Raw genomic sequence first — 59479 nt, 5'->3', positions numbered from 1 at the left:
GCACATCCTCTAGTCTTGTTCACAGACATCATTGTTGAAGGTTCATATTGTGGGATTTCCTCAAGTGAGTGGTTTGGTCCTGGTAAATCAGTGATTAAACCTCTCCAGTTTATAACCCCCACACACTCTTAAAGTACATAGTTTTACCCAATTATCTTGAACTTAAACTCAAACATTATTTAAGCTTGATGTATTATGTTTTGTGTTTTGAGTTCAATCAATAAAAAAAATATATAATAAAAAAATCATAATTAATTTCCTGACAAAATCTCCAGGTTAACATCCACTACAGCGGAGCAGCTTGATTTATCTGCATGTGGGATTAAGTCCATTGTAGTTTCTTCTTAGCTGGTGATCAGCAAGAGTGGATTCATTCATTGTTTAGGCACGGAGGGATTCGCCACTGTCAACTCTTGTCATCTTCATCAGTGTTTTCAGCACATACACTGTCCAAGTGCATGGAGCTCATCTGCTCCTCAAAGTTCAGAAATTTGTGGTTGCAATCCTTCTCCAACATTTTCTTCCAAATTTTTACTGGAAGAAGAAATACAATAAATATAATTATTTGACTCTGACTTGACTTTCAATGGGGGTGGGGGGGATCTGTTTTGGAATGCTCTAACTCTTTACCATCTTTAAATACTAATTTAATTGGTCAAGTGACAAAATCACAGCTTTCCTTTTGTTTTACCTAATTAGACCAAATTCAAAATTGAAATATTGGGTCAGGACGGTAACTTACTGTACTCTGGTTCCTCCAGCTGTATGGGGTTAGGACCGGGCTCAGCTTCCTCAGCCAGGCCGCTGATCTGCAGCTTTTCCTCAGCGTTCACTGCCTCCTCTTCATCTGCCTGGCCCGTCTGCTCCAGGCTCGACACCATCACCTCGTAGGCTTTCCTGGCCTCAGACGACAACTCGATCATCTTGTGATAGAAGTCCTGTGGGTAAGAAAGACAAACGTCTCAGCTTTTTTCAAATGGTTATAACATTACCGCTCATGTCTAGAACAACTGTCTTGTTAGTGATTAACATGCATCCCACCTGTGCACCATCGTAGTTGAAGATGCCCACCAGGCTGACAGGCACGGCCTTGTTGACGCAGCGACCCAAAGCCTTCCTGGAGAGGCCAAACACGAATGGCACCCCCTGTTCCCGACAAGTGTCGATGATGGTGTACAGAGCCTCATCCAGGCCTCCTGTGAAAGGTGACATTTTCCAAGAACTTAGTGTTTTTACATGGTGCACATCTTTGCCTTGTTGCTCACAGGTTTAAATTTGTAAATGAGTACGAGTTTGGTCACGTCAGCATTTAACTGGATAAATCTGCTATATATTTTTTTCCTTTCCCTTTTGGCCATATGCCCACACTAAGCTGCCATTTTCACACCAAATAATTACTTGTTCTAAAATTCTATCCACGGGGGATAGAACTGAAAACGCTGGCCGTGTCCAAAAAGAAGATGGCAACTTTCTGTCACCTCTAGTCCGCACTGTGATCACTCATCTGTGCTGTTTTTTTCTGCCCAAAAAAAAGGGGAATAAAGAGATTTCGCTATTCTAATTATAGTTTTTGCGTCTGTTTGGATGAGGATCTCTACAAAAAACAACCGGACACCTTTCAGGAGAGCTGAAACAGTTAAAGACAGAAACTTATCCTGCAACATTTTTTTTCTTTTGGTAATCAACCGTTTCAGTCATTTGCGAGCATTTATTTACTATTTCAGAGGTGATATTGTGAAACTCTCACAGGGACACAGTACCTTTGGACTGGATGCGTTCACAGTTGGGAGAGATGACGACACACTTGACCTTCCTGAGTTTGAGGTGCTTCAGGACCTCTCTGAGCCCCATCACAATGCGTCTTTTCATGCGGGCCTTCATGGGGTCCTTCTGGTACAGGCGGTCCTGGAAACGAACCAGCTCCTTTAGCAGAGCCGTCACACATTCATCCACGTCTTTGCTCAGCATCTGGCTGCAATAGCTGACATGCACAACAATATCGTATACTTTTACAATATACAGTTACCAGAAATGTGAGAAAAAAAAAAAACAGTTGTTAAATTCTGTGAGATTAAATGTTTTCTTATTTCTGCACAACCGACAAAGATTACAACTTGTGGGAATACAGTTTACAGTCTTACTCTCTGAACTTTCTGCTGTGGATTTTAGGTCGACTGGCAGGGCAAGGTACAGGTGAGGTGGTTTGTTGCTCTATGATTTCTTCTTTGTCGGCCTCTTCTTCAACCTCTATCACCATCTGGTTTGTGCCGTTAAACTCTGATTGGTCGTCAAGTTCTTCCGTAGGACTTCCAACCTCATCTGAGGATACAGAAGCACAAAAAAACGGAATAAATATTAACTATAATCAAAGATTTCCTCAATCTTAAGTAACAGCATGGCCCAAATGTATTCTGTTGTTTCACATGCTTGATCTGACCTGTGGCATTTGTTTCACACTGATCTTCTTCTTCTGCAGCATCATTAGCAGGTTTTAAGTCATTTTCAGGTTTTAAGTCATTTTCAGGGTTTAAGTCATTTTCAGGTTTTAAGTCATTTTCAGGCAGCAGTCCTCTCTCTTCCAGCAAACGTTTTTGTTTCCTCTCCTCCCTTTCTTTCAAAATTACCTGAGAAAATTAAAATAAATAAATGAACAAAGGCTGCACCTGTGGAAAAGCATTCTTACATAATTAAGTGCATCTGTATTTGTTCCAGAAAAGTAGGTGGACATGCCTTTTTGAGAGGAGTGGGTTTCTTGGCTTTGGGCACCTCTCTCTGCTTGCCTTTCTTGACCAAAGGGCTGGTGGAGTCCAGAGGATTGTGTGCAATTTTATCCTGCTGCCAATGCAGTTTCTTCTGGACCAATGGTTGCTTCTGGACAACAGGTAGTCCACCACCAACTGCAGATAAATCATTCAAAAAGAGAGTTATTCTGGGGTATGTTTTCTTACACTGCACCAACAGGTCTGGATCAGTTAGCTTTGTCCTAAGAACGCAAATGTAATCAACCTAAATATATTGTACAATAATCTTTTATCAAGGCAAGAGAGAGAAATTAGGAAGCATTTGTATCAGAGGCCAAGATGCTAATTGCAACCCACCTGAGAGAATGACTGGTTTGGCGTCCTGCTTGGCTTTTGGGATTGCTTCTTTTCCAGGGCGACCAACATGTTTCCGATGTCCAGCTGAACAGGAACTTTGCTTTTCTTCCCAGACACCTTTTCAGCTTTCTAGAAATCAGGAGACCGAAAACAATCTCTACTGTTTTCTGCACAACAATATTACTACACACAATTTGAATGTACAAGAAAAATACCAACCTGTCCTTTCTTAGCCGTCTCTGTGGGCTGAGTTTTTGCTGCAGTGGATTTTTCCTTGGGGTGGTCGGCAGACTGATGCTGAACACCTTCTCTTTGGTTTTCCTGGGGTAAAAAAAACGCAACAAAGGTTTCGCAAATGACACTTTACATAATGTTAAAGACAATCTCCTGACCCGATAGGTTGTAATGTTCCAACCCATGTAATGTGCATTACAAAAGCATTAAAAAAACAACAAAAAAACAGTATTATAATTTCAATGTAAAAACAACTGGGAGGAGAAATAACTATTGATATGTACCTCATTGCATAGTTTTGCTGCATAGCTGCTTGTCATCAATCTATCAGTTACAGTCAGAGCAGGAGTCAAGCCTGGAAACTCCTCTTCGTCCTAAGAGGAGGAGGAGAACATGGCAACAAAAAATATCCTCCATCACTTACAAAAAAAACTTTGCTTTTGAATTGAATAAAAGTATGGACGCAATTATTTTTTTATTAACCTCAAATTTTGGAAGCTCCTGATACATTGCTTGCTCTTCGGACTCATCTTCTGCATCTTCAACAGCACCTTTAGCCGCCTTCTTCTTCTTCTTCCGTTTTTTCTTACCTGGAGCTCCCTCCTCCCGCCGTGCAGCCATTTCCTCCGCCTGAAGAGACGCAAAAGTGAAGGGACAGAAAACAATGTTTAAACACATGGCAGTGCAGAAAAACCTCATGGTTGACCTGGCAACTACATTTTGTTACCTAAGTGAGGCTGACACCTTTAATAGACTAAACAGCCAATTTAAGGTGTCAGGCAAGAACAAATCTTCAAGTTTAGACTTTTTGATACCTTCTAAAGCGTGACTGAATTTAACACTTTTAAAAGACCTTTCAAAACCTGCAATGCCCGTTAAATATTAGGCTGTTATGCTGAGAGCCTGAATCAAACAAAATGTCATCCAACCTGCAGATTGCTGATGATTGTCTTCTCTTTAGGGACAGGTTTTTTTGGAGGCTGAGAGGCAACATTAGCCCAGGAAGTCACAAACGGCTGACCTGTTAACAAAAATGAATAAATAATCTGAAATATTACTGACACTGAAAGACCAACTTCAGGGACTTTTACCCACCCGGTGAAGCAGCAGAGGAGTCTGGCTCAGGATTCAAGGCAATTTGTTTGGGGTAAGTTTGTGTTGGGGATCCTCTCCTAACAGACTAGTAAACAGAAAATTAAATTGGCACCAAATTTCAGGAGTATAACTACGTTAGTGATATGGATTCTGATATTTCAGTGATCTCACCTTCCAGGAAGATGCCGATGTTTGCTTTTGAGGGCTCGAGGATGGAGGAGTTGGACCCCAGCACTCTTTCTGAATAAGGTGAGGGCCTGCTTTGCCCAGCGAACCACCGGCTAACTCTGGGAAATCAGTCATCTTCACTTCAAAAGACACCAGGTCTGCCTCAGCTGGTTTTGGCTTCCCTGCAGAGTTCGGGAGAGATCTGGCTCCTCTAAAACCTGTGGTGCAATTTCAAGCACAAAGCTAAAGCAAAAGTGTTTACCATAAAGAATGGAACAAAATCATTTTCACTGATTAAAAGTTAGATAACTTAGGTGTAGGATTAATGACTTGAGGTGCCTGGGATCATTCAGGAAAAAGTTAAAGTTGCCATGTGAATTTTCTGTTATTTATTAAGAGTGTAGCATAAAATACTATGGCTGTTGTATTACAGTGGAAGAGTAATTAGCAGATTTGAAGGGTGTTGTCCTGAGTGTCTTATTTGTTCTGCCATTTCCATTCTTATTCATTTTTCAATCAAATATGTCATTTTAAACATAATTTTCCTTGAATAATATTCAGTACATATTCATGTTGCTATAGCAATGTTGTACTTTGTAAATAATGGAAATGAATCAAAAGTCATTTAGATATCTACCTCTTTTCTGTGCATCCAATGAGTTCTTGTCCATAACTTTGCCTTGAGCAGGATAGCCATTACTTCCCTTTGACGTCTGTGGAGATGGATACAAATCCCTTAAGTCAAACTTATTCAGAAAGTTTGTTTCATCTCATCTCTCTGGTGATTAAAACATAAAACCCACCTTAGCTTGAGGACCCCATGTGGACCTCTCCCTCTGCAGGAAATCATCACTGGTCTCTCGAACACGCCGGCTGCTGCTGTAGCCATGACTCCTTGACACATCTACCCCTTTTCCTGCTGGCCCTCCATTTGCACTTGATGCATTCTGCTTTTGGCTCACACCTGAACTCCTTGTGTTCCTTCACACAAATAAGGGGGCTTGGCATCAGTCAACTAGGTCAAGTAATGGTTACTTTCCTTATGTATTATATGTATTCAATGTTTCAGTTTGTATTTTTAATCTGTAGTTGTTGCATTCATAGGGACTTGTAGCATTACATTTGTGTAGGAGTAAATGCAGGGGTACAAACCCAAATCCCCTTAATCAAAATCAAACCCGGCTTATTCTCACACGCACATAAATGCACACATATGAACTTACACACACACACACACACACACACACACACACACACACACACACACACACACATCACTCATTCACATCTTGCTCATTCATCTTGACTCATTGCATTTTTTTTCTTTTCTTGTTGTTTCTAATGTATTATTATTATAAATCATATCTTGTAAAATTGCTTTTTCAACAGTATTTCATATCATATATATTTTCTTTTTGTATTCGTTATAGTATTGTGATTTTAAAAAAAAAATTATATATGTGGAGGCTTCAAATAAGCCCAGTGGGCTTTCTGCCTCTTCCTGCACTGTAATATCATTTATCAATGTTATGTTTTTTATATTTTTCAATTGTGCAAATAAACTAAAACTAAAACTTAATCAAGTACAAATATGTGATCACCCTCCTACCCTCTTAAACTCTGATCAGACACATGTGGATGTGGTAACATCACAGGTGGTGGTGTGTCTGTGTGGGGCTCTGCGGGCTCCTTTCCTCGTCTCCTCTGTGGTTTATAGTCAAAACACTGGAGAGCAGGTGACAGTTTCCCCCCCTGGAGCAAGTAAAGAGAGTCTGTCATTGGCAGCCTGCAGGAACACGACCTTTGACTTGAACACAAGTGAAGCAAGGTATTGCCACATTTTAAATAATAACTTCCTGATTGCTTAATCCACATTATAAACTCATTTAATTATGTTTTACAGAAGGTAATAATAAAAAAAAAACAGCTGATTGATGTAAAAACATATTTAAACTTCAAAGTATCATCCAAGTACACATTCACAACAGCTAGCTAAAAGTTACGTGCATAGTTAGCGTTATTTGCTAGCATGCTAGCTCAAGAAAACAACATTTTTCGTTCACTACCTTTTCCATATTTGTGTTTTCCTAAATGCAGTCACATCTCCACATATTCTCGACCACGTGTATCCACCAGAAACAGCGTGCTGGCTATCCAGGCTAAGCTACTTGTTTGTTAGCAGCTAGCAGCTAGCTGTAGTTGAGCCCTGGTCGGAACAGCTGATGTTTACGTTGTGAGCAGCGAGGAGCGCTTACAGCGACACCACGTGGCTCAGAGCGGAACAGCGTACTTCCGGTCTGCTTTGTGTCTGATTTCACAGTAAAAGCACGGGTGAGCGGTGTTATTGTTGTTTTCTGTTTTTTTTTTTTACCTAATCTTGAAAGTTATATAAAAAAAAAGGCACCGATGATGAAATAATAAAACATAGCAAGATAATAAGCTTTAAAGCCACATTTGAATACATATTTTTGGATTATTTGGGTTTTTCTTGAATCTTTTTTTTCCTCGTCAATATATCATGTTTTGATTGAAAGGGGAAACGTTTTAAAATGAATTCAAATGAATGTAAATGTTTAATTAAGTCGTGTTTTATCACGAGTATCCTCTGTAGCGAACGAATCGAAACGAGGGGCCCCGTTTTGTGCTTTTGTTACCTCCTAATCGATTTTATTTTGAAGTTTCAATGACTTTCGACGGAAGTGACGTCAAATACATTGATGGTTCGTTGGTGAAGCGGAAGCGGCACAAACCAGAGTACTCGCGGGAAAAGATGGCGGAGGATTGTGGTTCCTTCACGTTCTCAACATCAGCAATTCTCACATTTATATTATAAGCCTCGTCAGATGTTTGTCTATATGCGTGAGTACATTATCTGTGTGCACTTAAAATGCATATAAGTTGTATTTGTCTTCTTCATTGTTTTGTTAGAAGAGTTCAGTGTGTCTGAAGGCTGGACTCCTCCAACGCTTCCTTCCTGTTGAACATACCAGACTCGACCTGACTTGTTTTCTCGTGCTATTGTTGTACTGCTCTGCAATTTATTTCCCTTTTAATACTCCAAAATGTGCAACATATCTCAATATTTTGTTGTCATTTTTTTTTTTTTTTTTGGAATACCTTTTGGAAATCCCCAGTAGTGTAAGTTATGCAGTAATGTATATGTTCAATCCTCCAGGTCTGTCACAGCGGTGCCTTCATATGGCTCTGTGTCTGGAGAGCACCACGAGATGCAAGAAGGTATTTATCACAATTCTATGACATTGTTGTGTCAATGTAGTGCATGAATTAAGTTGAGTATTCAACATTGTCTTTTATTCACCCCCTCCCCCCCCTTCAGATTCACTGAATGTTCCCACCTCTGGTACCAGTATCACTCAAGAATCTTCAAACAAGTCTTTCCAGTGTAGTCAATGTATACTCCTCTTCAAATCCAAGATTAAAATCCTCTTGGACTAACAAAGCCGACACTGACAACAATAGCATCGGTGCAGAAGATGATTTTGAATGCCAGCAGTGTGATTTTACAGCTTGTAGTCAGGACATTTTAAATGAACATCAGATACAATGTCACAAAAAATCTGAAGATGTGATTGGAAATCTGTTAATTTGTGAAAACCCGGAGACCAGCAGAATTGTCATGTCAGCAAACCAGCAAAGCGAAGCTGCAGGAGCAAAAGCGAATTCCTCCGTTATTTCTGTGATGCCTACCTCCAAACCTAAAGGCAACCTTAACTCATCAAAGGATCTTAAGACGTACAAGCGGCCATTGCAAGCCATTACCAAGTATTTTGCGCCATCATCTGCATCTAAAAGCCCGAATCTTCTAGACAGCACCAAAGAAACCATCATTTTGCAAGAATCTCCCTCAAGCTCCAGCCCAAACACTAGTGGTGTGTTTAAAGTCACTGCAAAGTCCATGATTGATATCACCAGTGTTGCTCATCGTTTTTTGCTAAGTGATCATCTCATAAATATTGACCTGACTGCACCAAGGCCCAGGGAACAAACCAGAGAAACAGTTCCCGACAACGTTGGCAAGAGGAGCAACGGTGAAATGTCAAATAGTCCTCCTGCTAAAAAAGCTAAGTCAGACCAAGAAAAGAAGAAGCTCCCACAGCAAGAACTCACAGCCAAACAGCAATCATCAAGCATTACAGAGTTTTCATTTGATATTAGCGAAGATGAAGGCGAAAAGATGATTTCTCCTGTCAAAGGAGACTTTGTAACCTCATCGGCGTTTTCTTGCAAGCTCTGTGACTACAGTGATGTGAGCATCACATGTGTGTCTACCCATTATCAGAACGATCACCCTTATGTGAGATGTAACGCTGCTTACATTCAGGATCCATTTGATAGGAGTGCTACCTTTCGTTGCCTTCATTGTCCAGTCGATTTTGTAAGTGTAGTCGCCCTCAAGAAACACTACAGTGAAAACCATGCAGAGGCCCCGTACATATTCACGATGCAAACACGTGAACTCAGTTTGGTTTTCAAATGTTTTTTGTGTGTGTTTACCACCAACGTATTGAAGGCATTAAAAAAACATTACAAGGAAAGTCACCCAAATGATGCAGTGAGTAATTCCTTGCTGTACTGCAGATATATGGGTACTGGATGTCAAGAGGGGTCAACTCAGTCAAAGAAATGTGAAAAAGCACAGACTCTTGAAAAACCAGGAGGGATTTCTCCTGAAAGTGCCTGTCCACCATGTGAGAGAGTCGAAAATGCACCCTCAGCCCAACATCCCACTTCCACAGGCGCAGACGTGGTCTTGTACCATTGCAACACCTGCAAGTTTAGCCATAAGTCAGTTGTTGTTATGCATGTCCATTACCAAAAAAACCACCCGAGTCAAGAAGTCACGATAGACAAAATCAAACAGTCGGCATGTGTCACGTCGCACACAACATCACCGCTGACGCCAGACGAGTCTCCAAGCTCTGTGACGAAAACAGAAAAACCTGCACCGCAAACGGCCATCTCAGATTCTTCTAGGAAAACAAGAAACAAAGATCAGCAGAAGCACGCACCAGAAGCTTCAAAGCCTCATCCGGAGTCTCAAAGAAGCGAAAAAGCGGAATCTACTGAAAACAAAAGAACATGCAAGCAGTTGCCGAACAGACGCGGTCGGGAAGAGTCTACTGAAACGGACGGTTTATCCTGCATCTCACCACGTAAAATGTTTTACTGCCCGTTTTGCAGTTATTCAAGTACCTATATCAAAAGCGTTGTTGGTCATCATTATAGAAAACATTCTCTGCATGTAACATGTAAGGAAGATATCATAGCTTATAGTGATCAGGTGCAGGAAATGAAACTTAAAAGTGAAGCTGAGGCCTCAGCCAGTACTGCTACTTCTCATTCTAAAACTAGTCAACAAGTTGAGGTACATAGTGAAGAAGTTCTACTTGAAGAGGAGGATGCTCCTGTGATGGAAGATAATGCTCCTGTGATGGAAGATAATGCTTCTGTGATGGAAGATAATGCTTCTGTGTTGGAAGATGATGCTTCTGTGATGGAAGATAATGCTTATGCATGTGCAGAAAACTTGTTTTACTGTCAAATGTGCAACTATGGAAATCCATCTTTAAAAGGTGTAGCAAACCATCAAAATACAGTTCACAAAAGCCTCCCTTACAGGAGGGAATGCATCATTGAACATACGGCTGTGATTCGTGATCAAATTGAAAAATCAAAATCTCAACCAAAGGAGTTCTCCTTTTCCACACATCTACCTCTTCCTCTTATGAATGAGGGAGATGAAGATGCGTTTTTCTGCCACATTTGCAACTACAGACAGAACACGATGGACTATGTAGTGCGGCACTACACCAAAAAACATCGTGGATTTGTTATTAAGGGCGAACAAGTCCGTCTGTATAGCTCCATGGTTCGTGAAAAGTCAAAGAAACCCGATTTAGAAACTGCAAACCAAGAAGTCACTCATGCATCTCTAGGGGGGAAAGGACATAAAAAGAAAAAAAGAAAGACGCTTGGAAAATCCCTCCCAGCTTCAGCACCACCCTCAGTGACAGCCTCGCAACCACAGAGGAGCCTTCGGTGCTATAAATGTCGATACACCACTCAATCTGTGTGCGTTTTGAGGAGGCATATTCGGGTCATCCACAGGACAAATTGCTCAACCACGGATGTTTTAAGAGTGTGTTTCAAACAAGGTACTTTACAGGCAGGGTTTCACTGTGACATGTGTGTTTTCACTCACGAAAAAGCAGCCGCAGTCTATGAGCACTACCAGGAACTACACCCAGAATGCAGCCAGAGCCTCGAGTACGTGACTACTCGGTTGTATATCGGTCCCGACTCACGTCCTAAAAGGAAGAAGCATCAAACGAAGTACACCGATGGTATTAGCGACGGCGATGACACTGATTGCAGCTCGCCATCTCATCGACCTGGACAAAATGAAACCAACACTTATTCATGCAAAGCGTGCTCGTTCAAAGGTAGATCGGTGTCAGCCGTCAACCGCCACTACCGCGCCGTCCACCCGTGGTCTGTGAAGGAAGACGGCTCGGTCCCGGGCGTTGTCAACAGCAAGAGAACAGCTGCAAACAGGCAGGCGGAAGACGACAACGTCACGCCCGAGTCATTTGAATCCTACCAAGTGCCTCTTGAATTTGAAACGACAGCACATCCCATAATGCTCAGGTGCCCGTTGTGCCCTGCAAAATTTCACAGCCAGCACGGTCTCAAAGTTCACTGCGGAATGAAACACCACGAGGCTGCAAATGAAGATTCGGATAAGCCTCAGGAGAAAACCCCAACGCGCGTGCACGTCTTCAGGTGTCAGCACTGCACCTACGTGCATACAAGTTATCAAGGAGTTCTAGGTCACAGCATTGTGAAGCACCCCTCCCTCCCATTAAGGGTGGACAGTCTTCAAATGGATGAGGCACAACTTTCCAACTTGGGCGACAATTTGAAGTGTAAAGTTCCTGGTAATCCCGGCAAGTTGAGATATAGGGGCTACATGTGTGAAACCTGCCCACAGATCTGTGCGACGCAGGATAAACTGAATAAGCACTGTGAGAGTGACCACACTGGGACTGGGGCAAACACAGCGCCTAAACCGTTGTCTGTGAGTAAAATACAACAATATAAGACTCTAAGCAATCTGGGATCAGTATCACAGGCTTCCTTCTTAAGTAAGAAAATGTACACGGCGCATAAGTGCCCGTACTGCTCTTACAGTTGCATCACAAAAATGGCGCTTGGCCGACATTTGCGCGGTCACAAGACGCAAACTGTTTCTAAGGATCGCGTGCACAAATGCGCCTTGTGTTTCAAGTCCTATTGCACGAAAATACGACTTGGAAGCCATTATGTTACCAAACACGGAAGGAACAGCTTCTTGAAACACTATGCACCGGTATACAAGCAGGCTAAGGAGAAGCAACCATCGCCATCTCATGACCGACCTCTAACTCAGGAACCAGGAAACACTCCAGAGGAATGTAGTACCAGCACAGCCACAGAGGAAAGCAAAAAATTATTAATCTTCAGGTGTCCAAGTTGTCTTTACGTGAATACAAGCTTCCATGGCATTCTCACTCACTGCCAAATGAAGCATCCAAACCTTGTTGCCAGGGCAGATCAGCTTCAAACAGAGGAAATACTTGGAACCAACATGGTCGGGTGTACGATTGGAAAAGCTGCTAACGAAAGAGGGTACATGTGTAAAATGTGTCCACTCGTTTATGCCTCACTGAAGAAACTGAAAGCCCACTGTGAGAGGTACCACTATCAGACTCTGCCAGCAGCTCCTGAACATTCAGCTGACTTTGAAACTGAAGAACAACCTGATCCATGCTCTCTGGGCTCAGCATCAGAGCAGGCTTTGGAAAGCAACACACCAGCGGTGAACGCGTCAGACCATGGCCTCCGTCACCAGAGCAGCCCTGACACATGTCAATCAAACACAAAGCCGGTACAGAACAAGGGAAAACTGTACAAGTGCCACATTTGTTCTTATAAAGCATTCTATCGAAGATACCTGCACTGTCACTACAAAAAGACTCACAAATTGAATACACTTGAAATACACAAGCAACTAGAGAAGTATAACATACGCAAAAAGGCCATCAAACTGCCTGAAGCTGAGCCTGAACCTGAGCCTGAGCCTGAACCTGAGCCTGAGCGTGTACCTGAGCCTGATTCTGAACCTGAACCTGAACCTCAACCTGTGGAAGCAGCATCCACCAAATGCAAGAAGTGTCCCGGGTTGATTTTTGACTCATCTCAGCTGCTTGTTGCCCACTATAGTACTTTCCATAGCTCAGATTGCATATTGGACTTCACTGTGTTATCCCAAGGATCAAAGAAGGGTAGTACAGGTCTTTACAGGTGTATCCACTGCAAAAAACAAATGAATGGAATTAGAAAGCTGTCTTATCACCTGGATTGCCACAGAGAAGAGGCGAAAAAGAGGGCAATGGCTGCCGAAACCATCGAAGTAAGTCGACTCACTAAGGCATTTTACACTCTTGATCCTTTGCTGCACGCTTCAGCTACGCTTTGTTGACCAATGCTGCCTTTCATTTTCAGCTCCGCGCGCAAGACGGAATTCTCACGTTGGAAGCGGCGGATGAACTGGACGGGTGGAACGTGAGATCCGTTCAGACCGTCACTCTGACACCAAGCCCTCGGGCGCCGCAAGCAAAACCCACCGATGAAGAGCAACCGCAGCTGGAATCAAGAGAAGACAAACATGCCTGCAAACAGTGTCGGCGGACATTCATGTCACTAAAGGGGTTGCGTTCGCATGAGCGCAGCCACGCAGCCATGGCGGCCCTCAAGAAGCACAACAATGGGCCCACCTCGGCGTTAAAGCACAAGTAAGAAGAAACTTTAGGGAGTTTGAAATGGGAATTAGATTGAAAAGACATAATGACAGGTGTCTTCAGCATTTAGTTGTTTTAAATAATTTGGTTAATTATTGCTAAATTCTGTCCTTTACAGTGCACGCGATCCAAAACAAATGTCACAAATTTGTTATTGTAAAAAAAAAAAAAAACAAGGTTTAAATAGTTTGGGCTAATACTTAAATACATGAAAGCTCTCCAGTTGGCTTCATGTGCACACGTTCAATAATTGTTACTATTACAGTATCATTAATACAACATCATTGAACATTATTACAGCATTATGGTTTGACAATTCTTTTTTCGAAGTTCAGGTAATAAACGAAACATACATCACATACATTTTAGGTCTTTTATGTCCAGGAGCCCCCAACATGTATTTAGTTATTGTTGATTGACTCACTGTGATAATATCTGTCTGAATGTTTTTTTTTTTTTCTCTCACAGCATTAACAAATATGTGCTGTACAAAGCTGGGACTATCAAGCCGTTCCTGTGTAGTTTCTGTTCCTATCGGACGACCGTCATGGACCTCTGGAGGTGTCACTTTATGAAAAAGCATCAAGGTAATGTTATCATGTGACTATGATGCATACTGTATTCTGTATGCATGATTTTAAAATGTGCCGTTACAGGTTACTAGTATACACTCCCACCTTATTGCTATCAGTGAGGAAAGGCTGAATATTAGAAACGGCTCTTTCTATAATTCAATACAGTTCACCTAAAGCATACCTCTCTAAAACAGTTTGAACAAACACTGAACATTAGAACCTTTATGAAGGTAGGATTTACTGCAGGGAAGTTGTAATTGACTAGTTTTAGCCAAGTGTACACACAATGTTAAAACAATGTCATTTAAGTGTAGATGTAAACTGTTGCAGCTCTCTGCTTGCTGAGATTTTGATCAGGATGTTTTACCAACACTGACATTCAGCCAAATGTTGTTAAATATGGGCCGTCGCATTGTATTGTGCAGTACTTAGATAGCCACATCTACCCGTTTTTTGTTTGTGGTAAAAGTGCCAGCTTACAAGATAAAAAGGAGATGTGGGTATTGCATTTTTATTGTTATTCTAACTATAAATGTTGAACCAAAATTTTGGAATTTAGCAGATTGTGCCGCCCGTATTCTAATAATCAGCTTTACTCTACGGATTACACAGCATCTGATATTGTAATATTGGTTAAATCTTCTGTCTTTCATTCCCTGTTTGTTCCGCTATGGAATGCTCAGATGTCATGATGGATCCTGCTGAGATTGAGGACCAAGATGAGGAGAACGTTCAGAGGGCCGACAAGGAGCCCTTTAATTCATCGGAGGAATTTAACTATTTCCCTGAAGCTGATGAAGAACCTGAAATTACTGAAAGCAAGTCATCTCTATTGTGTTCATAAATCATAACGTGTACATACAGTACCAGTCAAAAGTTTGGACACACCTTCTCATTCAACTACTTTGAAGAATCTAAAATATAAAACATATTCTGGTTTGTTGAGCATTTGTTTGTTTACCACATAATTCCATATGTGTTCCTTCATAGTTTGGATGTCTTCAATATTAATCTACAATGTAGAAAAAAATAAAGAAAAACCATTGAATGAGAAGGTGTGTCCAAACTTTTGACTGGTACTGTATATATATATATATATATATATATATATATATATATATATATAACTTTCAAAATATCTAGTTAGTACACACTTTTTGCAGTAGTGGCTACACTGAGATTAAATTGTGATTTATTGTACTTTTGACAGAATTGCTGTACTTGGAGCCACCAGATGTGCAGCGGCAGTTGAACCACTACAGCTCGATCGCACAGACTGATTACCCGACTGAAAAAAACATGCAAGAAATCAACTTTCCTGACAACCGACTTCTTCACTGCGAGTTCTGCAATTTCAACACTGGACACCTGTCTAAAATGCGACGACACTACCTAAAACGCCATGGGAGGAAGATCCTCAGGTGTAAGGACTGCGACTTTTTCACTGGTTTAAGGTAAGTTACAACCAGCATAAGTATTCTTTTTATTTTTTATGTAAAATAAATCTTTCATTTTGGGTATTTGTGACAGGAAAAGTTGTCTCCAAACACTTGTTTCTCCTGCCGTTATTAGGAAAACCCTGGAAACGCACATGGAGGCGGGTCACTCGAAATGCCAGTCAGAACCCGCTCATGAGAAAGACCTCCGCTGTCCTTTCTGCCTCTACCAGACCAAGAGCAGGAACAACATGATCGATCACATCGTCTTGCATCGTGGTAGGTTAGATGCTCGACGGGATCTCGGTCTTCACATCCGCTTATATATATTCTCCTTCATCACATTAAGTTGAGTCTTTCTGTTTTGTTGTGTTTTCAGAGGAACGCGTCGTGCCTATCGAGGTGCGTCGCCCGAAGCTGTCGCGTTACCTCAAAGGCGTCGTCTTCCGCTGTCACAAATGCACATTCTCATGCGGAAGTGCTGACAACCTGCGTTTGCACATGACGAGGCACGACGACGTCAAACCCTACAAGTGTCGGCTGTGCTACTTCGACTGCACCTGGCTGAGCGACCTCGAGGCACACCTGAGCGACAAGCATCAGGTGAGGATTTGTAACCGAACCCCCCTCCATGCATCGCTGGAATTCCTTTGTGTCTGAAAGAATTAGAAAGTATCCACTTACAATGTACTGGGATTTGGAAAAAAGTAAAGGGAATCACAGACACTGTCTTTGTATCACATTTTCAATGTTAATATGCATTATAGAGAATAGAAGTAATTCCCTGAACACTCCTTACAGGGACACAAAAACTTTTTTTTTTACTCTTTTTATTCTAGTCGAGTACAGACGCTAACAACATAACTTTGCTTTTAATTTGAATAAACATTGAAATAACTATCCACCGTATGCCCTAATATTCATGATATTGGCACCCAGTGCTTTGCTTATTGTGTCAAGAAAACCATACACTTTTTTTTAATAATTTTTGTTTTTTTGCAGGTTGTGAGGAATCATGAGCTTGTGGGTCAGGTCAGCCTTGATCAGCTACAGGCAAGAGTCGGTAGGATGCCAGAAGAGGAGCCTTCGTCTAACTTGGAGCACCACAACAATGACAGTGAGGATGTAGAAACAGAGGAGTTTGCTACTGGCTGTAATGAAGTTCCACTCAACCCGGCAGAAAATAACACGAGGCGGGGAATAACACCACAGACCAAGGAGGCATATCGGAAGCAAGGAAAGGAGGGAAAGAAGGACGAAAGACCCCCCAACAGCTCTGTGTTGGACCTCCAGTGTGAGAACGCAAAACCAAACACTGCTGTCCAAGAAAAGCATCAGCAGGAACCACTGGGGAGGGTGTTCCTGCCAGCCCAACCACAACTCAGAGATGGTGAGGCAAGCAGCGTAACGTTCGCACAGCAAAAAGAGAAGGCAGCAGAGGGGAGCAAACCGACATATGGTGAAATAGCCGCGGATATCGGCATCTGCAAGACGCATAAGAAGGCAGATCAGAATAGAACGGTTAAGACAGAGGACATTGAGACGGCGGTTGTAAATAATGTTAGAAACAAGGCGGTATTACTCGATGAAAGAGGCCGCATCCCTCTGTCCCACAACCCCCTAAATCAAGTCAACACGGAAGCAATTTTAGCCCTTGCTAGAAAGAATCTGATGCAGGCTAATAACAGCAGGCCTCGGGGGAGTTTTACAGTTGCAAGGCATTTGCTAACTCTCCCGTCCAAGTGTGCACAACTGAAGGTGAGCCATGAGGGGAGCTCAGGGGTCTCATTAATAAACTTCAAAAAGAAACAAGTGCACAATCAGATGAACAGCGCGGAGGTGAGAGAGCCTTACGGGGAAATGCCAATACTTGAGAATGAATATCTCAAAGAAGAAATGCAGCCTCTTGATTGTTGCAAAGGGGAAGATGAGAGCGATCGTCTTGAGCAAAAGCGGGACAGAGGAGACGAGACGGTCGCAAGAGACGATGATAAGAGACGCACAAATCGGGAACATGAGGAGGGGGACGGCGTCAGGAATGCTGGTGCTCCACATGTGCCCAAAGGTAAGATGCTGAATTGATGACAAAGAGTATACATCATTCTATTATCATTTACATAAAATGAGTTGATGAAGGTCAAAACACTTGAACCCAATTGTTTTCTCAAACCTGCACTCCAGCGATGTTGTGATACGCCAGTCTGGATCCATAACGATTTTCAGTGTATGAAGATGACGGCTTCAAATTGCTTGTTTTTGTCTGAAAAACAGTCCAAAGATAATCTGTTTACTATAGTATATAACAGAGAAAAGCATCACATTATCACAGTTGAAGAGCAGGAAATTGTTTATAATTTTGTATCTTTACTTGAAAATTTACTGAAATGAATTATTTATGATTTAAAAAAAAAAAAAAATGCTTCTCTCTTTAGTCAATGAACATAAACTCTCCCAAAAAAACAACAATTTAATCACATTTAAAAGTTTGCAGGTGCCAGTTTTCCAAATGTGAGGATTTTCTGCTATTTCTGTTGTGGGAAATTGAGTATATTTTTTACTGTAAAATGGCCAAAACAAGATTTCATCTCTGCGTCCAGTAAATTGTGATTGGTATTTGTCACTTTTGTTTGACATTTCTTTCTCTTGTTCTTCAGGTGCACTCACAGGCACTGATGCAGCTGCTGAAGCCTCATGCCCAGCAGCTGCAGAAAATCCGTTTACTTGTGAGTTTTGTGGACGAAACCTCATGAACGGCTCTGAACTGGAGCGTCACATCATGCGCCATGGATTATAATGTCGAGGACGGTTGCGTAATTTTTTTATGTGGGAAGCTGGATTTTGTTGTCGTGAACCGTCCTCGCCTCTCTTACTGAGCTGTGTAAATCTGTACAAGCTGGTTACAAACACATGATTCGTGTTTTGTAGAATTTAAACCTTTTTTTCTATTGAAATGTTTTTATGGTACAGCCCTTGTGCGTAGGATAACGTTTCAGTAAATACAACTTAACCAAGATTTTTACTTTATAAAGTATGACATTGTTGACATTAATATCTTATTTAGATTTGTTATGTTTAAAGACAATAATGGATATCCGTGAATAATTATGAGCAACTGCAAATATCTATTTCTTTTATTCCTTCAGTTTATGTGAAGATATTAAACATTAATAATGTAAAACGTCCAGAAAATTGTCACACTGTTAACAACTGTTATGTGTAAACTGGTAACCAGAACAAACCTCAAAACCACTGATTGTGAAAAGGCTTGTGCTGCCTTCAGGCGGCGTTGGGTTTTTGACCGGTACTTGTTGTGAACCTCGACATTGAGGAAGTAAGTCATTTTTACCAGTACAAAAATAAAAGTATTTTGTTTGTAATAAACCTCTATTAACTTTTTAACCCCTTGTGTTGTATGCTGTTTACTCTTGTTGTAAATACACCTATAGCCACATAGTTGTGTTGTTAGCCCAGCGTATTTAGAGCAGGGAGCAATGCCTAATATGTCATAATGCAAATGAAGATACCACTTGTATTATTATTAATATTTTTTTAGTTTAGTTTAGTTTAGTTTATTTGCACAATTGAAACAAATAACATTGATGAATGATATTACAGTGTAGGAAGAGGCAGAAAGCCCACTTGGCTTATTTGAAGTCTCCACCTATATAATATAAAAAAAAATCACAATACTGTAACGAATACAAAAAGAAAATACATATGGTATGAAATATTGTTGAAAAAGCATTTTTACAAGATATGATTTATAATAATAATACATTATAAACAAAGGAAAGAAAATGCAATGAGTCAAGATGTGAATGAGCATGAGTGTGTGTGTGTGTGTGTGTGTGTAAGTTCATATGTGTGCATTTATGTGACTAATAGAAGCAATATGCTATATATTTACTACTACTTAAGAGTAAGGCAGCCCGTTAGAAACCCTTTTCCACACCAGCTTAAGGGGAATAAATATTTTGACTGGTTTTCCAGGTGTGTTTTGTATCTTCACGTGTATGTCTACTGTCAGCTCGAAACCATAAAACACAAATATATCACAATAATATTAATATACAGTACCAGTCAAAAGTTTGGACACACCTTCTCATTCAATGTTTTTTCTTTATTTTTATTTTTATTTTTTTCTACATTGTAGATTAATATTGAAGACATCCAAACTATGAAGGAACACATATGGAATTATGTGGTAAACAAACAAATGCTCAACAAACCAGAATATGTTTTATATTTTAGATTCTTCAAAGAAGTTGAATGAGAAGGTGTGTCCAAACTTTTGACTGGTACTGTATGAACAAGTAAACAAGGTTTTCATCCTTATTTTAACTGATCAAACAGAGCAGGTTAGTGATATTTTTGATTCAACACATCTATAACCAATAATGTGAATTGATAAATGTTAGTTTGGAGAACACATTAACCCACAGAGTTTTATGTTGGTGTAGAAGTGATTTGTCAATTAGTCTTTCAAAAACAAAGGTATATGACAACAACTTGCTAATCAATAATTGAAAATTCATTTCTCAAGTAAACATTTTAAACATTTGCTGCTGCAAGCATTTAAAAATGCTCTTATAAAGAATCTTGGTAGCTCTGGATTTTGTCGGAAACTTTTAACATGTTTTTACCTGAAAAAATGATTAATCCTGAAGTCATTAATAAATAATAAAAAATTACAATTAGGCTAGTTGCAGCCCAAATTAATAACAATAACAATAACTGTTCAGTAAGTTCTGAAATAAATGTAGATCACCTCACTAAAGGGGCTGCCTCTAATAGACAACAAATCCCACTTTGAGAAATAAAATGTGTTTTCCATTCAACAAAACACAAGCAGCTAAAAAAATAAAGTCTTTAAAGTGCCAAATGTATGATTTTAAATAATTAACAATTTGACCAAAAAATTATGTTGGCAACAATACAAATCTGACCAGTCAACTTTTGACTGGTACTGTAAATAGCAACTGAGCTGAGGTCATAGATAGATGGGTCCTTCCTGCTGCTGTCAGGCTGCACAACCAACTCTGCTCCCAGCACACACGACACATGTGCAATACAATACACTGAGCAATTATAGCCATAATAGTTTTTCTGTCTGTACATATAATATTTCAGTTATTGTGGAGTTTTTTATTGCTTATTTATAAGATAAGATAAGATAAGATAAGATAATCCTTTATTAGTCCCGCAGCGGGGAAATTTGCAGGCTTACAGCAGCATAGAGTAAAGTGCACACAAGAGACATAGTAAAGAAAGACAAGATAAAAAATAAAAAAAAAAAACAAGTATTATAAATAAGCAATAAAAACAGTAGAAAAACACAATAACTGAAATATAATATTTACAGACAGAAAAAAACTATTTTAACTATTATTGCACAGTGTTTTTATTGTCATGTGTCATGTGGTCTGCTGGGAGCAGAGCTGGTTATAATACTTCTTTTTTTATTTCATTTTTATTTTTATCTTGTCTTTCTTCTACTATGTCTCTTGTGTGCACTTTACCCTATGCTGCTGTAATCCTCCTTATCTTATCTTATCTTATCTTATCTTAAACCATCATCATTGGATGTGCAACGCTGAAATACGAGCTTACGACGAACACCTGAAGGCAGCATTCTTCGTCTGTGGTTACGACATTCTTGTCATCCAAATGTAAGAAGACACCGCTTCCTGGTGTGGACTGGATAATAATGGACCGATGAGGGAGAGGTAGACCTGCTCCAGTCGGGTTAGTCCTCAGTGTGATCTGTTTGGATTGAGGTCACGAGTCTGCAAATACAGTGTGAGTATGGAGACTGTAATAATATGGGTTTGCTTTGTATAAAATAAAAATAAACAAAAACACGTGGCAGTGTCTGAGAAGAGGTGATGCTGATAGATATGTGATCAGTCTCAATTGATCGATCTCATACCCTATTTATAGAGAATGTGTTGTTATTGATCAGAGACACAGTTTTAGCACTAATTGCATTTAAAAGGTGATTTAATATCATGTGCATTTACTGAAGGGTCAACTTTGATCTGACATGTATTTTTACAGTTGTTCCTCCTTCCTCCTTGTGTAACAACTTTTTTTTTTTTTCGGTCCTTCCTGATGACTTACTAGAAGTAGTAAAAGGAGACTAGTTGATTGCAACTTTACTGGCATTCATCTACTTTCCTTAAACATCTCCTTGATTACATGTAGCACAGCAGAGTCACAGTGCCATGTCAACAACTTTCACATGTTTACACATGTTTGTGCAAAGTTCTACCCATTAATCTGCAGTTAGCTAACTCACAGTCTGTATTAATGCTTTTTTTCTTTTTTTACAGGTTTCCTACTGACTCATTTTCTAGAAAGTAACTGACCTGTATCTGCAAGTTTCCTGGAAATAACTACAGTAGCAGTCAAAAGTTTGGACACACCTTCTCATTCAACTACTTTGAAGAATCTAAAATATAAAAACATATTCTGGTTTGTTGAGCATTTGTTTGTTCACCACATAATTCCATATGTGTTCCTTCATAGTTTGGATGTATTCAATATAAATCTACAATGTAGAAAAAAATAAAAAATAAAGAAAAACCATTGAATGAGAAGGTGTGTTCAAACTTGTGACTGGTACTGTATATGATGTGTATACTTAATTAAGAGACACTGAGACACTGATCAGTTTGTTCATTCAAGTTTGTAATTAATTAGAAACATAACCTGAAGTGTGCAGCAGGCCGTCTGAACATGCACCAATATCACATGTATCTACAATCCATCCTACAACATATATGTGGAATAAAGCTTTGCATTTTTAATTAATAATGAATGGAATATTGACTGGTGTTTAAAAGATCAGCATTTCAAGGAAAGGTACAAAATACTAGCTAAACTCTAATATCTGTGTGATTTTGTCCTTAAATGCCCTATAATTAGTCACATATTACTCGTTTCTTTCCAGGAAACTCCCCAAAAAGTTATAAGGAAATTACAGGATAAAAAACAATCTGTTTGTTATTAGTATTATGCTTTCCCAATGGTTAACTTGTTCCTGTCTTTTTCTAACATGAACTGTATGTGTTTTACTTATGAAACAGGAAAAGAAGAGACAGGCCGAGGAATGTCAGCCGTAAACAAATCTGCAGAGGATGGCAGCTCCTTCTCGTCAAAGGTCATCAACATTGTGTTTATCACCCTGCTGTTGGACCTGCTGGGATTTACACTGATTCTACCTCTACTTCCTTCTATTTTGGACCACTATGCACAAACAGGGGTAAGTTTTGTTTTTGTTATTTTTGAAAGCAATGCAATCAGTTTTTAAAGATTCAACCAGCCTCATTTGAGTTGCGTTTGATTGCATGTAAATTAAGAGAAATTCTGAGAAAATATTATCACGATACTTGTACCTGTTGAATCACCAGACTGGTTTGGAACATATGGGTGCCAGACTATAAGCTCTGTTCCCTTTGCAAGACGGTTGTACATCAGTTTCACCGATGGAACCAGCGTTGATAGTTTCCGACAGCAGAAAACTGACTCTGGCTGTTTGAATCATGGCCTGTTTTGAACAGACAATGTGCAAAATCCGAAGCTCTGCTGAAACAAAGGAGCCCTTGTGTGAAGAATCTCTTCCGTAAAAATCATAACCAACTCATGAGTGATTAGATTGGCAGTCATGTGCTGTGTCTGTGTGTGAGTCTGCATGCTGACTCATTCTGAATAGACATGTTTACTCATGTTTGTAGTGTCCCTGTGTAATGTTGTATATTCTGTGATTTGTCTTGTTGGGCAGGATGGCGTGTATCAGTCTCTGCAGAGTGTTGTGGACCTGTTCAGGGAGGCCGTCGGGATTCCTATGGAAAAGAAATACAACAGTGTCCTGTTTGGAGGTATATTGGATTGATTTCATATTCAATATAACTTAAGTGGAGCGTTACTTTTCACTTCACACTATGACTGATTAAGATTTTAATGATGCAAAGAAACTGGCCTCATTTGTGTGCTCCTCAATTTGCCTTTCAGGTCTGATCGGGTCGTTGTTTTCTCTGCTGCAGTTCCTGTCATCGCCTGTGACGGGGGCTCTGTCAGACAAATATGGCAGACGACCCATGCTCATTCTCACTACAGTCAGTGAAATGCCATATTACTCTACTTTATTATTTTTTTACTTTGTACTTCACTCACTCGGCACAGTCCGCACTTTACAGTTATAAAGATGAAACCATGCAGCTTTGGCCATCTGCCCTGATTCTTTCTTGTCTAATTGGGTGCCTTGTGTTACAGTTAGGGCTGATGGCCTCCTATGCGGTCTGGGCCGTTTCCCGGAGCTTCAGCATGTTCCTTTTGTTTCGGGTAATTGGGGGCATTTGTAAGGGCAACGTCAGCCTCTGCACTGCCATCGTGGCCGACTTGCCTTGCCCAAAAGCACGGAACCGAGGAATGGTAGGCACAGACTCTCTTTGGCCATAACAGGAAATGTATTGTTAAGACATTGCATCTAAAAAACACCATAATGTGATTTGATGCATGCTCCATCTTTTGCTGGAGGTTCATGCATGAAAACACATCTACTAGTTTTCATTTGAATCTTTTATTAGGGCTCTGACCCTCACATTTCATTAATGTGCACAATGTTGCTGTTTGCCAGGTATATTACCTTTGTATCTGTGAGACCTTCAGGAAAATTACCTAAACTCTAACTTTACTTTCATCATGACCAGGCTATGATCGGCATTGCCTTCTCCCTGGGCTTCACTGTGGGACCTCTGATGGGTGCCTACTTTGCCCTCAGCTCCAAAACAACAGGGAATGTCTTCTACCAAACCCCAGCTCTGCTCGCCTTGGCCTTTAGCGTGGCTGATCTGCTCTTTATTTGGGTCATGCTGCCGGAGACGGTCACAAAGGATGTCAAGGTTGGCCATGGAAACATTCACACTGCAAACTGACAGATGAATCACTAGCAGGGTCACTCAAGTGGCAGATGTTATGTGCAGCATGTTGTACGAGATTTAGATGAGTAGATTACCGCTCTCTAATGTCTGAAGCTTCAGCCAGTTAGCTTAGCTTAGTCTAAAGGCTTGAAACAGGGGTTGTCTGGTTCTGTCCAAAATTATTAAAATACGCCAATAAGCAACTCTTAAGCTCTCTATTTTAACATCTTGCTTGTTTGAAAAAAAAAACCGGTAAAACCGGCCCATTGTTGTTTCACTTCTTTGTCGGAAGCAGTATCTTCCTGACAAGACTCCAGGAAGTAATAAGACCTCTTGTCGGACGAAGCTGGGTGGAGCTTTGCTTGGAATTACCTGGTGTCATTCAATGAATCAGTGTACATTGTCCTGTCATAACAGTTACCACAAAGCAAACAGAAGAGTGAGGGAGCTGTCAATCAAGGGACGTTTAAACATTCCCACACTCCTGTTTGAAGGGGATAAGGGCGCATAGGAGCTTAAAAACATGTAATACAATTAGGTTTACACCGTATGTATATAAAGATTTGTGTAATTATTTTATTTATTTCATTGTGCAATTGTAAAATGTGCAAAAATCCAACACGCCAGCACACAAAATAAAATGAAAGTGACAGCAAAACATAAAATAATAATAAAAAAAAATAATTTAAGGTTAAAAAATCATCACTACACGCTGATTGGTATATGTAAGAATCATATTGTTTGTTAGTTTGTTTATTTTCCTTTTGAAAACATTTTTTTTCTCACAACATTATTATCTTTGACAGATACAGATCATTTTTCTTGTTTCATCCTAGGCTTCATCTTCGGGGTTAGGGGATTCCAGGGACCTCATGAACCCATTATCTTTGTTCCATTTTTCAGCTGTTACCAGGACAAAAGATCCGCCTCCAAAAGAAAGTGGGTACTCCAGTCTTTCATCTATTTGACCCACACGCATGAATGAACACTGATAGATAAAAGGTGGGAATGTCTTTACAGGAATGCAGAAGCTTCAAGCGTTGGGCCTGGTTTATTTCTGCTACCTCTTCCTGTTCTCTGGTCTGGAGTTCACTCTGAGTTTTCTGACTCACCAACGCTTCCAATTCACAAGGTAGGAATTCAAAGATAAAGCTGTGTACTCTCAGTTACAGTAAACGCACCCAAACAGCAACCCCTTTCATATTTATGAGCATATTTCTTTTACCAGCATGCAGCAGGGAAAGATGTTCTTCTTCATTGGTGTCATCATGGCCTTGATCCAGGGAGGTTATGCTCGCAGAATCAAACCTGGGCAGCACATCATGGCTGTTAGAGTGGTAAGAGCACCTTCTGTTTACATCACAACAATCTGTACAATGAAATACTCTTTATGCTGAATAAACATGATGCACCACTTCACAATTGTTTTCTTAAATGACCACATTTCTAATTTTTTTTAGGCAATCATAACATTAATCCCAGCGTTCATCCTCATCGGGCTCTCATGGAATATAACGATGCTTTATGTTGGCTTGGCGTTATACGCATTTGGTGAGCTCATTTTATATTATATGTCACCTTAAGAGAAGTTAAGCCATTTATTATACCAAAGAACTTGTGATATTAGTTACATTTAATTGATAAACAATTGCTAAGTGCATATCAGTCGAGACTCAGAAAACGAGATAGATTGATGAAAAAAAAAAAGCTGGTAAAATGATGATACCAAACCACAAAGCAGATTTGAATGACTTTGTAAGTGCACACTCAACTTGTTATTTATATTTTTAGTATCAACAGTGGAAATTCTATCCTGAGTACTACAAATGTTGTTCTACAAATTACCCCCTTATGGGCATGAATAATTCCCAGAGCTGATGCATGAGTCCATTAGAGTAAAAGAAAACAGTAAATGTTTAAACCACATAGTGCTTGCACTGGAAATGGGACTTTTTAAAACTTAAAAAAAATAAAAATAATGAGACCTGCATAAATCGTCTGGTAAGATAATTTTGTGGAGAAAAATCAGTGACTAGAGAAGAAAATCTGTAAAATAACTATAAAAGAATAATTAAAGAATAAATTAAAAAACGATAACATAAAAAATAAAAATCAATGGCCAAGACAAAATAGCAAAGCATGACTTAACCTATGCTTTATGAATGTACTTCTTTCATTGTGCATATGTGTTAAATACTCTATGCAATCATTTTGGCAGCCATAGGTTTTCTGAAGAGGCTTCCGGGATTGAATAAAGGTTAATTGAAAATTTGAAAATGAAAAACACAACATACCACCAATCTGACATTACAGTTTGTAATGAGCAGGATAATATCCATTGACAATGCATGAAAACGTAAAACATGACGTATAGCTACATCTAGAGGATTTATTTATGTTCAATGCAATGTATTGTGTGTTTACATTTTATGTAATTTATAATTTATTTATTTTTGTGACAGCGGCTGCAATAGTAGTACCATGCCTGTCGACGCTTGTTTCTGACCACGGTAAGCCTCTCTATTTGTTAATGATTTTGGAAACTCACACCCCATTTTGATTAAACTAGAATGTGCATGTTGTTACTAATTATTAACATGGATATTTCTCCAGGGTCGGCCAGTCAGAAGGGCACAGTGATGGGGATTCTGCGTAGTTTGGGCGCCCTGGCCAGAGCACTGGGACCAGTTGTGTCATCCTCCGGTAAGGAAGCCAGATGGCAGTCATAGCATCAAATGCTGCCTGAAATTTGTGGACAATTTATGAAACATAAGGCAGCAAACATAAGCCACTAACTCTTTTGAGAGAATAATATTTGAATTCTTTAGTTGTAATTACTTATACTTAAGATTAAATAGCATTGACAGTGGGCATGGTGACAATTTTTACAGACTAGTGTACAGTGCATAAATAACCTTGCTTGGTATACCTGTGTTTGTGTTTTCTTCACAGTTTACTGGATAGCTGGAGCTCAGACCTGTTTTCTTCTCACATCAGCCTCTTTCATTATTCCTCTGGCTCTCCTGAGAACAGCTAGAAGGTTGAAGGAGGAGTGAGAGACACAAACTCTTGACAGAGACTCTGCTTGCAGGGATTATAGTGGGAATATTATGATGTTTACATCTGCTGGTAAAACAAGCACTGGTGTCTTACATTGACACAAACAAAAATAATAAGATGTATACTTTTTGCCAAGCATCATCACATGGAACTAAATAATGCAAGAGACAATGCACATGCCAAAACCAAGAGATGTTATTGAACACTTGAGAAATGAGTGGACGTATTGCTTTTAAATGTGCAAAATGTATAACTGCTCATAATGTGAAATGTATGGGTTAGAGTGGGTTACAAACACCATTTATGTTAATAGATATACTTTTATAATGCAGTATTTTATCAAACACTCAGATTTTATATTTTACAAAGCAACATTTTATTTTAGCTCACTTTAAACATGTTGATATTATATTTTCTTGCTTTAAAAAAAAAAAGGAATAAACAAGCTTGTCAACATATGTGTATGAAAATGAATTATTATCTTACTTAAAGATTGCACAAAAGGGTTTTCAATTTAATTGCAATGGTGGAAAGCAACCAAATACAAATTCTCACATAAAGCTTTGTAGGCTACTTGTTATTTGTTTCCATGTTATGCCACATGATACTTTGACTCAACTACATACATTTTACTCCACAAAATGTATCTTTTTTTGCAGGTGAAGATGCCACATAAATCTACCCAACATTATAGACTTTAGTAAAAATCCACCTATCAGCTACAATTTCAAAATACTACTTGCATGTTCATACCTACATATTTATGATCCAAATCTTCTGCATAAATGATGCAAAATAAACAATTGCAGGAGTAAAAGTGTGCCTACCACTCTACAAGACATTGTACATCATGTTAATACTTTTAATTAAATAAATATTTTTATACAATACTATACTATACTACACTACACAATACTATACTACACTATACAATACTATATTATACTATACTATACTATACAATACTATACAATACTATACTATACTATACTATACAATACTATACTATACTATACTATACAATACTACACTACACTATACTATACTATACTTAACTTGTAAGTTAGCTACATACCATTGTAGTGTAATGTACAGTAGCAGTCAAAAGTTTGGACACACCTTCTCATTCAACTACTTTGAAGAATCTAAAATATAAAACATATTCTGGTTTGTTGAGCATTTGTTTGTTTACCACATAATTCCATATGTGTTCCTTCATAGTTTGGATGTCTTCAATATTAATCTAAAATGTAGAAAAAAAAATAAAGAAAAACCATTAAATGAGAAGGTGTCCAAACTTTTGACTGGTACTGTAAGTGTAGTGTAATTTTCTGAACCAGAACAACTTTACTGACTCATGTTATCAGTTCTCGGCCACGTCTTTTCATTGGTTCCGCTTACTGACATTGTTTCCCTCCGGAACAATATCATGCGGACCATAACAGGAAACCCTAACTGCAGTGCTGTTGTGACCGATTAGCCACCTGTGTAATGGCTAGTTTCCTTTATTTTTGTAATCTATTCTAGTGTAAAATACAGTGTGAGTGTGTTTCACCGTTATTGCTCATTTTATTGGGTTTAATAGAAGTTAAGGTTGATACAAACTGTTTGAGATAGCTAAGCTAAGCTAAGCTAGAGTTAGCAGCAGGTTAGGTTTGTTGCTAACACACATGTGCAGTTGTTATTGTACAGCAGGGATGCTCAAAGAGTTTGTAACTTATAAACAGATTAAAAAGTGTTGTTTGTGTCACACACACACACACACACACACACACACACACACACACACACACACACACACACACACACCCAGCTCCCATCCACATGAACATCTCAGTGTTTGTGCAGCTGATTCACTCTTAACACAAAAGGAGTGCCTGGTGCAGCAAATCAGTCCCCCTTTGTGAAAAAGCCACTGACCAACCATTGTGTGTGTGTGTGTGTTTTCATTTGTGTGTTAGGAGGGAAACACCATGCTCCTAGCCAAGCTGACCAGCCGGTTGACTGTGAATACCCTGAGGAGGATTCATCATGGAGCTCTTTACCCCTGTCTTTACTCCATGTCCAACGTCTTCCTTCACACAGAAGGAGGGAGGACTAGAGATTTGAGTCTCCGCTCAGATTCCAGTGTGTTGAGAAGAGGACTTTATGGTCAGAGTGTTTTCCACCCTTCACTCAGACCACATGAAACACAACAATATGGGAGAAGATCATTCAGTTTATCAGCTGCTTCAGTTGTGAATTCTGCACCAGCTTCTATCCAGCCATACCTGCGGTTGATGAGGCTAGACAAACCTATTGGTGAGTACTTTCATTTTTCATCTGTTTTCAGTCTCTCAAAAATTGTGCATCTGCTTTATACCATATTAAACTGAATATCGTTGGGTTTGGAATGATAAAACAAGACATTTAAAAAGTGCACAGTAACATATCAGCCATAAGTTAGATGTAAGTAACCCAACAGCACCCCTCTGTTATTCAGCCTAAACCCAAAATATTCCCTCACTTGAGCTGTGAACGATAAGTCAAATAAGTAAAGATGATTGAGGTCCTGTCCATATATATATATATATATATATACACAGTACCAATCAAAAGTTTGGACACACCTTCTCATTCAACTACTTTGAAGTATTCTGGTTTGTTGAGCATTTGTTTGTTTACCACATAATTCCATATGTGTTCCTTCATAGTTTGGATGTCTTCAATATTAATCTACAATGTAGAAAAAAATAAAGAAAAACCATTGAATGAGAAGGTGTTTCCAATCTTTTGACTGGTACTGTATATATATATAGAACAATACTTCGATATAGTAATCATAGTGACAGGCGTAGTATGTGTGTGTTTGTGTGTATTGTAGGGACATGGCTGCTCTACCTCCCGTCTGCATGGAGCATTGCTCTGGCTGCCGACCCCGGATGCCTCCCACATCTGGATATGCTCACCCTGTTTGGTGCGGGTGCCCTGCTGATGAGAGGAGCGGGCTGCACCATCAATGACATGTGGGATAGAGACTTTGACAAAAAGGTATATGAAACTAATATATAGCCATTTACACATTAGCTGAGAGAAGCAGATGGCTTTTGGTCAAACTTATTATGATATGTTATGTTATTCTTTGCCCTGTATGCTCCATTTTTAATCAACTAGATATTTCCTTAGCAATCCTATTTTCTTCAGCTTTTGATAATGTGTTTTCTTTTGTATAATTTTTTTTGATCATACATGTTGATGACTATGAATACTGTGTTTTCAAAGCCATAATACCCTAAAGACACTCTTAATTGGATGTATTGCCTGCATAACCATCAATCACATAACCACAGCAAATAACATCCTCCTTACTTCTATATTACACGAGGAAAAATACATTCCTAATATGATTTCTGCACTCACTAATTGAAAGTGTTGATGTTTTTGTGCAGGTGTCCAGGACGGCGACTCGACCCATTGCATCAGGAGAGATTTCTCAGAAGCAGGCACTGGTCTTCTTAGGAGGGCAGCTTTCTCTGGCACTTGGGGTTCTCTTGTGTCTCAACTATTACAGGTACCCAGTGATCTTCATGTTGTCATTAGATCTGTATAGTGATCAGTTTAGGAACAGTAAGGAAACATGGATGGAACAAATTAAGTGTGTAGGTCAGACAAAAAACATTGTGTGTGTACTTTTTTTCTTGTGCTGTCCCATAGTTACATACTTGGTAATGTTGCTGTGTTTTGGGGTTTAATACCCCCTGAGGCCAAAGGGTAAATTTGTTAATAAAGACTGTAACTTTGAAAGATACTCACTTGATTTGTATTTAGATAAATAGGTAGAGTGGTTGGTTTGTTGGTTAGTTAGTTGATTGATTGGCTGATTGGTTGGTTGATGGATTAATTTTCCAAAATATCCTAAGGAATCAGTTTTTCTAAGTTGTGTTCCCAGGCATCCCGTCATTGGAAGCATATTTAATGTCTAGTATGAAAAGGAGGAATGATTACAGCAAGCAAAACATATTTCAATCCTCATAATTGCCCTTAACTATTGTTTTAGACAGATTTAAAATCTGTGAGCCTATCTTTAAACAAACACTGGATCAAACTCTATACTAGTTTCATTTTTATAGAAACGTTACTTGCAGTGTGTTATCATACAAGAGCAAGTAATACATGTTAGAATACAGACAAAAAAAAGACAAAAATGCAAAGTTGTTTTTATATCTAAAGGCTCAAAATGGTTTGACTAACAGTTTCATAATCCTCTCTACAGCATAGCTTTGGGGGCTGCCTCATTATGTCTTGTCATCTCCTACCCGCTGATGAAGAGGATCACTTATTGGCCACAACTTGTGTTGGGTATGTACTGTGTAAGATTCGCCTGTGGCGTTCTTCATCTAAAGCCAAGGCTGTATTCACACCGAATCAGGCGTTCATTCTAATGTTTGTAGTGCGTTTGGGCTCTGGCTGGTAGGCAGTGCTAGATTCTGGTGTGCATGCAGCCTAAAAAACGTCCCCATCAGCAAAGCTAAAGTTTGTCTCATATGTGTTTAGGCCTCACTTTTAACTGGGGAGCGCTGCTTGGCTGGTCCGCTGTCCAGGGCTTCTGTGATTGGTCCGTATGCCTCCCGCTGTATTTCTCAGGAGTGATGTGGACGCTGATATATGACACAATTTATGCACATCAGGTAAAGCATGGGGCTCCACAGATCAATGCAGTTCTTATTCATGTTTTATAGAAAGCACTGACATGAAAATCCTCATGTGTTTACATTTAGTAGAAAACTCGGAACACATGTTCAAACCATAGATAAATACGTTTTTAACCTTCATTTTAACCTTAATTTCAAAAAATTTAAAAGTCATCTTGTTCATCTGTTCTCTCTTTGATAATAAGGATAAGGAGGACGACATCAAAGTAGGAGTCAAATCTACTGCACTGAGGTTCCAGGAGCAAACCAAACCGTGGCTAAGCGGCTTCATGGTGGCCATGATGTCAGGACTGGTTGTAACTGGAGTCAATGCTGAGCAGACTCTCCCTTACTACGCAGTACTGTCCACAGTGGCCGTTCATCTAACGTATCAGGTGAGGAACACGGTGTTGTGTTGTGTAGTCTGAAGGCTCGCTGCCAAAGAGTTCATTATTCCAGTACGTATAGTACAGTTTCATTCCATAGTAAGATTTTACTACCGTTTATGTTTTTCAGTCAGTAACAGGTCTTTAGTGGTTATCCTAACCAAAGGTAGGTCTCAAACATTCAATTAAAACGTGATATTTACTCCCCTCTCTTTTAGATTTACACATTGGACATTAACAAACCAGAGGACTGCTGGAAGAAATTTTCCTCAAACAGAAACCTCGGACTGTTGTTATTTTTAGGCATTGTTATCGGCAATTTGTGGAAAGAAAGAAGAGAGACTTTGCTGCAAAACGAGGAGGCAGTCAGATAAGTGAGATCAGCAGAACAAATATGATTTTTGTGACATTTGCAAAACATCACAATCACTTGTTATAATGTTGCACATTATCTTTTGGGTTTTTAACTCTGATTGAAGCTCTATGAGACGACAAAAAGCTGTACCATAAACTGTGTAATTTAAAATTTTACCTTTTAAATTTGGATTATTTGCTCATCAAAACATTTACAGATTTAAAATGTCCTTTCAATGGATATTTCTGAGATTAAATGATTAAATAATACACCTCCTAGTACAGACAAATATAATTCATATCTATGTTCAAGTGCTGCTTAGTGGACCTCCAGCGTCTGCATAAATAAACCCAAGTCAGCAACACCTAGTCACAATAAACATGCATAATGGGGGAAATTGTGTTGTTATTGTTCAAAGCTGCATTGAGTAATTTTTACCACTAGGGAGCAGGTTACCTTAGTAAGTATTTTCTGGTGGTTGGTTTTGTTTGTTCACAAGTCTTTAGTCTTTAGTTTAACTGTCTTCATGAGTCATTTGTTTACTTCAGCCCTCTCTGTCTTTTAATGGGAGGTCGGTTGGGGACTCACCCTGCCTGAGCTTGTTTGATGGAGACACTGCCAATCATTTTTTATGAGAGATTTTTCTATACTCAACCATGCAGTATACGTGCAGGTTGATGAAAGAGGCTAAAAGCTGCACAGACCTGCTCCATTCACATGACCTGGTGTTATTTATTTCAGTGTACAATAACATAAAATAAACATTTGAATAAAATTATCCATTTTTTTTTAAATATGTAATTTATTAATCTTTCCAAATTCAACAAAACAGTATTAACAAGACAAAGAACAACGACAACAAAACACAATACAGTAAGATAATTGCAGACATCCCATTTTGAGAGCAACATAAAGTCCGTTCATATATTTAAATGACAGAACAGGCCTGTCGTGGTTAGGGGAACGCGTTCAAATGACTGCATTACTGAACTGTGTTGAGTTTTAATAAAAGAAAGGCAAGAATTATGTTAAAAATGGGAAACAGACCTATGTAGGTTGTAGACAAAAGTCTCAAACCAGACATATTTCTTAATTCTACTGCTATAACAATACTAGCAATAGTCATTTGAGTGTTAATCCAGCCTAAACAAGTGTATATTTTCCTCCACATTGATGAAAGTTTTGGTTTCAGGTAGCTGTGTACATGATAATCTGCTTTCACCGTTGCTGCCCAGGTCAGAAATCCCACAATGTGACCTAAATGACAACCATGCCACCACATTGAGAAACTAAAAGTCATGAACAAAGGGAAACGTTTGCACCTTATATAAACCAGTCTACGCAGCCACGAAGCTGTTGTGGCGTTCCATCGACGGGCGAGCTCTGACATACGGCTCGACGATTCAACGGTCCAGAAATCTCCATCGGATAGTCCGCTCCAGTCTGGGGAGTCTCCTGGTGAATGAACCCAAAAGCCAAACCCGGCTGCGTTATTGAGGCATTCACTGATCCTCCAGTGAGAATAATATTGGATCTTCAAAATCATCGCCAGACCCCAAACCCACAGGAAGCCATAGAGAGTGATTGAGTCGGAGGGATCATAGGTGTTCAGAAGATGGATAAGACAGAACCTTACAGACTCCAGCAGTAACACCTGCATCAATTTTAAGACGACTACACCCAGCGGATTAGGTGGAGGGTTGAGGTTGATCCCGGCCATTGAGGACACAAATCGGCTGTAGGAGCACAAAGGGCCTCCGAGCAGTGTGGTGAAATTGAGGATGTAGCTGATAAGAGGGAGAAGCGTCACAAATGCCTTTCTTTTGGATGAAGCATTGAATGTTAGATGAACTCGTTTCTCCTGAAGGTCCATGGACACTGAGGTGACTCTCTGAGTGAGCAGCATCAAAGAGGACACGGCCAAAAACAATCTGAAAGCGGAGGAGTTGTTCATTTGATTACAAAAGAATCCTTTTTTGTCAGAAAAAAATAAGAAATGTTTCAATATTTGTATATATTTCGTGTTTTTATCTAGAGCACGAAGCAAAATAGCATCCAGAAACTGTGAGTTAAAAGCTCGTCCTCATCAGTGGAAACAGCATTTGACAAAACGGACCCACCGTAAGGTCCATTTAGTAGCTGCTCTGGAGCTTTGCATCATATCAAAAAGTTGATTCTTGGAAACAGCAGCTTACAAAACGTCAACATGGCTGAGAAGTCAGAATCATGGAAAGCTTGAACATCTACAGTTCCAATGAGCAAACCAGCAAACAAACAGAAAAAGCTCCAGGACAGTTACTGTGGATCTTGAGGTGAGATTGTTTTGTCAAATATAAAGGCTGTTTTCCAGCCGGTGCAAAATAAATGATTTAATTCTAAAAGGAAACCGATGTCTTTGCTCTTTTCTACATCCACGGAAATAGTTATTGCTTTAATTGTGGACTTTAATTTTTTGACTTTGTTTATTATTTATTTTTAACTGTTTGCATATATTATATATCCAGAGGGTTCTCTTATTGGAATAATGTATGTAGCTCTCTGTAAAAGTCCAAGTTTGCATCTTAAAGGGCATGACAGTCTGTTTTTTATTATTTTTATTATTGTCAACAAACAAAACAATAAAACCAAAACCAACAATGTGGTAATCCTTCTCAGTAGTTTCAGAATGTCAGAGTTCATTTGTGGCTACTGAAGACATGACTCCTTAAAAATGGATCAAGGAATGACATTGTTTTTTAATTATTTTAAAGAAGAATGTATAGTTTGATTAAAGATGTGGGCACTTTAGCTTTCAACATTACCTAAACAGGAATGAGTATTGCATTTTTGTTTCCTTTAGTGAGTATTAACAGCAGCAGGACAATGTATGTGGGATTATTGAAAATACACTACAATGCCCATGTTCATTTTAACAAAGGAAAATATCACCTAGTTCAACAATATGGGTCATTGATGTGGGTTTTTGTGTTTCTGAGGGATTTTATTGGCTGTAAGAAATATATAGATTATCACCAGACTTACCCTACAAATACTAATTGATATCGGACACTCAGGAAAAGCGTGAATATGTTAGTTTAGATACTGAAGAATCTGATTTTAGATTAGTACCTGATGCTGACAGGCTCATGCAGGTAGTATTCCCTGTACTGTATGAGCAGGTGCCAGAAGGTTTGCCACAACATTTGGATACCAAACACCCAGGCGTGGACACAGCTGGGATCCACAGAGCACACGGTCAGAATAAAGACAAAGGTGGAGGTGAAGAGAAGCGAGCTGTAGACGCCCATTGTGACGACCGCCAGGACGCATCCTCCAACAGAAACAAACAGGTACCTGGAGACAGAAATCCATGTTGACAATCAGCCACTATGTTGATTATTGATTAAACGTTTAGGCTACTTTCTAAACAAACGAATATTTAACAATTTTCTTTAACGGACAAGTTCAAAATACAATCGGATAAATTAAGTGCTAACAAATAAATATATGAGATCACACAGATATACAAGTTTAAATAATTGTAAAAATCTTTCTTCAGTATTGTATACCTTGTTGACCTTCTGACTTATGTTCCAGTTGAACTGATTATTTAAATTTCATTTGATTTACAATTTCAACTTCATAAACCTTCTAAAATTTAAATACAAATGCTTATAAAGTATACAGAGAGTAAGGCACCAGGAATAACAATTACTTGACACATTGCTTTAAAAAGGTAGTTTAGCATATAATAAAAATCAATAGTTTTTTAATCACATACCTGTTTGTCAAGGACAGATATCTCCGTTTAGCAAGGAAAAAAAACAAAAATGCGAATGGAAGTGAAAAACATTGGTGCATTAGAAACTGATGTCGTTCCCAGAACCAGCTCATCAAACCCATATCTGAGTCTCCGGGTGAATATCACAGAGAGAGGAGAACAAAGCTGCTGATAGCAGACGGTTGCTGCTGATTGTCCTATTAAAGATGTCAAATGCCTGTTTTACCTGGACTGTCTTTACCATTCCACCCATGGCCTGCATTAAAGCAATCCCTTTTATTTACCATTGTCACACAGTACTGATAAAAGTTCAACATTTTGTTGAATCAGAGGCTTTTTATCAGGCCATATATTAGCAACTGTAGCAACCAAATCAAGAGGTCAAAGAATAGAAGAGAGGTAAAGGTCCAGCACCTGAGACATTATCTACCTCAAAGATGAACAGCAACCTTGTGACATTTGTTCTAAATCAACAGTTAAAGTAGTGTTACTGATACTAACTATATAGATACAGCGTGACAATGAGAAGAGATACAAATATGAGTGAGCTTTTCACCCAGATGAGCAAAGAAAACAAACCTTTAACAACAAAGGTAACATTTTCATTCTGACAAACCGGTTTGTCTCTGCCGGCTTTTTACTGGCAGACAGACAGTCAAAGTTGTTAATAATTTATTCAAATAGTGTCCCGGTTTTAACCAAATTACCCTGACTTTAACTAAGATGTCCAACAATGTTGAATTAAGAAAATTAAAAACAAAGGTACCACAAACTTTGTATGTTTCCCTACAGTGTTCTGACAGAGTATTTGTTATATACTTTTTGCAGTCTAAAAGCCACAGTTTGTAGGATTTTGTGGCATTTAGCAGTGTGTTTGCAGATTGCAACCAACTGAATAGCCCTCTGCTCACTCTTCCCTTTCCCAGGCTACGGTAACTTGAGACACCGAGTACAAAACCATAACAACAACACTTTAGGGTTAACGGAAGTCAGACAGCAGCTTGCGTTCCCAATGTTTTGCAATCTACAGCTCATGTTACTGCAGTTTCCCAAACCTGTTGAAGAACTACGATGGCCTTCAGTAACATAAAAACTCGAAAGGCTCTCGCTGGAGTTTGTCTGTTCTGGACTGATGTAGACTCTGTTGAAGAGTTCTCACTCTCTATTTAGATATTAGATTATTTAGATTACATTTAGATAAAACACAAGAATTCTAAGTTTCAAGTGATTAAACACTAACAAAACAAGCTATGGATATTAAATTTCACATCTGGTAATGTATTCCCCTAAATCCTACACATTGTGCCTTTTAAACTGTCTATAGCTAAAAGATGTTCCTGTTCTACTGAACCTTAGAAGTCTGATCTCATTTGACCCAACCTTGGAATTAAAAAAATAAAAAGATGAATAGACAGGGTGCAGTAGGCTGTTTTGTCCAGCATTCATTTAGATGTCAGCAGGTCTGACCAGTCAGGCGAAGCTATGTAAATGACATTGTATTATTAAGTGTATTATTATACTTGAACTAAAGATAGTTGATTTCAAACGTGTCTGATGTTCTTCGAGTATAAACTTGTTTTTGTTCCGATCCTAATGTCTGAATGGTGTTTGAATGCAGCTGCATCACAGTAATTGCCATCTGTAGATCAGGCGTCAGGTTACTGGCGGCCAGAACAAACTCCCACAGAGGAAGTGCATTTCCTGGGAGGAGAAAAGATGACTCAATAAAACAACAACTTTGCTTTTGTCAGGTTGCCTGTGCAGCTTTGAGCCCTTGAGTCACACAATGTGACTGACTAGTGATGGAACACCAGCACTGCACAATTCCTTATTTTATGATACGACTGAATTATTATACATATAACAGATGTTGATACGCAGGTCTTATTTACAGCAGTTTGATAGGTTTAACATCACTGTGATGGTCTAATATATTCTAAAACAAGATAAAAAAGAAATAAATCATGGTAGCAGCTTTGTGAGGCTATACTGAGGCACAGAATGCTAGTTGCTAAGTAGCACCAAAGATTAAGTACAACTGGGGAAGATGGGAATGTCTTTAGTTTTGCAGGTATTAACTCAAACCAAATTAAAATGTTGACCCATTGATGAAACTAAGTACATGAAAAAGGCAGAGGATCACCAGTGTAATTACGTCAACAAAACGGTTACAATATTTCATTAAAAACACAAATGTGAACCTCATGGTTGTGCTAGAGGAAATGACGTTGTGTTTCATCCTCTGGTTCCCAAGAATATGTGATTTCACGCTTGTGTTCAATCTCAGACATGTAAGCAGAAGTGTGAACATATCCTCTGTTACTAGTCTGGCCACATTTCTGCATGTCTCGGCTTGTTCTCAGTGAAGAGGGTGTATCTTTACTGCTGCTTATGGTTTGCTGTATAGTTCTCAATAAGTTTAGTCAATTTTTGTCTTGTTTTACCATCTTTTTTTAAGTTTAGTGGAGAGCAAAGTTCTCCAATTCGGTGTTGATTTTCGATGTGTCCTTGGGCAAGACACTTCAAGTTGCTTTGCCATCGGTGTGGACTGGATGTTGCATGAATGTTAGTTAGAGTCTGATGGTGGCACCTTGCATGGTAGCCTGTCATCAGTGTGTGAATGGGTGAATGATATGTAATATACTACTGATTGTAAGTCGCTTTGGATAAAAGCGTCTGCTAAATGACTGTAATGTAACTCATTGTTTATGTTTTTGTGTCTGTCTTAAGCTGTGCTACTGTGACAAATATTGCGATTCATTTAATGTAATATACCGTGGTCCAATTTAACCTCAAACATGGCACTTTAACTGAAGGTATAGATATCCAACAGCTTTCAAAACATGACGCATGTTTAGATCATCTGTATCTGTATCTCATTTCAATTCATGGCTTAACTGCTGCCACAAAACAAATTGCCACTCGATGAAAGCTACAACACTCTCAAATAGTCTCAGTAGGGTCACTGTTGTATTAACCATTTTTGACATGCTAAGTTTAGAAACAGAATCATTTTACCGTCCTAGAAATTGCTATAAATTGGATAGGTTTGATAAGTGAAATTATCTTCTTGCAAACAATATGGCTTTTGGTAGAGTGGTTTATTTAGATTATGGTAAGAATTGATTTCCATCTAAATCAACAAGAGGCCATTTTGAGCGCAATCCGGTCGTAAAATGGCTAGCTCATAGTACAAAAGTATTAGTATGTCACTGAGAGCCAGATTCACAGAGAAATCCTGTTTTGAACTGGTTATTATGAAGCCAACAAGAAAGCTGCTTTTTAAATTATGAATACCCCTTATCAGTTGGAGTATGTTTTAATTCACATATACTGAAACAGTTATTGCACCTTTTAAAATTGGAGATAAAGAATGGAAGGAAGAGATAAGAACTAGTTTGCATGACTCATCAGCAAGTAATCTGTGTAGTTTGTCCTTTTTACGATATTAAAACGACCTCAAGGTAAAAATCATTTATTCATACAGCCCAACATCATGAATCACACATTTGCCTCAAGGGGCTTTACAATCTGTACAGCATAAAGTTTGATAAAAGATATGTTTTTCATCTGACACTTCGCTGTTTGGTTTATAAAATAGGAATGAACAATATCTATCTACCTTAGTCACTTTATTGATCATAGGATAAATGTCCAGAAGGTCTGGATGCCATAGTGGACTGTCCCATGTCTTTCACCCTCTTGGCCACACACATTATCACAAGTCTCTCAGGGATTATTGTGGATTTTTGACATATTGACTTGCTCTTTGAAATATCACTTGAGTGATACTTTCCCTTTTCCTTTTTTTTTTTTTTTTTCCTCATCTTGGTAAGTGGGCAGTGAGAAAGTTCAGCAGCTGTTCTACCGGGGCTCGTCACTACGTCACGCAGCAGCTCTGCTCTGATTGGTCCGCTCTTGTGCAACTGTGCAGTTGTATAAACTCTGCAGTTTTTGAAGGAGTTGGCAGAGTCTCCTGCAGGGATCGCATCAGTCTCAGTGGGGGGAAAACTCTGCCGTGCAAGGGGAGGTTTTAAAAAAAACAAAACAAAGAAAAAGGGGAAAAAAATAAGGTTTCTCTAGTTTCTGCAGACTTGTCTTGAGAAGTGATTTAGAGATGCAGAGCTGCGCCAAGTCCTGGGGGATTTTCTTGGCCAAGTCGGTGAATCCCAGCGCACCATGCAGGCATCTGAGTGACAAGAGCCGCGTGGTTTGGAAACTTCAGTGCAGGATCCGAACCAGCGGTGCATCCTCCACAACAGCAGCCCGAGGTCTGAGGACGTCCGCAGCCGTCTCCTCCAGGCAGATCGAGAGGATATTACCCAGACACGATGATTTTGCAGAGAGGCACATTGGTCCAGGTGAGAGGGAGAAGAGAGAAATGCTGGATGCTCTGGGAGTCGAGGTAAGATCCACTGGAATAAACATCCCCCCACCACCACCTAATTATGCACAAAGCAGGCTTTTCTTTATCTATTAAGCTTAATTCCTCCCTGAAATATCTTGCTTTGAGCATTATATATATTGTTTTGCTTTAACAGCCAATGTTTGCACAATATTTATTAAAAAAAATGTTTATTTTTCCTCCACAGTCTCTCGAACAGTTGATCGACAACACAGTCCCGTCCTCCATCCGAATGCAGAGGAGTATGAAAATGGATGACCCAATCTGTAAGTTTACCTTTTTTTTTTTTTTTTTTTTTTTTTTTATTTAATTTTAATATATTGTATTATTCTATTAATACATCTTTATGTGACATTCTAATGCGGAAAGCCTCGACGCAATTGCGCAAAAAAAAAAAAAAAACAACCCCGATTTAAAATGCTAAATATCATCCAAAAAGCATGTTTAAAAAAACGGTGTATTTCTTGCATTGGTCTCCAGTTATTGTGCACAGAGAGGGTTTTGTTTTTTTTCTCCTCCACATTAAACAGTCAGTTGAATGAAGCCAAGTGGGAGGCTGGAATGTAGGTTGCGGCTCCATTGTGCTCCCCTGTTAAGTCTTCCTTTGAACATATTTGGAGTTGTTTTTGCGAAACTCGGCGAGCGGCACCAATTCCCTGTTGGGAAGCCCGATGCTCATAGGATGGCAACTGGAGTGTAAAGTTTAGCCTTCCAGTTCAATCTGGTTACAGCGTTCACATTACATCACAGCCGAGGGGGCTTCCTAATAAGGTGACTTGGGTATGTTTTGAATGGGGATGTGCCCTGGATGTGGGGTTTTTCTTTTTTCTTTTCTCCTATGCAACATGGGTGCATTTCATCACCACATACAGTTTGTTTTGGCTTATTTCTTCTTCTTCTTCTTCTAAAAAAAAAAAAAAAAAAGATCAACAAGAAGCACACGAGCTAGAGACTGATGATAAATTAAGCGTTTTTTTTCAGAGGGGATTTCCAGGGAACAATGAAAGGGATTTGGCAGTGAATTAAAGGGGAATTGGCTTCAGTAGCACAGATACGCCCTCTGTAAGCAGCAGCTTTTGTTTTCTGACTGTTGTGAAGCTTGTGGAATATGAATAATTGAGGAGTTGACTACAAGAATAATGTGGTTTCCAATTTCAAATATCTGCTTGGAGGGAGGCTTATGTTTATTAGTTGAACTGGGGCTGTTTATGTATGTATGCAGATGTGCAAAATGAAAAGAATGCACATCTGCATCTGGGCAGCATCTCAGCTATATTTAGAACATCTTTTCTCATATTATTATATCTCATGATATCCTGAATATATGCAATAGTCATTCAAAACAATCACATTGATGTTCAGTGTAATGAGTGGATTCCATAGTTATGGGTTACCTCATACAAAACTCTTTAAATATGGAAAACAAAGGCTTAGTGTGTTATACATTTCACATTTTATACCTTTTTAATCACAGTTTGCTTAGAATTTTGTAAAATAAAATATTAATAAGTGCTGCAACTAACCATTATTTTCATTATCGGTTAATCTGCTGAATGTTATCAGTTCATCATTTACTCTTTGGGGTACAAATGTAAAACATAGCATGTTTTGTCTGACTAATGCCCTAGAACTCAAAAGATATTTTAAATAATCACACAAGAAAATGAGAAGGTAGTAAACTTCATCAGCTAAGGGCTGAAACAAGGATATGTTTGGCCTTTTTTTTACCAGAAAAAATAACTTAAAGGATTGATCAATTTTCAAAATAGCCACAGATTCAATTTTATTTTGATTGACTGGTTGTTTCAGCTCTAAATATAATCATGTCACATTACAATACCACCTAAAATCATAAAGTACAGTATTGAGTTATAACACAGCCCTAGCATAGACTTTCTTACACATTCTATATAATGAAAGGTGTGCTGAGACACCTTATGAGTGATTGTGCACAATGAATAAATGCTGACATGACTATTGCATTACTCTGCAACCATATACTTGCGTCACTGACAGTAGAGATAATTTGCGCGAGATGGTCAGCTTTAACACACGAGATCCACTGGAAAATGGCACATTTATAAAATATTTTTTAAAATCACAATAAAATCATCAGGTACTGTGACTTTTTCATAGCACCTAGTCATTCTGAGCCACCCTGGTGTCAGCCCCTTCTCTGACTCTGTCAGGTTTCATAATGCAACAAGCCATGCTGAAGGAACAAACTGGAGGCAGTGCTGGTTTTCTGCTTGTTCAGCTTTGGAGGGCTTCAGTTTGCAAAGCCAGCAAGGGATTCTCTCTCCAACAATAGATCTCCTGGATGGTTCTGAATCAGGCTTTTTTTGCTTCCCTGTAGAAGTCCAGGACCATGGGAAAGCAGTCCTCCCTACTGAAACAAACTCACACACACAGAATACACACTAACAGCTCACCCTGAACCTGTTGATAATCCTTAATCACTACTTTTTATTTTATTTCTTTGTACCTAATTTAGCTGATTCACCACCTCCAGACTTAGCATGTGCATTGTTTAGAAGAAGCTGTAAATATCCACTTGTGTAATGGCTACAGTCCCTTTCACCACCAAAGACTTAGAGGTGTCTTTCTTCTCCCAAAAAAAAGGAGTAGTTAGGGCTCTCGGTTCAGACGGGCAGTATTGTCCATTCCTTGGAGTTGCTAGGCAGCCAGGAAGGCCAAAGGAATCTCAGAGGCTGGTTGTGCATTGGCTTCCTTACAGCACCGGAGAATGAGGCTAAATAACTGGCTATCGGTAAAGAAACCAATGGTGTAGTCTGTCTCTTAATGTTTGCTCCTGAGATAAAAAGAAATAAATCTATCTTTATTTTATTTTTATTAGTTAACCAGTCAGGTAAGCACATGAAAGAAACAATGCAGTTCTTCGGATTGTGTGGCAGATCTTGTTTTTAATTTGAATATTTATGCAAACTTTTTAAAAGGTGCAGTTTTTTTTATGTATAATCCTATATTAAAACCAATAGTATCTGAGATTTCTCAACTCACTACCAGATCAGGAATCATTATTTTTTTATATTGTTTTTAAAAATGTAACTAATATTCTACTGAAACACAGACTTTTCTAATTACATTAACGAAGACTCTGTATTTGTGGTTTAGGTTTGGATTATATTGTTAATGTCATCCAACCCTACCATGTTGTTTTATGCCCAATTGAGCAGAGACAAAAAATATAACTATAATCACAAATATCATATTTTACAGGTGAGAGTGATGTTCTGGACACTCTACAGAAGATTGCATCAAAAAACAAAGTATGGAGGTCCTACATCGGAATGGGCTACTACAACTGCATGGTACCACCGCCCATCCAACGTAATCTCCTGGAGAATTCAGGCTGGTGAGTGACTTCAGGTGACCCTCACTTAGAGGAAACCTTATGGAAATTTGAAAGCGCAGGGAGCTTGTTTCCTCTCCACACAGAAACCTAATGATATTTATTCTTGTGTGGTTACTCATTTAAAGCTTAATTGCTGTGCTGCAGAGCAACATACCCTTAATAGGAAGCCTTGTGCCTCGTGTGATCTGATGATTTGCTTCTCTTTTGCTTTCTGCTGAACCAAATTCTCTTTCTCATGCAAATCCAAATCAGCGATCCTTTCCCACGTTCTCTCCCAAATCCTGAAGTCGGGGGAGAAAGACTATGCATTCCACTGTTCTGTCTCAGTTCCTTGAATACCACCAACTTTTTGTTTTGGTCCTCGTGTCCAAACTTGCCTCGGTTGTTTCATTGTGTCCGTCTTGTCCTCAGGGTGACTCAGTACACACCCTACCAGCCCGAGGTCTCTCAAGGTCGGCTGGAGTCGCTTCTCAACTACCAGACCATGATCTGTGACATCACTGGCATGCCTATGGCCAACGCCTCCCTGCTCGACGAGGGAACGGCTGCTGCTGAGGCCATGCAGCTCTGCCACAGGTATGTACAAGCATGTGGAAAACGGTCTTATTACTACACTGTTGGGCTGTGCAATGGAATCAAATCATACGAAGTTAAGATAATAACTGTCACACTTCAGGAATAAGTTGCATCTTAGCCACAAGAAGACACTAAGCGACTGCATACATTTTCGACAAATAATTGTGTATATATGTGACCAGTTATTTGTTTTTACTCCTCACAGACAGAACAAAAGAAGAACCTTCTACATTGACCCACGCTGCCATCCCCAGACCATTGCTGTGGTGCAGACCAGAGCCAAGTATGTATTATACCCAAGCAATCAATGTATGTGCTCTATATAAAGAAATCAGTTGGTTGAACAAGAAAAACAAAACCAATGCATTGATAACCATTGAGCTACTCTTAAGTGGAACATTCTTTTTATGGTATTATATGGCACAAACAGCTTTTCTTTTTGAGATGATGCATCATTATATACCTATATTTGTTAGTAACCCTCTGATCTTTCACTGTCATGTTGCAGCTATATCGGGGTGAAGACGGTGCTGAAGCTTCCTCATGAGATGGACTTCAGCGGGAAAGACGTGAGCGGTGTGCTCTTCCAGTACCCAGACACTGATGGCAGGGTGGAAGATTTCACAGCTCTTGTGGACCGGGCGCACCAGGGAGGGGTAAGGGAGCTTAAACCACATAAACAAGTAAAAGCAGAACAAACCTGCTTTCAGGCGACTCTGCAAGTTTGTGTGATTACCTTATTTTAAAAGAAAGGCACAAAATCTTAAATTTGCAACCTTTTTTTTGTCTGGATCTGAATTTCATTCTCATGGTGTTTCAAGGTAGTGATACAGTACACATAGATTTTGCCCTTTTTACAGCAGCTCCGATTAAACCTTTATGCTGATGACACCGTAATATATTTACATTGAAGAACTGGCTTTGTACATCTTTAATGTAATGGGGGTTTCTGGTTCTCTCCCTGTCCAGGCTCTGGCTTGCTGTGCCACAGATCTGTTGGCCCTCTGTGTTCTGCGTCCTCCTGGGGAGTTTGGCGTTGATATCGCACTGGGCAGCTCCCAGAGGTTTGGGGTTCCTCTCTGCTACGGTGGGCCCCACGCTGCCTTCTTCGCTGTCAAAGACAGCCTGATCCGGATGATGCCTGGAAGAATGGTTGGAGTCACCAGGTGAGACACTCATCGGTCAAAATATTGTAGAACTAAGATTTTATTTTGTGAATTAAAATAATTGTCGAAACAATAAAACAAATAGAGGAAACTCAGTTTAAAACAAACATATATTTACATTTCAGGGATGCAGCTGGTAAGGAGGTTTATCGGCTTGCTTTGCAGACCAGAGAGCAGCACATTCGCAGAGACAAAGCAACCAGCAACATCTGCACTGCACAGGTACATTTTGTAAATTTTTATCATTTCCGAATTTCTGTCAATCAAGATTTTCTTTTTTTAAGTGTGCTATCTTTTGGGTAATTATGTGTTAATTGCTTGCTTTTCTTCAACCTCTGACTCCTAGGCTCTGCTGGCCAACATGGCTGCTATGTTTGCGCTGTATCATGGTCCTCAGGGACTGAAACACATTGCTGAGAGGACACACAATGCTGCTCTGATCCTTGCCGAAGGTAAATAGTTTTTTAGCGTAAAATTGAACTTTTATTGAAATCATCCCAAGGATAATCTTCTGGACATATAGTGCCCTCCTTGGATTTAACCATGTGCTTTTAATATTGATAGTGCCATTACTTTGTGGTGAGATTCATCTAACAACATAATGAATTCATGATCTAATGAAGGACTGGACAGAGATCAATATGTCCTCATTGCTACATCATGCATTGTGGGGAAACACAAAAATACATTCTTCCCATTTTATTATCCAGTTGTCATTTACATTATATATAAACAAACATATATTCAATTAGTTATTCATCTAACTTTCACTCTTTGTTTCAGGTCTGAAGAGAGCGGGACACCGGCTGCACAGTGAGATGTTCTTTGATACTCTGAAGATCAACTGTAGCGTGGCAGCCAAAGACATCCTTGAAAGAGCCGTGCAGAGGGAGATTAACCTGAGGGTTTACACTGAGGGAGTGGTAAGGATATCCTATTCTTGGAAAGCAGTGCACTGGTAGATTACCAACCGTTTAACAAGCTACAGGATATTAGTCATTGGAGTGAAACCTTTTCTTTAAACAGAAATTACAAGCAATCCTTTCATATTGATACAATGATACAATTACATGACACATCAACACAAACTGCAACATGATGACACGATCAAAATCACTGCAGCAACGTCCACGACTGCAGCAATACACAGGGCGTCACCATAACCAACAAACACATGGACAACATTACAATGAAATAAACAAGCGGTAACTTACTAACCACGAACCATTTAACCACATAAATAAACAAAGTAAGTGTTTTGTCAATTAATTAAAAATAAAAAATGTAAACGTTTTTTTCAATGATTTCTAACTTTAATATGCTTTTGTTTAAATCGTATTCAAGTTCAGATCTCTTAAACTATTCCATTCAGTGGATCTAATCCACAATCCTACCATAAAGTATAGAGAAATGGGTTTGGCTACTTATGGGTTTTTAGACATATTCCTCCAAGCTGTTGATGCAGCTGTTTTTTGTTTTTTCTTCTGAATTATACTGTATTTACCTACTTCAGTCACTCAATGCCAGATGAACATACAATATAAGATGGAGGCTTTAATATCAGAGGCATGCTGTTAAAAATGTTAACCTTATCTCTCTCTGTCAACAGTTGGGTGTCTCTCTGGATGAGATGGTGACTGAGAGGGACTTGGATGACTTGCTCTGGGTCTTTGGTTGTGAATCTTCAGCAGTACGTTGACTGTCATTCACTCATTTATATTTCATCTGTTGTTATTTAAAAGTAGCTATTCGTTTCTTCTGTGTCTTTGCTTCTGGGTTTCCATAGTGATTGCTATTTATAGAATTAGCTTTAACATAAAACTCCACCTGCTTTAATTTTAAATGCTCAATTTGCAGGAGCTGATCGCTGAGAAGATGGGTGAGCGAGTGAAGGGGATCATGGGAAGTCCTTTCAAGAGGACGAGCAAGTACCTGACGCACCAGGTCTTTAACAGGTCGGTATTCTCAGTTAAATTGCAAGCCTTAAGCACATAATGTAGCACTATACCAATGAAACGGAAATGCACAAACATTATACCACTTTTATGTCTTTATGACATGTTGGGCCATAAATATCAGTATCTGATTTTCCATATTTATTGTCCTGTGTCAAACACAGTTGCACTTGCCCCTGACATAAAATCACCACATTGCATAACTGAAGAAAATGTGTTGCTCAGACCTTTTTAGTACTAATTGGCTTAAAGGACACCCTGCTGCACTTGCTAATGGTTAGTTATTGTGTCATGAGGAACAGGTTGATTTGCTTCAAGTACCCTGTTTTGTTCATATGTTTGCATAATGAACAGTATGACTGTAACAGTCCAAAAACATGTACAATTTTAAACAAAAGTCATGTAATCAACCCCTTCTGGCAGCTGGTGTTAGTTTTTAGGCCCACTCAAAAATTCTTAAAGATCTAGCTTGATTTATTATTTAAAATAAAGGATGTGCTGTTCCTGAGAAAGCAAGAATTTAGCGTGTAACATTGTAAGCATTGTAAGAAATGATATCTGCAGTAGAAACTGGCCTCAGTGGGAACAAGGGCATCTCTCTTACCTGCTATATTTTGAGCTACTATCTTTATTAGTGCCATAAAGACAGTCTGGTATCAGGGCCTCAAATGTATTAAGTCCTCTCTTTTAACCTTTGACATGATCATTGTGAAATACTTGCTAAACTATTAGGCTGCTTAATAGTAGGACATTTGACAAGGCTTTTTTTTTTTCATCACTGAATTGGGCTCAATATGCCATCGGTTAATTCTAATTCTGTCTTCCTGGTTAATCATTAGTTATCACTCTGAGACCAACATTGTGCGGTACATGAAGCGCCTGGAGAACAAGGACATTTCCCTGGTGCACAGCATGATACCTCTGGTTAGTACTGCCTGATTTACTAAGACATTTAGATTTGCAAACAATTCCAATTCATACGAGTTATGTGATGGTAAAATGTTTTTTTTCTTTAGGGCTCCTGCACCATGAAGCTAAACAGCTCTTCAGAGCTCATGGTGAGTAATTCAAGAACAAATAAGATATATTCAGAACTACCATGAGTGGAGTTTGTCAGAAATTTCCCATGACATTATCCACTTACTTGGTGTATATTTGTATTTTTTTTATATATTTGTTGACATGTGACCGAAGTATGTTAACCACTAAATCCTCTCCACGACATCTGTGCAACTCCATCCTCTGAGAAAGGCCATTTTTCCATGGAATGAACTGTCAAGCTTAACCTGAAGTTGTTTTTGGAAAGTTGCAATCTTTTCCACTCACAGCTGTCATCTCTCTTCTTAAGCCAATCACCTGGAGGGAGTTTGCAAACATCCACCCCTTTGTGCCTCTGGATCAGGCTGATGGCTACCAGATGCTCTTCAAACAGCTGGAGAAGGACCTCTGTGAAGTGACGGGCTATGATCGTATCTCCTTCCAGCCAAATAGGTAAAACTCACCTTTTATGTTGCAGCCTATAACTGCATACACCAGCCCACCAACTCACCAAGCATTAGCCCCTGATGTCTAGCTCTGAAACACTTCTGTTTTTGGTTCACAGAAATAAAGTAAAGCTTAATTTAAATTTTCCTTTTTCCAGGAAGCCTTTCAGCTGCATTATTTACACATTTAAAGCATTTCATGTGGAAAACTTTCTCTTCTATAAATTATTTTAACCCCTGAAGTCATTCAGAATGACCTCATTAGATTTATGTGTTATTAATGGATTAATTATGTAGACAGTCAACTCTTCTCCTGTCCTTAAAACCTATAGCACATGGTTTAAATGATGCATGATTTAAAGATGTATATGTAAGTTTTTGCACATCCTGTTATCATTCTTTGATAAAATAGTGATTTTTCAGTTACCAGAACTTTGAGGGTAGAAAAGTAGAAGCCAGACCTTTTTTAGTTAAAGTAAAAAAAAAAAAAAAAAAAAAAATGAATTTCCCTTTTGTGTCTGGGACTTTGTAATTGGTTTTAGACTTTAGTCAGCATCCAGTAGTCAAATGCTTTCTATCACCGCTTTATCAGCAGCAGAGGGTTTATGAACAGCAAACTGGAGAGTCATGCAGCAAGCTACTCATCCCATCTTTCTCTCCCCTTTTGGTAACGTCGGTAAACTGGTCTTTGAACTGTGCTGAGGCAAGAATGTGGGTGGGTGTGTGTGTGTAGTACATGACCATGTGTTTTCCTTGTCTTCCAGTGGTGCTCAGGGAGAATACGCTGGCCTGGCGGCCATAAAAGCCTACCTGAACTCAAAGGGAGAGAATGCAAGAACTGTAAGTGTGGGGCCTAATTAGACTGCAGTCATACCAACAAATCTGTGTGAATTAGTGTGGAAGTTAATAGGACTTAATAACAGTTAAGGCTTTTATCTGATTTGCTGCTTAACACAAACTGGATTTTTTTTAAACTTCTGGTTTCAGATTATCTCCACTGCAAATTATCAAAGCAGAGGAATGTTATGAACAAGTGATTATTTCCAGCAAAATAGTTTGACAAATTATTTGCTTTCTTGGCAAGGGTTGATGAGAGGATACATAACACTGAATTAAACCAATGAATAGCTCGCACACTGCAGGGCTCAGACGTCCACTTATTTATTACACATAGGTGACATCTTGAGCAAAACTGCTCTTCATCAGAACGGAGCAGTTGTGCATCTGCTCACTTTCTGCTAAGCATCTGCCTACTTTGGATTGGATGTGAGTGGAGATCTGTCTGTCTTGCATATGAAACTACAGCTAGCCAGCAGCAGGTTACAAGTCACTGCTTCCATCCGAGATATAGTCTCACACATAACCCACAGTGAAAACTACAACCTCTTTGATCTGTACAAAAAAACACAGAAAAAAGCAGGCAATTACTTGTTAATAATGGTGCTTTAGACCTCTAAAGCTCACTAATTAACAAGGTATTTCTGGTGGTAGGAGGGTTTTGTCACCATTAAATCACCATAATCTGCTGACTGTAGCGTCACTTTTGATGCACGATCAATCCAATCAGTATTCCCCAGAATGTCGTATTACTTCATTTATTTATTACATCATTTGTATCACAATTTGCCTAAAGAGAGGATTAAGGGGGCCAAAGCATCCTGAAAGAGAAATGGAATTATATGAGGCCTCAGTTGCCATACAAAGCTCATTCAAAGTAAAACGTTCCTGTTTTTTGATGAGATTAAAGTGCCTCTAAAAGCAGAGCAATAATTTCATTGCTATTCTTAAAACGTATGCGCTGTAATTATTACCAAAGTAACCGTGCTGATATCTGATAGTGGTTTTATTACTAGTAGTTAGTTTTGATTCTGCGAACATTGATTATGCTGACATTGGTCAATAAAGTGCATGAGTGCACAAGCCACAGAGTGTAAGCCCTATCAGTCTGACTCATTGACAGTTTTACTGCTCGCAGGTTACCACGGCCCAGATTAACATGTTTCAGGTATTCTTGTTAGGAATTCCTTCAGTATCCTGAGGTGCTGATTGGCGGTAGCTGGAGGACAAGGCGAGATAAGAAACCCCCACAGATTAAAGAATGGCTGACTTGAGTATTTTCACCGTACTGTAAATCGTCCTTTGTTTTTTTTTTTTCAAAGACTCCCTCATGAGTACATCTAAGATAGTGGCCTGTTCACTTGAAACAGTCAAGGTCCAAACTAACAACCGTGTGCAAACAGAGGGGCTGAAAACGCTGTGATGTCGCTATAGGCTGCCTGCTGTCAAGGTTCCATATTTGGAGATTTTAAGACTTTGGGAACCGCACTCCCTGGTGCGACATGCCCTGCACTGTTTTCTCGGTCAGTCATTAGTCAGGGTTACCCAACCCACAAGTCCTTGTGACCCAGTTTCCCTGTATGAGTTGCAAAAGTGTCGCCCTAATAAGGTATAAAATCAATTAGTGACCTGCAGGCAGGTTACACATTAGTGCCAGTGGTGGGTGTTGGCCAGATATAAAGCTACAGCATCTACCAACACAGGATTAACCCTTATTAGTCCTGCTCTTTTTGAATAAATAAGTTATATTTTTCACATTTATCTACTGCATAAAAGTATTTATTAAGGTGAAACCATCACTTGTAAACTGTTTTTACTTTATATATTCCGGCTTTAAAATGACTTCTTCAGGTCTCCTTTCTGTACAAAGCAGCATTGTTGGAGCTAACTTGAGATGAATTGTAATAATCTTGATTTCTTATTAACTTAATATGAGGGTGTAATGTTGTGCTGATCTCAGATAATGAGAGGTCATCCTAAAGTCATATCCATAAAGATACTGCAATATCATTTGTCCAAAAGTTATTTTTACACACATTAAATAAGAGGAAGATTTTCCTCCTGGCTACGCGATTTTTCTCAGCGCTCTTGTGTTGCTACATTGATATTTTTCCTTTTTACCTCCAGGTCTGTCTGATCCCCAAGTCAGCCCACGGCACCAACCCAGCGAGCGCTCAGATGGCTGGCATGAAGGTTCAGGTGGTGGAGGTGGACAAGGACGGCAACATCGACATGGCACACCTCAAGGCGCTGGTGAGAGCCGCTCAGTGTTCATCCCACTGGTTTCACACATGAGGATCAAAGCTGCTGTATAAGGACCGTTGTAAAGTCTGAGGATGTCATAAGAGTGTTTATATCACCAAAGTTATCTCAGGTGGAGACTTCAAAATCTTCAACAGAAAAAAAGAAGCCATGTTTGAAAGACATAGATGCTAATGAGTTTCAGAATGTGATCTATTTTAAGAACTAGAACCATGTAAGTGACTAAAATTCTGGACATCTCAGGCACTGCTCCTTTTTTAATTTTTTTTAATATTTCAAACGTAATTTGTTTGTCTTTTATGACTTGTCCAACTTGACTTTAATACTGTAGTGCTACATTGCTGGAGAACCTCTTTATGAGTAGAGATATACACTATGAAAAATCTTTTTTTGTAAAGCAATAAGGGTCAATCTTCACATTTGGCGGTAACTGCTGGCCAGGATACAATTTTACATCTATGGTTTGGTAAAGCAGTCTTTAGCGTTAGAGTGTTCATTATCTCTGCGGCTTACAATAAGAGTTCATAAAAGACCATGGCAGCTTTGAATTAAAGTTAAAAAAAAAAAAATACAAATCACCAAGTGGTATTGATGTGATATATTTATCACAGCGCTGAAGTCCCGGGTCAAATTTGAATTTTAGTAATAATTTGATTGTCTCATGAATCCTGCCCTCTCTTCTAGGTGGATAAACACAAGGCGAGTCTGGCAGCCATGATGGTCACCTACCCTTCCACCTTTGGTGTGTTTGAGGAGCAGATCGGAGACGTATGTGAGCTTATTCACAAGAACGGAGGCCAGGTGTACCTGGATGGGGCCAACATGAACGCCCAGGTAAGAGAGGAAACTGCAGCGCAACATGAAAACATACTGTGAACGGTTACATGAAGGAGCTGAAGGCTAATAGGATAAAGGTTTATAGATGTGTGTTATCATGCTGTAAATAGTTAACCTTTGTTCTCTGTGATACACAGGTAATGTTTTTTACGCCAATATCACCTCCACAAATCAATGATAGATTTACAGACCCTGTCCCCACTGACTTGATAATGCATTGTCCTCTTTTACTGGTAATAGCCAGTCACATAACCCCCAAATAACTGGACAGATCAAATTTTAAGGATGAATCTGGGGTTACTTAAGATATTCAGATGATTCTCAATACGGTTACTTAAGAGTTTTGCATGTGCTTTGTGTTATTATTAACTAAAGGGGCATAGAACAATGAGTTATGCAAGATATAGACACTTAATACTCATGCTATACATGTAAATTAATGTTTTTATTAGAATTCTAAACGCTTGATAAAGCTACAGCTAAAGTATTCATTACTGGCTTTCATGTGAGAGATCTTAAACTAGGTAATGCCCTTATCTAGTTTATATTTGGATTAACTGTTGATTTAGATTATCTGTTGTACACTCATTTTGCTGCAAGCGCTTAGGTTTGACGTGCTGGCCTATATTGAATCAGTAAAGCCAAATTTTGGTAATAGTAGTAAAAGTAAAAATGGTGACAATTTTTCTTCCTTTCGCTGTTTTCCAGGTTGGTCTGTGTCGTCCTGGAGATTACGGCTCTGACGTGTCTCATCTCAACCTGCACAAAACCTTCTGTATTCCTCATGGTGGAGGAGGACCTGGCATGGGGCCAATTGGAGTGTAAGTCAGAATGGAGATCATGAGCCACGCTCACTGGTTGCAGTGGATAAATGTTAGAAATACGTTGCATTTAAGCTTCTGTTTTAAATGTACTGTAACCCTGAAGGAGATGTTATCTAGGTCAGTTGAGAGTTCATGCACACAGCTGCATGTTTATTCTGTAAAAAGAATAAGATGAATAGGAATAGTTTTATCAACTCGAGAAGGACTGTGTGTTCTCATGACCTTCTTTTACTTTTGTCTTCATCAGGAAGGCACACCTCGCCCCCTTCCTGCCGAGCCACCCTGTAGTTCCCATGCATGCAGTCAACATGGGCAGCTCGCTGGGCACCATCAGCGCCGCCCCCTGGGGCTCCAGCGCCATCCTGACAATCTCCTGGGCTTACATCAAGGTCGGCCCAGATAATCAATAATTGTGTTGTCTTGAGATGAACTGTTTCACAAACGCTGATACCAGAGAGCATGAAGGACACAAGACATACGAAAGTATTAGTAGAATTCTGAAGCAAAAGCAGAACAACCTGTAGTCTGAATTCAGTGCAGTTTAATCAGCTGAGAAAATGAAATTGTTTTGACTTTTATCCTACAAAGCATCTCAATTTTTTTTATTTGTTCTTCACGTTTATCCTCTAGAAAAACTAACTCAAAGGAGACAAGACATTTTCAGGCATTTAAACCTCATTTCTTAATGTTTTTATCACAAACAAGTGTTGTTAAAGTCCCCCTGGCTGTCATGTGAGTTTCATATTTGAGTCACATGAACTGAAATGGGAATTTGTGATAAACTGCTTGAGAAGGAATGTCAGGATGCTGTGTGAAGCTGAATGAGTGTTGTCATGAAATTTTATCAGGGTTTCTCAGGAAGAAGTGTTGCTAAACGACACAAGGTGCACTTTTGGGACATTAAGAGAAAGTTAATTCTGAATGTTCCTCACATGAATAATACAAATTATCAATATATCCAATGGAAGTTTTCCAATAACCCCGGCTAATATCATTCCTGCGTTCTGTGTGTAGATGATGGGATCCAAAGGACTTCTTCACGCTACAGAAGTGGCCATCCTCAATGCCAACTACATGGCCAAGAGGCTGGAAAGTCACTTTAAGATCCTCTTCAGAGGCAGGAAAGGTACGGCTGTTAAAATGATTTATTTCTACCAATGTATGTTGATGTACTCTCTACATTTCCAAAGATGTCTGCAATCAATTTTAAAAGATAAAAAAAGCTTATGGCAAAATTAAAATGCTCTGCTTGATGTTCTTGTGTTGTTCTGAACAGGTTTTGTAGCCCACGAGTTCATTCTGGATGTGAGGCCATTCAAGAAGACGGCCAATATTGAGGCTGTCGACGTGGCCAAGAGGCTGCAAGAAGATTAAATGATATACAGTACTGACCTCCTTAATTGTAATATAAAAAATGCTGTATATGCTGTAGTATTTTGTGGAAGCGCTCAGTAACCGTTGTTGCCTTTTTCCAGACATTGAATAAACAGGATTCTACATTTTCTTAATCTAAAATTATACAGAAACATAAACAATTTGAATAAGATTTTATTGGCTTATTGTTTTTTTTTTTTTTCTCCAGGTTTCCATGCACCCACCATGTCGTGGCCGGTGGCTGGTACCCTCATGATCGAACCCACAGAGTCTGAGGACAAGGCTGAGATGGACCGATACTGCGACGCCCTGCTCGGTATCCGACAGGAGATCGCAGACATCGAGGAGGGAAGGATGGACTCCCGCATCAACCCGCTCAAGGTACGCTAATGGGTTGATTACTCCATTTGTACGGTGTGGAATTATGCCTTACAGCAGCTTATATTAAGCTCTTCATGTGTGTTTGCAGATGGCTCCTCACTCTCTGGCCTGCATCTCATCCTCCAACTGGGACAGACCCTACTCCAGGGAGCACGCTGCTTTCCCCTTGGTGAGTGTCCTCATCCCTCTGACTTCATCACACAATCCCGACGTGAACTTTTCTGTAGCGCAAAAGGTGTTCGAGATCAGACATCAGTCATTATCTGTGATGCCATCTAGTGGTCAGAAATAAGAATTGGTTTTTATTCTACATAATCCGTGCAGAGAGCAGCAAAAAAAAAGTGCTTTGAAGAAAATTCTTCAATGACCGGTGCTACTCTTAATTATGGGTTTTAGTCAGTTGACGTACAACATCATCTGTAACTGAAGCAATTGCATCTTCTAAACTTCTCATTTATCCTCCCTTCACAGCCCTTCATTAGGCCCGACACCAAATTCTGGCCGAGCATCTCCAGGATCGACGACATCTACGGTGACCAGCACCTCGTGTGCACCTGCCCGCCCATGGAGGCCTACGAGTCTCCGTACGAGGAGAAGAGAGCCTCCTCATAGATGCTTTCTGTGGTCCAGTCCCAATGTCCAGCCTGTGCTCTAAAATCTCACAGACTTTACCTGTTTGCTCAGTGAAAGTGTGAGAGCAGGATACACCATCCAGAACACTTGGCCTCTTTTATTATTATTATTATTATAGGATGTTTGATCAAATTTGGTAAAATAACAAATCAGTAATGTCAGAATCTCAATGGGGGGGAAAAAAAACAGAACTCTTTTCCACTTATTTTCCAGCTCTGATGATTTCAGACTTACCCTTGACATCCATTTTCACATTGGTGCCCTAAGAATTGTGGTTAATTCCCTCAAGCAGAGCCAGAAGTGTATTAAGTTGGGTTACAAAAACTCTACAAGAGTCGGGGGAGGTGGACATTGGGACGGGGCTTTGTCTCTGATCTCACCTATTTTAAAGGGGTCACTGTTTTTTCCCCCAACTCGAACTGTTCCAATGGACCAAAGGTGCAAGTTTTGCTTTTCAAGGTCGTGAAAAATGTGCACCCTTTTACACTTAGGCCGCTACGTAAAACACCCTTGAAATACTGTATTTTAAGTTAAGTACATTTTTCAATTTCTAGACTCCCATCATAAAAAAAATGCCCTTGGTGCCTCAATTCTGTTGTGTAAAATAGCTGCCTTGACATTCCCTTTATTTTAAATGCTCTGACAAAACATAGAGGTTGTTAATTGTAGTCTTTTGTTAATATTCATTTGTTGTATAAAAAAATGTTTTAATGTGTATTGTTGACCAAGTAGATGAGGGTAGTCCAACCTTTTAATTAATTATTTTCTAATCCAAACTGTTTTGTCTTAAAAAAAAAAAATCTGTATTAAACATTTTTGTCTTTAAGTGTGTACATGTTTATGTGAATACAGATAAGATACACTAAAGAGAAACTGCAGGACAGGTTTAAATTCTTTTTTCTTTCAACACTCCCACCTAGTGGTGACTGAAGTGGATCAAGAGGTAGAAAAGCACTGAAGCATTACTCTTCATTATGTCTTATCTCAAATTTATTGGACCTTTTATATTAAAAAAAAAAAAAAATTCCTCCACTAGATATTTCCTGTTTAATGTCTTCAGCCAAAATTTAGTTGAAACTAATATTTTAGAAATTATGGAAAATTGTCAATTGTTTGACATTTTGTATTTTGTATGAATACTATGACATTTTTTGACTTTTTAAGGACAAACTATACTATGACTTTTTTTCAACATACTATACGATGACTTTTTTTTTTAAACTTTTCTACATTCTATACTATGACCTATTTAAACATACCATGTCTTTTTATCATTCTTTTTGACATACTATACTATGTATTCCTAATGACTACTTTCAACATACTATACTATGACTTTTTTATAACATTTTACAACATACTATATTATGACTTTTTTGACATACTATAAACTATGACTATTTTAAATACTTTTTTATCACTTTTTTCTACATTCTATACTATGACCTATTTAAACATACTATGTCTCTATCATTCTTTTTGACATACTACACTATGTATTCCTAATGACTACTTTCAACATACTCTACGATTACTTTTTTAACCTTTTTTCAATATACTATACTATGCCCTTTTTCGACATACTATACTATGACTATCACTTTTTTTCGACATACTTTACTATGATTTTAGCACTCTGACATATACTATGTATTCGTAATGACTATTTTCAACATACTATTCTATGACTTTTTTCAACATGCTATTCTACGACTTTTTAATAACATTTTTGGACATACTATACTATGACTTTTATCCCTTTTTTCAACATACTATACCATGAATTGTAACGACATACTATACTAGGACTTTTTTATAACATTTTACAACATACTATATTGTGACTTTTTTGACATGCTATAAACTATGACTATTTTAAAGATTTCTTTAATCATTTTCTTCGACATACAATACTATGACTTTTTATCACTCTTTTTGACATATACTATGCATTCTTAATGACTATTTTCAACATACTATACTATGACTTTTTTGACATACTATAAACTGACTATTTTAAATACTATTTTTACAAACTATACCATTTCACGTTTTTCGACCTATGACTTTTTTATCCCTATTTTAGACAAACTATACTATGACTTTTTTATAACATTTTTCAACATACTATAAACTATGACTATTTAAAAACTTTTAACATACTGTACTATGACTTTTTTCAACATACTATACCATGAATTGTAATGACATACTATGACTTTTTATAACATTTTACAACATACTGTATTATTACTTTTTTGACATACTATAAACTATGACTATTTTAAAGACTTTATCACTTTTTTCGACATACTATACTATGACTTTTTTTCAACATACCATACTATGACTTTTTTTATAACATACTATATTATGACTTTTTTGACATACTATAAACTGACTATTTAAAGACTATCACTTTTTTCTACATTCTATACTATGACCTATTTAAACATACTATGTCTTTTTATCATTCTTTTTGACATACTATACTATGTATTCCTAATGACTACTTTCAACATACTCTACGATTACTTTTTTAACCTTTTTTCTATATACTATACTATGCCCTTTTTCAACATACTATACTATGACTTTTTTATAACATTTTACAACATACTATGACTATTTTAAATACTTTATCACTTTTTTCTACATTCTATACTATGACCTATTTAAACATACTATGTCTCTTTATCATTCTTTTTGACATACACTATGTATTCCTAATGACTACTTTCAACATACTC

At 38.8% G+C, this 59479-nt stretch overlaps 6 protein-coding genes across 7 annotated transcripts; 4 read left to right on the top strand and 2 right to left on the bottom strand.

The window, feature by feature from the left end:
* Positions 1–406: 406 nt before the first annotated feature.
* LOC129100990 (selenocysteine insertion sequence-binding protein 2-like) lies at positions 407–6819 on the bottom strand. Its single transcript, XM_054610569.1, is given in 19 exon segments — positions 407–534; positions 743–938; positions 1042–1196; positions 1761–1981; positions 2142–2319; positions 2438–2624; positions 2731–2897; positions 3099–3134; positions 3137–3227; positions 3318–3419; positions 3617–3706; positions 3816–3962; positions 4262–4353; positions 4428–4512; positions 4599–4813; positions 5233–5308; positions 5399–5576; positions 6205–6347; positions 6662–6819. Coding segments are annotated over 19 exon segments (2496 nt in total). The 5' UTR covers positions 6671–6819.
* A 525-nt stretch (positions 6820–7344) lies between these two features.
* LOC129101331 (zinc finger protein 462-like) lies at positions 7345–18846 on the top strand. The gene is given in 12 exon segments (XM_054611107.1): positions 7345–7454; positions 7771–7832; positions 7933–8029; positions 8031–13068; positions 13161–13450; positions 13925–14043; positions 14715–14849; positions 15242–15485; positions 15604–15746; positions 15847–16070; positions 16470–17532; positions 18122–18846. Coding segments are annotated over 11 exon segments (7503 nt in total). The 5' UTR covers positions 7345–7454; positions 7771–7822; the 3' UTR covers positions 18262–18846.
* A 2260-nt stretch (positions 18847–21106) lies between these two features.
* mfsd10 (major facilitator superfamily domain containing 10) lies at positions 21107–27875 on the top strand. The gene is made up of 13 exons (XM_054611373.1): positions 21107–21266; positions 22556–22731; positions 23251–23347; positions 23481–23584; positions 23742–23900; positions 24179–24370; positions 25225–25327; positions 25409–25520; positions 25617–25725; positions 25849–25939; positions 26851–26898; positions 27002–27091; positions 27341–27875. Exons 2-13 carry the CDS (start codon positions 22579–22581, stop codon positions 27442–27444), a joined length of 1362 nt encoding a protein of 453 aa, XP_054467348.1. The 5' UTR covers positions 21107–21266; positions 22556–22578; the 3' UTR covers positions 27445–27875.
* Positions 27876–28853: 978 nt separating this feature from the next.
* coq2 (coenzyme Q2 4-hydroxybenzoate polyprenyltransferase) lies at positions 28854–33566 on the top strand. 2 transcript variants are annotated; one of them, XM_054610903.1, is made up of 8 exons: positions 28854–28936; positions 29410–29749; positions 30312–30478; positions 30877–30998; positions 31701–31786; positions 31982–32115; positions 32325–32513; positions 32723–33566. In XM_054610903.1, exons 2-8 carry the CDS (start codon positions 29422–29424, stop codon positions 32876–32878), a joined length of 1182 nt encoding a protein of 393 aa, XP_054466878.1. In that variant the 5' UTR covers positions 28854–28936; positions 29410–29421; the 3' UTR covers positions 32879–33566. The 2 variants fall into 2 exon arrangements, with proteins under 2 accessions (XP_054466878.1, XP_054466877.1); XM_054610902.1 differs by having other exon boundaries at positions 28899–28988.
* Positions 33567–33694: 128 nt separating this feature from the next.
* mboat4 (membrane bound O-acyltransferase domain containing 4) lies at positions 33695–36741 on the bottom strand. Its single transcript, XM_054610165.1, has 3 exons — positions 36620–36741; positions 35968–36192; positions 33695–34790 (listed from the first exon to the last, which is right to left on the bottom strand). The coding sequence occupies exons 1-3, from the start codon at positions 36739–36741 to the stop codon at positions 33842–33844; spliced, it is 1296 nt and encodes a 431-aa protein (XP_054466140.1). The 3' UTR covers positions 33695–33841.
* A 3819-nt stretch (positions 36742–40560) lies between these two features.
* On the top strand, positions 40561–55715 carry gldc (glycine dehydrogenase (decarboxylating)). The gene is made up of 22 exons (XM_054610164.1): positions 40561–41024; positions 41212–41290; positions 44265–44400; positions 44812–44976; positions 45182–45259; positions 45485–45632; positions 45946–46142; positions 46268–46364; positions 46489–46594; positions 46926–47065; positions 47752–47832; positions 48000–48097; positions 48937–49021; positions 49114–49155; positions 49446–49588; positions 50346–50421; positions 52546–52671; positions 53365–53514; positions 54226–54338; positions 54589–54730; positions 55356–55467; positions 55618–55715. The coding sequence occupies exons 1-22, from the start codon at positions 40737–40739 to the stop codon at positions 55713–55715; spliced, it is 2700 nt and encodes an 899-aa protein (XP_054466139.1). The 5' UTR covers positions 40561–40736.
* Positions 55716–59479: the final 3764 nt, after the last annotated feature.

This window comes from Anoplopoma fimbria, chromosome 13 (genome assembly GCF_027596085.1).
Source record: "Anoplopoma fimbria isolate UVic2021 breed Golden Eagle Sablefish chromosome 13, Afim_UVic_2022, whole genome shotgun sequence".
NCBI lineage: Eukaryota > Metazoa > Chordata > Actinopteri > Perciformes > Anoplopomatidae > Anoplopoma > Anoplopoma fimbria.
The sequence above is the reverse complement of the archived record's forward strand: the minus strand, read 5'-3'. Positions and strand labels throughout refer to the sequence as shown.

Coding starts and splice junctions, on each gene's coding strand:
- coq2 (XM_054610903.1), top strand. CDS start 29,422: ATGCTCCTAGCCAAGCTGACCAGCCGGTTGACTGTGAATACCCTGAGG. Junction 30,999..31,700: donor TTGTGTCTCAACTATTACAG/GTACCCAGTGAT, acceptor TCCTCTCTACAG/CATAGCTTTGGGGGCTGCCT. Junction 31,787..31,981: donor TTGGCCACAACTTGTGTTGG/GTATGTACTGTG, acceptor ATATGTGTTTAG/GCCTCACTTTTAACTGGGGA.
- mboat4 (XM_054610165.1), bottom strand. CDS start 36,741: ATGGGTTTGATGAGCTGGTTCTGGGAACGACATCAGTTTCTAATGCAC. Junction 36,193..36,619: donor TATCTGTCCTTGACAAACAG/GTATGTGATTAA, acceptor TTCTGTCTCCAG/GTACCTGTTTGTTTCTGTTG. Junction 34,791..35,967: donor CATGAGCCTGTCAGCATCAG/GTACTAATCTAA, acceptor CTCCGCTTTCAG/ATTGTTTTTGGCCGTGTCCT.
- gldc (XM_054610164.1), top strand. CDS start 40,737: ATGCAGAGCTGCGCCAAGTCCTGGGGGATTTTCTTGGCCAAGTCGGTG. Junction 41,025..41,211: donor TGGATGCTCTGGGAGTCGAG/GTAAGATCCACT, acceptor TTTCCTCCACAG/TCTCTCGAACAGTTGATCGA. Junction 49,589..50,345: donor ATCTCCTTCCAGCCAAATAG/GTAAAACTCACC, acceptor CTTGTCTTCCAG/TGGTGCTCAGGGAGAATACG.
- mfsd10 (XM_054611373.1), top strand. CDS start 22,579: ATGTCAGCCGTAAACAAATCTGCAGAGGATGGCAGCTCCTTCTCGTCA. Junction 23,348..23,480: donor CAACAGTGTCCTGTTTGGAG/GTATATTGGATT, acceptor TTTGCCTTTCAG/GTCTGATCGGGTCGTTGTTT. Junction 24,371..25,224: donor CGGTCACAAAGGATGTCAAG/GTTGGCCATGGA, acceptor GTTTCATCCTAG/GCTTCATCTTCGGGGTTAGG.